Source organism: Chiloscyllium plagiosum, unplaced genomic scaffold (genome assembly GCF_037043375.1).
Source record: "Chiloscyllium plagiosum isolate Xiang-an unplaced genomic scaffold, Cpla_swu_hap1 HiC_scaffold_6, whole genome shotgun sequence".
Classification (NCBI taxonomy): domain Eukaryota; kingdom Metazoa; phylum Chordata; class Chondrichthyes; order Orectolobiformes; family Hemiscylliidae; genus Chiloscyllium; species Chiloscyllium plagiosum.
Window position 1 is genome coordinate 109225549 of NW_028270144.1, and position 72089 is coordinate 109297637.

A 72089-nucleotide genomic window follows, 5' to 3' on the forward strand; every position below is an offset into this window, starting at 1 on the left:
GATGCATCCAGATAGAATGTGTGCTATGGTGCATCTATAAAAATTGGTAAAAATCCCTGCGGACATGTTAAATTTCCTTAGCCTCCTGAGCAAGTAGAGGCATTGCTGAACTTTCTAGACCATTGCCTAGTGGACCAGGTCAGATTGTTGATCATCACTCCCAGGAACTTGATGTTCTCAACCATCTCCACCTCAGCAACATTGATGCAGACAGGGACGTGCCCTCCACTCTACTTCTAGAAGTCAATGACTACCTCCTTTATTTTGTTGATGATGGAGAGATAGTATCTTTACACCATGCTGCTAAGCCCTCAATGTCTTTCCTGCACTCTGTCTCGCCAGTATTTTTGAGAAACACCCTATGACTGTGGTGTTGTCAGTAAACTTGGAAATGGAGCTGGGGAGGAATTTGGCCACACAGTTATGAGCGTATAGTAGAAGGCTGAGTTCATAGCTTTGTGAGATACCAGTGTTAAGGATAATGGTGTAGGTAGTGTTGTTGCCTATTTTTACTGACTGCATTGTATACATCAGAAAGTTGAGTATTCATTACAGTGGGTATGAAAACTAGGCCAGCAACTAAGCCAGCAACATTCCAAAGACTAACCAATAAAGTTATTTCTGGATTACCCAATTGTTTGGTGTACATCATAATCTGGTGATTTTTAATTACATATGAAAGGAACATTTGGAGAGTCTATTGGAATTGTTTGATTGACTTTGGGATGTGGGCTTTTAAGATAAATTTGGCTAAGAGTGAGTTTGCAAAAGCCCAAGTCACATGCCTGGGCCATGTCATTGGACATGGAAAGAATGCTCCATGGGATGTGAAAACAAAGGTTATTGGGGAGTTTTCCATACCATCAACAAAGAGGGAAATACTATGATCCCTGCAACTGAGTGGTTTTTATTGGAAGTATAATGTTGCTGTCACTTTAAAAGGTTATTTTGTCCTGGTATTTTTTTGAGAGGTTGTAAGACAGAGCTATGAACCAACTACTGAAGACCACTTGAGTAAACAGCTTGTCAGACCTTGTTTTTTTTAAACAGCCTGAATGAGTGTGACCAGCTTTCCCAGATCCAGATTTCTGGGGTTTGGACTTTTCAATACCATCAGAAGCTATCAGGGTCTTAACCGAGTTGGAAGCTTCAGTGAATGTCTCTGGGTGCTACTTCCTTGGAATCTTCTCTTCATATTATTTTCCTCCTGGATTGGAGAACTGCATGTTAGAATCTCTGAATTTTCATTTTTGGCAAGGGACGTATTTATGAGATGCTACTGTATTGGAATGGTTAATTAGTAATGGCTACTGTATCTATTATTCTCTTAAGTTTCCAATATTTATTATTCTAAATTCCTCTTTCTTTGGCTGTATTTAAACTACAGTGTTTAAATAAATAGTGTTTTGCTTAACATCAAGCAATTTGACCAGTCTCATTGCATGTGGAACTGATATTTTATATTTGTATATAAAATAAGAAAAAGTTAGGGTTTAGGCTACCTTCTTAGAATATTTTGAAGGAGTGTGGTTTGGTCCATAACAGAAGTTCGTACTGAATTTTAACAGTGTGGTTGCTCCAGTGACTGACTTGTTGAAAAAGTGCAGCAAACTTCAGCGGATGGACGAATGTCAGAAGGCATGTCACAGCCTGAAGGCTGTGTTAGTCACTGTCCTAGTGTTACCCACTGTCCTAGTGTTACCCACACCTAATCATGCAAAGTCATTCAACGTGGCTATCGATGCAAATGATGCAAAAGCTGTATGCTTCCAAGAAAATGACACAAAGGTAGAAAGATCTATTGGCTATTTTTCCAGGAAATTGAACATTCACAACAGAAATATTCCACGATTGAGAAGGAGATCTTGAGCTTGGTTTTGGCGTTGCAACATTTCAACATTTATATTACCAATAATGTGTCTGAGACAATTGTATATACTGATTATAACCCCTTAAAATGTTCGGACAACTTTAAGGATAAAAATTCCAGACTGTTTAGATGGAGCTTATTATTGCAGCCATTCAATTTGGACATTATACACGTGGCAAGACAAGAGAATGTAATTGCCAATGTGTTGTTGTGAATTTGATGAAAGAAGATGAAGGTGTTTAGTGTTGGGTAAAAATGGATTGAAACAGATTGTAGTAGTGAATGTTTGCATGCTTAAAGTCAATGCAATGTATATGTGTTGTAGTGTATAAATAGTGTATTGTCCAACAGGGTGTTTCTAAGACCCTGCAGACTCCTCAGCTAGTGTACACATTATTAATTTACCATGGCAGCTTAGCATGTATCAGGAAAAGATTACATGGCACGAGTCTGTAGTCAGTGAACCAGGGCACAACTTTATTTGATTTTGATAAAAGTAAGAATTAATCTTTACAATTTTAACAATTCTATTTTTAATTATTCAATTCTTTAGAAACTTAAAATAATTTCCAGATACTCATAGCTTTTGCCAGTCGGTTGAATTTTTTGGTCTGTTCCACTCTTTCACGGGTTGATTCTCTCTCTGATCACAGGGTGAGCTACTTTGGTCACTGCCATATCCTAATGTACCTTTAGGTAGGATGGAGAGTGGGGTCCCCTCGAGTCCTGTCAGGATAGATTCATATACATAGGCTACCTTCTGGAACTTTATCGAATTAATCAATTTTATCACCTTGGAATGCTGCTAATGGCTCTCGATGGCTTGTTTTACAGTGAACCCTTTGAATATCCTACTTTTGGGCCTGGAAGTCTGGTTTCGACCCAGAATATACATCTGGTCGTTTATCTTACTGAGACATGTCTGCTCCATACATGTAGGGGGGTTGTTTGTTTGTTTGTCAGGAAGGGTTGAAATCCCCTTTCACACTTTCAAATGTGTTCTGGTGCCTCTCTGGTATTCTATTGTTTAGGCTTAGATCTTGCAAGGACTTGATCCAAAGCAGAATTGTCTCTTGTGTGTCTGCCTTGACTAATGATGTGGAAGAGTCAGTGTTGGACTGGGGTGGACAAAGTTAAAAAAATCAAATAACACCAGGTTACAGTCCAACAAGTTTTTATTTGGAAGCACTAGCTTTCGGAGCACTGCTCCTTCATCAGGTGGCTGTGAAACAGGATCATAAGACAAAGACCTTATAGCAAAAGATTACAGTGTCATGCAACTAAAATGACATAGTGAACAAACCTAGACTCTGTGTATGAGAGCAGGTCTGCGTGAGCATGTAAGAGTGTGTGCTTGTGTATGTACATGAGAGAGTGTGTATAGTGTAGTGTGGTCATCTGTAGTGTGATATGAACTCAGGGTCCTGGCTGAGGCAATCGTCATGGGTACTGAACTTGGCTATTAGCCTCTGCTCAGCCACTCTGCGTTGTTGCCTATCTCTCTCTCATATACATGCTGTCTCTCATATACACACACGTACAAGCCCCACACTCACACCCAGGTATACATCTTCTCACAGGCTTATCCTCCATCACACTCACCCACACACTTCACAAAGCATGCATACATGCAAACACACCCTCTCTCATGCACACACTCACATGCAGACACTCACACTCTCTCTCGCTCATGCATGCACACACACATATAAGCCTACAGGGTGAATTTGCACTTGCAGAATTGTACTTGCAGATAGCACACAATCTGCAGGCAGTCAATCCATGTAATATTTTATAAACTCCACTCTGGAAACAGAAACAGTCTGACTCAAGATTGGGATACAGACAGACTCCAACCTCACACCTTTAATGTATTGTCTGAGCTGAAATGTCACTTTTATTTTACTAAAATCTTAAGTTATCTCAACACTGACATTCTGGGATTTACATATTAATGAACCAAAACCTGCCATCCATTCTAAAAGACGAAAGGCTTAACAGCTATCTAGGTTTGTTCAATATATCATTTCAGTTGCATGACACTGTAATCTTTTGCATAAATTCTGTGTCTTATGGTCCTGCTCCACAGCTACCTGATGAAGGAGCAGTGGTCCGAAAGCTAGTGGTTCCAAATAAACCTGTTGGACTGTAACCTGGTATTGTGTGATTATTAACTTTGTCTTGGCACAGGAATTTCCAGCATACTTTGTTTTTTGGCCATCTCTTCTGCCCTGTTTATTTCAGTTGCAGTGCCTGTATTTCTGGCCTCCCTTGTTAATTGCTTTTATTTCACCTGAGGTCACTGATTACCCTGATGTCACTTTTTTAAGGGGAGAGGTGTGATGATACTATGGCTTTAAGAGATACATATGCCCTTTTTTAATGAAGAAGGGTTGAGACAGAGGTGCCAATTGGTCTACTCTGATCTTATAAAAAGTTTGCGAGGCCTTGGGCTTTTTTTAAAAGTTGGAACAGAAGCAGCCTGATTGATAGAGACAACCTCCCACAGAACTAGGATTTTTAATTTTATTTTTTCAGTAGCAGTTGTTTCTGTGGTCTTGCAGCAGTGCTTGGAGGCCGCAGTAACATCTCTCCCTGCTACTCTTTCTCTCTCAGAGGTTTCGCTTGATGTTTTTTTTCCACCTAGACTGGAGAACTGCCTGTCAGACAATCTATTTTACCGAATTTGCCTTTGCCAAGGGTGTGTTTATGAGATGTTTCTATTTTGCAACAGTTATTGTTTAGTAGTTAAATAATCTATTATTCTGTTAAGTTTTCCAATAGAGTTAAGCTATTCCGATTTCTTCTTTCATTTGTTGACTTTCAACTATAGTGTAAGAATAAAGTGTGTTTGGTTACCATCTGTCTTTACCCTTTAAGTCAGTCAAGGTGGCACATCACATTTCTACTCTGAGTTGAGATAGTTTATTAGAAACATGATAACTGTTCTAGCAAAGCAATATAAATTCAACAAAGCTTTCTGCTGCTGTAACCGGGAATCGACTGCTTATGTAGAAACTGGGTGCAGTGATTGCAATGAGGTCAACCAACTGGACCTTATCGAATATGGGTTTCCCTGATTGGGGCTGTTAATCTGGTCCTATCATGGAGCCCTGGCTGACAGATAAAGAGGAGTGTCAGAGATTCCGTTCACTCTGGGTGCTGACTCTGACAAGGCTGTGCCAGAGTCAAGGACTCTCCACATGTAAATAAAGGGTGACTTGGTGATGGGATACCGGTCTCTGTGGAGTTATTTCATTGGGCGAATCAGAGTTAGCTGTGAACATGAGCACTGGTCTGCCAATATTCAACACCTGCAGTCAAACATGAAAATGAACAGCTCGGATGAGGACACCTGTAACCCAGTGAGTCCTACCCAATGCTTTTAGGAGAAAATGATAAGGGGAGTGGCAAAACCAAGAAGAAGTGAAAGAAACATTCTAGTGAATTGATAGAAAACAGGAAAAGTCACTTGACAGTAAAGGCAAATTCACACTATGCACTCTAAAAAGTCTACTGATGTTTGTGATCAATTTTCTTTTTGCCCGTGTTATTTAGCCTGCTACTTCAGAGCAGACATCATGAGCTGTTTTAACTTCTCAACATCACATTTTGTCATAATAAAAGCTTGATTTTCTTTTTGCAGTATGTTAAGTGTATCCACAATCATCATCCCTCTGGTCACTGAACCTTGTAACTCCACGCTCACTCCATATCGTATGTATTCAGTAACAACACTCTCATCAATAGCAGCTGCCACTGCAAAAGAATCACAGGACACAAAGCCGGGATGAAAATACAGCTCCCCTTTGCTTTGCTTGTCTTTGGTAAATTTTTCACTGTGCGTTGTTATCTTCTTCATGAAGCAAGCTTTCTCAGTGCCTTGGTTTACCCACTCCTTAAAAAACTCCTGTAATGGACACAATGAAAAGCAATCAAATTTATGTGTCATCCAGCGTAACTACCTGAAATACCAAACAAGTCTATCAAAGGTTAAAAATCTTTGCAAGACATGGAACCTCTCATTATAACAGTGAGTATCTTAATATGTTGAAAACATTTCTTGTGAATTTTGAATTTACCTAGCAACCACAGGTTTTACTTTTACAGTCTCAAAGAAAGTGCAAGAGTGTATTTGTGAGGAAATGCAGACCTGTATCATTATATTGGCAATTTTTGGATTTTTTTTCCATTATCAATCTCACATTAAATTACTATCAGTCATGAATAACTGATCCTCCACGTTTGTGAATGGATTTAGGCTACAATTGGATATACAGTATCATTGAGACGTACAGCACAGAAACAGACCCTTCGGTCCAACCGTCCATGCCGACCTGATTTCCCAACACAATCTAGTCCCACCTGCCAGCACCCGGCTTATATCCCACCAAATCCTTTCCTATTCATATACCCATCCAGATGTCTTTTAAATGTTGCAATTGTACTAGCCTCCACCACATCCTCTGGCAGCTTATTCCATACACGTACCACCCTCTGCATGAAAATGTTGCCCCTTAGGTCTCTTTTATATCTTTCCCTTCTCACCCTAAACCTATGCCCTCTAGTTCTGGACTCCCCCACCCCAGGGAAAAAGACTTTGTCTATTTATCCTATCCATGCCCCTCATGATTTTATAAACCTCTATAAGGTCACCCCTCAGCCTCCGATGCTGCAGGGAAAACATCCCCAGCCTATTCAGGACCTCAAATCCTCCAGCCCTGGCAACTTCCTTGTAAATCCTTTTTGAACCCTCTCAAGTTTCACAACGACTTTCCAATAGGAAGGAGACCAGGATTGCACGCAATATTCCAACAATGGTCTAACCAATGTCCTGTACAGCTGCAACATGACCTCCCAGCTCCCACCTTGTGAAAAGCCTTTGGATTTTCCATAGCTGTATTTGCCAAAGCTATCTCATGTCCCCTTTTTGCCCTCCTGATTTCCCTCTTAAGTATACTCCTGCCTTTATACTGTTCTAGGGATTCACTCAAGCTATCTTGTCTATACCTGACATATACTTCCTTCTTTTTCTTAACCAAACCCTTAATTTCTTTAGTCATCCAGCATTCTCTACATCTACCAGCCTTTCCGTTCACCCTAACAGGAATATACTGTCTCTGGACTCTCGTTATCTCATTTCTGAAGGCTTCCCATTTTCTAGCTTTCCCTTTACCTGCGAACATCTGCCCCCAATCAGCTTTTGAAAGTTCTTGCCTAAAACCGTCAAAATTTGCCTTTCTCCAATTTGGAACATCAGCTTTTAGATTTGGTCTATCCTTTTCCATCACTATTTTAAAACTAATAGAATTATGGTCGCTGGCTCGAAAGTGCTCCCCCACTGACATCTCAGTCACCTGCCCTGCCTTATTTCCCAAGAGTAGGTTAAGTTTTGCACCTTCTCTAGTAAGTACATCCACATACTGAATCAGAAAATTGTCTTGTACACACTTAACAAATTCCTCTCCATCTAAACTCTTAACACTATGGCAGTCCCAGTCTATGTTTGGAAAGTTCAAATCCCCTACCATAACCACCCTATTATTCTTACAGATAACTGATCTCCTTACAAATTTGTTTCTCAATTTCCCTCTGACTATTAGGGGCTCTATAATACAATTCCTATAAGGTGATCATCCCTTTCTTATTTCTCAGTTCCACCCAAATAACTTCCCTGGATGTATTTCCAGGAATATCCTCCCTCAGTACAGGTATAATGCTATCCCTTATCAAAAATGCCACTCCCCCTCCTCTCTTGCCTCCCTTTCTATCCTTCCTGTAGCATTTGTATCCTGGAACATTACGTTGCCAGTCCTGTACATCCCTGAGCCATGTTTCTGTAATTGCTATGATATCCCAGTCCCATGTCCCTCACCATGCCCTGAGTTCATCTGCCTTCCCTGTTAGACCTCTTGCATTGAAATAAATGCAGTTTAATTTATCAGTCCTACCTTGTTCTCTGCTTTGTCCCTGCCTGCCCTGACTGTTTGACTCACTTCTTTTCTCAACTGTACCAGTCTCAGATTGATCTCTTTCCTCACTATCTCCCTGGATCCCACCACCCACTCCGCTACCTTTCAATAGTACTTCTACCTTAAAAATATCCAAAGACTCTGCTTCCACAGAAGAGAGTTCCAAACACTCACATACCTCAAAGAGCAAAGATTTCAATCTATTCTGTCTTTAATGGATGACTCTTCATTTTGAAACAATGACCCCATTTCCAGATTCTTCCACAAACAGAAATATCCACATTCCACAACCATGTTGTCAAGTCCCTTCAGGATCTTAAATGATTCAGGTTCAATCATTCAAGTCACCTCTTAGTCTTCTAAATCCCACAGATATAAGCATAACGAATCAAACCTTTATTCATAAGACAACCCATCCATTCCAGGTATTAGTCTAGTAAGCCTCTGAACTGCTTCCAATGGGTTTCCATCCTTCCTCAAATAAAAAGATACTTAAATACTATACGCAGTAACCCAGATCTAGTCTCACCAAAGCCCTGTATAATGGAAGCATAGCCTCCCTGATGTTGGATTCAATTCCCCTTGCGATAAACAGTAATATTCTATTAGATTTCTCAAATAATTGCTGTTATTGCATTTTAACTGTTTGAGATTTATCCACTGGGACACACAGATCATTTTGCATCTCAAAAGTCTGCAATTTTTTAATGTTTAGATATTAGGATTAGTTACTCTTCCAGAAATTTATATTTCTATATTTTCCCATATTACATCCGTTTGCTGGACCTTTGTTGACTCACTTAACTTCATTGTATTTTTTGTAGCTTCCTTATGTTCTTTCCACAATGTGGTGCATTGACACATCTGCATTTCCCTCCAGATGCAAATTTTACTGTTAGTTGGATGCTTGTACGCTACATGAAGCCTGGCAATTCACTCCTAATTTCCCAGCATCAGCCACTGGCTGTTACTTGTTGTAATTACCTTGTGGCAACGTTACTTTGCTCTTGCTCTCTTTAGATTAATAAAAATCACAGGGGAAACTTGTCTAGTTATCAGCCTCTACAGCAGAGCACACTACTTTCACCTGGGACCCGTCACATGTTCATTAACAATTTCTCTATTTTTCAAATCAAAAGTTGCCTGAATTGTTATGACGCCCGCTGATGTTATTACTCGTTCATTCAGATCCTAGATTAAAGCTTGGCTTGATAGATAACATTTTGAGTTGTTTTGATTCTAACAAAATGATCTCCCACTGGATAACGTGCACCAAACTGCAGATTTGGCTTTAATGATAAAAACGTTTACTAACCAAAGAAATGAAGGTAAATTAAAATAAATCAAGCTGCCTAACTATAACACAAATTCAAAACTTTTTAAACACCATCAAAGTTATAATCCCATTAATCCCCACAACTTTCCTTTGTAAATGAAAAAGGAAAAGAAATAGCTCGTGTATAATACTTAAAATCATATATTACTCACATCAGTGTCTCTACCTCTAATCGCCTCTCATGTCTTGGATGGTTTAATTCATAGACTGAAACTTTAAGTAGCTTTTTCCTGGAGGTTTTGTACATCTGCGTTTAAATATACTTTAAGTATCCTCTTCAGGACTTTATCCCAACACTTCTTGTCTATGAATATAACTAAATCTTTACTGTAAAATAGTCCAGTACCACCCTCCCATCTCAAGAGCATCGGTTTATACAGCAATCTTCATCGAGGGACTTCACAGGAGTATTAAAAATTCAAAGTGAAACTCAAAAAAACATTCTTTCTAACCTATGGCTGTTTTTCTGAAGCTTGAAAAAACCCTCCAAAATGGAGTGTATAATCTTGTGAGGTCATAAATCCTACCAAGATGCAGAAAAACTCATTAGTTTGAAAGCTAGGCCTTGAATATGTTTCGAAAGGAATCATCTCGGCTACAGTTAATTATGAATTTCAAATACACTGAAAATCCACACGTTACAAACAAAAGCCAAAAATCCAAACTTACAATAAATTATATTAAAAATATCTGTAATTAAGAGTTGCCATAACAATATGCATTCAATGATTGTGATTTTACATTTAAGATGATTTTATTCAACAGCTTACCCAAGGCAGTACATGGCGAAGACAATATTCCCAAGTTGCAATATACATGGGACAAGCAAAGTGATTCAAGACAATATAAGCTGCTTCAGGATCTGCTGCAAAGTTAAACTCAGAACAGATCCCTGTATTCCCCCTGCCTGTCAAAGATAAAAACATGAAATGAAATTAATTCATCACAACATTAAGCGCTTCTTAATACAGTCACATTTAGCAGCCCGGGGAAAATAAATGCTTGGCATTGATTGATAAAGGAGGCATGATCAATAAATGTTAACATTGGATGGAATTGTCAACAGCCAAAATATAAAATGCGCATACTTTAAGAAATCAAATACACAATGACACCATCGTCACATTTCAGAAATTCTGAAAATGTTTCCATTGAGACAGTTTGGTGCAGCATTGGTTCCAAAATTCTACTCCTGAAATCAACTTCACTTTGAAGATTTTAAACTTGATCAGGCTAAGCCCGTAAGGTATGGCAGCACATTGATAGGGTAGCAGTGTAGTATACTCAGTATTTTGTGTTCATATCTGCAGTTGTATTGATTGAAAAAATTGACTATAAAATAGATGATTTGTGTTAAGTTTCTTCTGCCTGAGTATGCTATCAGACCACTTTCATGTAAACGATACAAACAGGTGCTACCGCAATATTTGGAACATGCTGTCTTAGAAGGTGATGCAGGGCAAAAGGAATCAAATCATAAAACTGCTCAGAATGCTTATAAGAATGCTTAATGCCACAAAATCTAGAAGGTATTTAAGGCAGGACAAATTTGAAAAAGCTACTATCTGCAGTAATACTATTCTTCCAGATGTAGTTTACTAACATAGGAATCTGCTGTCAGTTCAGCATGATAACATGGTTCAAAGACATTGTAGAGATACAAGATAATGAGCGTGGGTGAGACAAAGTTGAGGGAGAAAAAATGAAAATGGATTACTACACAATAGTCAAGACATTAGGAAATTTATACACAACAGGAATACAGAATCAAGGTGTACACAATATAAATGTCCTATGCTCTGATCCAGAAAATGTTATTTCCTGAGTTTCCCCAATGACTCATTGAATGAGTGCACACATGAAGGGCTGCAGGAAATGATCAGCTTGGATCTCTGTTTGCTGGTTATTTTCTTACATCAATCAGCAAAGCACTGTAAATAGGACATAGGGATAAAAAAGATTCACGAGCATGAACTACTGCAAGCATATATATTCAATATTAGGTGAGAATTTAGTCAGGGTCAGGTGTGATGTGATCCACACTTAACAGAATGATGCAGTTAGCTCTTCAGCATACTTTCCATGTTTCCTCCCATGATGTACAGATGCTTTAACTTCGACGGAAAGGTGCGGTCCATTTTAAATGCCAGAGCAATGTTGGTCAGGGGGCCAGTAGCCACAAGCGAGACCTATCGGGTAACAAATAAATGCTTATCAAGGTGACTGAGGGATGGAGACGTCACAGTAGTATGATATTATAAACTTCAGAAGTTTGATAACTATTCACGAATTGAAAAAAATCTGCAAGGATAAATTGTTACACACAAGGTGATCAGCAATATTTCTGTCTGGGATAAGCTGTTAAGAGGCAATGACAGGCTGTTACTGAGGGAATTGAAAGCCATTAGCCAAACCTGGGAAAGGGAGGAGTCAAGGCTACATAAACAAAATTGTTTGGACACCAACATGGTAACTGTCTACCTTGTGCCACAAGGACAGATGATTGAATGCTGAAGAATTTGAAAGACATGCTGTGCTTTCAAGCAGATAGTTACAGCTAAATGTAACAAGGAACAGTGGAGTTATTTCTGATAAGGAAGGAAGCTGCAGACTCAAGGTCTCCAGATGAGAAATGCATATTTTAGATGAAAGAATGCAGAAGGTCATCAATAATGTCACACCATAATCATGAAGATGGAAAAACTGTATAAGAATCCAACTCCGGAACTCTTCATCAGCAGAACTTCAAAGACCAACACTGCACAGGATCAAACCATCAGAGATGGACACTGTTGATTGGACTCCTAGCTAAATACCATCATTAATCGGGTAATAGCGAAGCTGAGTTGTGAGGTTTAATTTGCTTACTTGAGGGGTCTTATTTTGGTTGCTACCTTTAGTAAAGTTTAAGTGATTATTTCAGTACTTGATGGTCTATAAGATTTTGTAATAGGTAGAACTGAATTAAAGGTATCTTGTGGTGATTTACCCACACCAATGGACTGTCACAGTGGACTTGTGCAACTGGAAATGTATTTTCGTTTTCCTCTATTTTAAAATTAAGTTCAAAAGTAGGAGGGCATTACATTAAAACTAGAGCTAGGCTGTTCAGTGGTGATGTGAGACAGCACTGCCCCACATAAAATCTTGGTTATGTTGGCAGTTTATCACCTTACAAGCTTTTGCGTCAAAGTAAATTGAAAATTTTAAAACCAAGATTCACAGATGTTTGTTTGGTAATGTTAAGGAGTACAGTATCAAGATGCTTTAATATGTTGTTATCTATCAGTCATGATCTAACTGAATGGTGGAACAGGTTTCAAGGAGTGAAATGACTCCTGTTCTCTGTCGCACTGACTACTAGAATTATATTTCCTGATACATATACATCTCACCTGACCAGGATGTTCAGTGATTATTCTTGTGATGGCATTTACTGCATGTTCAGCTTGTAGGTGTTCCAGCCCTGGAGCATTACAATCTGGAACATCACCTAGACCATCTTTTCCATGGTGCTGGCCAGCATTTAACTGCTCTTCCAGAATCGATGCACCTGCACCACGATATACAGGAATCTGCAATCATAAGGATAAATACCATGTTTAACAACATTCATGGGAATGTAATGCAATGGTTCCCATATGTAATGGTACCAGATAAATATATGGTTCTGAACATCAGAGCTCTGTGTTACTAGACATGTCATAAGGCAGGACTACTGGCCACAAACTGGTTCTTCTTTATCTAAAACACGTGGTGACTTGCAGACAGGAGGTGGGAGACTGTATAAACTTTCACACTGCCTGGGTTCTACACATGCAGGGGGATTGACGCTTTTTACTTTGAAGGAAGGAAAGCATTAAAAAATACTCTTTCTGCTGTTTCTTGGAAAGCAATTACACTGTGATTTGCCGGCAATCGTAAGTTTGTAACAGACACCGATTTCTGCATGAGGCAGGCATTCTATACGTTGGCTCTGGGAGATTTTGACCAGTTGAGATTTTTAATCACAAACATCAGTTCACTGTTTCTGCATTTATCTCTTCTATAAAAAATGTGACTATCAGAAAGTAGGCACTTTCAAGTTTAGACACCCCCCTCACAACCACCACCACCACCCAATTCCACCACCATATACAATCCACTTTGGTTCTGCCTTCCTCGGCTCAGGAATTTTGGGGCAAGTTTTCTGTGAATGCCATGAGGCTATAGATTGTGTTTGAGTAAATTCTGCTGTTGTTGCTGCTAATGGACCACAGAGTCTCCAGGATGCCGAGTCTTGAGCTGCTCCTTCTGTTCAAAGTCTATCTCAGTTAAGCACAGTGCTTGTGATGTACAACATTCTTCTCAATGCGAAGAACAGACTTTGTCTCCACAAGCATTGTACAGCAGCACTGTGCAGAGATCGCTTTTACTTTTTCAGAATGAGTAAAAAGCTACAGGACATAGGGATTTAGGAATCTTCATCCATGAATCACAAAAGACGAACATCCAAATACAGTGGGTAATAATGAAGGCAAGTGGAATGTTGGCCTTTATTTCAAAGGCAAGAGTGTGTTGCTGGGAAAGCACATCAGGTCAGGCAGCATCCGAGGAGCAGGAGAATCGACATTTCGGGCATAAGCCTGATGAAGGGCTTAAGCCCGAAATGTTGATTCTCCTGCTCCTCGGATGCTGCCTGACCTGCTGTGCTTTTCCAGCACCACACTCTCCACTCTCAACTGCAGTCCTCACTTTCTCCTCCTTTATGTGGATGTGGTGGAGGCTGGTACAATTGCAACATTTAAGAGGCATTTGGATGGGTATGTGAATGGGAAGGGTTTGGAGGGATATGGGCCGGGTGCTGGCAGTTGGGACTAGAGTGGGTTGGAATATCTGGTCGGCATGGACAGGTTGGACCGAAGAGTCTGTTTCCATGCTGTACATCTCTATGACTCTATTTCAAAGGGAATGCAGAGAAAGTAGTGATGTTTTGCTAAAACTATACAGAGCACTAGGCAGACCACAGCTGGAATCCAGTGAACTGTTTTGGTCTCCTTATCTGAGCAAAGACATGTTGGCATTGGTGGCAACTTCCTGTATGGAGCAACTATCTTATAATGACAGGCTGAGTAGGTTGAGTCAGTGCTCATTGAAATTTAGCAGAATGAGAAGCGACTTTATTGAAACATTGAAGATTCTTAGGAGACTTGATATGGTCGATGGAGAAAGGTTGTTTCCTCCTGTGGGGAAGTCTCGGATCAGACAGTGTAATCTCAGAATAAGGGAGTCACACATTAAAAACAGAAATAAGAAGGAATTTCTTCTCTCAGAGGGCAGTGACTCTGGAATCCTTTGCCTCTGAGAGCTATTGAGGTTGGATCATTAAGTAAATTCAAGGCTAGGAGAGGCAGGTTTTTTATCAGTGAGGGAACCCTAACCCTAACCCAATCACAGGTGAACGTTTCCACACACAAAGTACGATAGAAATTTGAAACACTCTTCTGTGAATGGTTGTTGTTGCTTCATCAATTGTAAATATTAATTCTGTTGATAGAATAGATTGATGGATTTTGTTTTGCTACTGATAGCAGACCAACTAAATACGTACTTTCAAACAACTGCCTCAAAACAATGGGGAGCACAGGGTCTAGTGGGAATGAGGAATTAAAGGAAATCTGTATTAGTAGGGAAGTGGTGTAGTGGAAATGGATAGGATTAAAGCCCAATAAATCCCTAAGGCCTGATCCCAGATTACATAAACAAGTGGCACTAGAAATATTGGATGCATTGATGGTCACCTTTCAAGATTCTACAGACTCTGGAGTTCCTAAATTTTAGAGGATTGCTAATTTAACTATAATGTTTAAAAATCGAGGTAGAGAGACAAAATGAAACTATTGAGAGGTTCGCCTAATATTACATAAGAAAAATACTCTAGTATTATAGAAGACTTGATAGCAGAGTACTTGGTAAACAGTGACAGGTTTAGATAGAGTCTGCATTGATTTACGACAGGGAAATCATGCTTAACAAATGTATTGCAATTTTTTTCGGAAGTAACTAATAGATTTGATACAGGAAGCCAATGGGTTTACTTGGACTTTCAGAAGGCCCTTGCTCAGATCCCATGTACGTGATTAACATGTAAAATTAAAGCACATGGAATTGATGGTTGTGTACTGACATGGATAGAGAACTGGTCAGCAGATGGAAACAAAGATCAGGAATAAATGGGTCGTTTTCTGAATGGCAGCCAGTGATCAGCCTGGTATTGCACCTCAGCTCTTCACAATATATACTAATGATTTAGATGAAGGAGCTAAATGTCACCCTGGTTTATAGGTGAAGAAAGCTGGGAAGTTAGGTCAGCTGTGAGGAGGATTCAGAGATGCTTTGGTGTTCAGTATAAGTTCAGTGAGTAGGCAAATGCATTATGGATGCAATAGAATGTGAATAAATGTGACATTATCCACTTTAGTAGCAAAAACAGGAAGGGAACTTACTTTCTGAATGGCAAAAGGGTAAGGTGAAATTAAACCTGGGTGTCCTCATACACCAATCACTTAAAGTAACCATGCAGGTGCAGAAGACAGTGATGAAGGTAAATGGTATGCTGGCCTCCATCGCAAAACAATTCGAGCACTAGAGCAGGGAAGTCTTGCTGCAATTGTACAGGACCTTGGTGAGACCACATCTGGAGTATTGTGTGCAGTTTTGGTCTCCTTATCTGAGGGAGGATGTTCTGCAACGTGTGAAGAGAGACTGGATTGCTTAGGACTATATTCACCAGAGTTGAACCTATAAAATTCTAACATGACTAGACATGGTAAATGCAGGAAGGATGTTCTCCAGGACCAGGCAGTCCAGACCTAGGTGGCACAGTCTAGGGAAACAGAGTGGGCCATTTAGGACTAAGATGAGGAGAAATTTCTTCACCCAGAGAGTGGTCATTCTCTTCCACAGAAAGCAGTTAAGACCAAAACATTGAATAATTTCAAGAAGAAATTAGGTATAGTCCTTAGGACTAAAGGTCTTAAAGGGTTTGGGGCAAAAGCAGGAACAAGGTACTGAGTTAGGTTCCCTCGCTGGCAGCATTGTGAGTCTATATACAGCACATAGAATTGCACATCACCACCTTCTCAAGGGTTACTAGGAAGAGGTATTAAATGCTGGTCCAGCCCGGAAACCCCATGTCCCTTGAGTGAATTAAAAAATCAGCCATGACCATATTGAATGACACAGCAGCCTTGATGAGTCAAAAGGCATATTCTTGCTCCTATTTTCTAAATTCCTATGAATATGGACCAAAGGTCATAGATTAGCAATGATCTCACTGCATGGTCAATCAGGCCAAAGGGACTAAATGGCATATTCTTATTGAGACGTTTCACAACAGCCATTTTGTCATCAATCTGCATTTTAAAAAGACAGGCAAATTCATTTCTACAAGCAACTTATGAAAAGAAACATTTAGTTATAATAAAAGGTTATCTTTCAAAGTACACTGTGCCCTCACCCAAAATGGCCATCACATACCTCTGTCCTCTGGCAAATCTTTAGCACTCGAAGTACATTTTTGCACACGTTTTCAATGTTTGTATTTCCATGAGTACACGTTATACCCAGGACGTGCACATTAGGAGCTGCAAGAGCCATCATGATCGCTTGGGCATCATCAACCCCACAGTCAACATCTAAGAGCAACAGCTTCTTCGACATCTTAAAGTCTGTGGCACAAAAAATAAGTAAGATTGACTTTAAAACATAGAGTTATAGAGCAAGAGTATACCATTCAGCCAAGTGGCCCTGCTGTGTGAACCTAGGTCAGGGCTGATCATTGACCCTAACTATATATCCCCACTCTGAACCCATAAACCTTGGTGTCATGTGCATCTACAAATCTATTAATGTCTAACTTGAAAACAGAAGTTATTGGCCTTACAATCTGGGATTAATATTCTGGCAGCATGGAGCACTGTTGAGAGAATGGGAAACTGTAATATTTTAGAATTGCAAGCACTGTTCATTTGCTGCTTCTTTTAGTACAACAATAAACCAAACAATGTGAGTTTGGGTTCAAGGTGGATAATCTTCAGGTTTGGAGTTCAAAGTAACACTATTTATCGTACTTTAATACATGGTAATTGTATAATTTAACTTACAGTTACATTGGATAATAACTAATCTTTCCATTCATCCTTATACCTAAGAAAGCACATGCATTTTGCCTTAATGACTACTGCCCAGTGGCTGTGACCTCAATAATCATGAAGTGCTTCGAGAGGCTGGTCATGGCCCATCAATCCAGTCTCCCAGCCTGCCTAGATCCCCTACAATTTGCCTACCACAGTGGACATGATTTCCCTAGTCCAGCGCTCATCCCTGGAACATCTGGACAACAAAGACACCTACATCAGACTCCTGCTCATTGACTACAGCACCACCTTTAACACCATTATTCTCTCCAGACTGATCTCAAAACTCCGTGCCCTTGGTCTCGGCTCCGCTGTCTGCAAATGAATCCTCGGTTTCCTGACCCACAGACTGCAATAAGTGAAGACAGGTAATTGCACCTCCTCCATAATAACACTCACCACTGGTGCCCCCCACCCCAAGGATGCATCCTCAGACCCCTACTGTACTCCCTGTACACCCACAACCGTCTTTCCAGATTCTGAATGAATGCCATCTACAAGTTCACTGCGGTAGGTCACATATCTAACAACAATGAGTCAGAATACAGAATGGAGATAGAAGGCTTGGTGATGGGGTGCAATGAGAACAACCTCTCTCTCAGCATCAGCAAAACTAAAGAACTGATCATTGCCTTCAGAAAGAAAGGAGGAGAACACACCCCCATCTACATCAACGGAACTGAGCTTGAGAGGGTGGAGAGTGTCAAGTTCCTCAGAGTGACAGTAACCAACGATCTGTCCTGCATTTCCCACGTAGATGAGATGGTCAAAAAGGCACACAACGCCTCTTCTTCCTCAGGCTGCTCAGGAAATTTGGCGTGTCTATAAGGACCCTCACCAACCTCTACAGGTGCACCACTGAAAGCATTCTATCTGGGTGCATAACGGCCTGGTGTGGCAACTGCTCTGAACAGGACCGTAAGGAACTACAGAAGGTGGTGTGCACATTCCAGACCATCACAAAGCCAATCTTCCATCCATGGACTCCATTTACATGCACCACTGCTGTGGAAAGGCTGTCAACATCACCAAGGACCCATTGCACCTCAGCAATGCTCTCCTATAACCTTTTCCATGAGGCGGAAAATACAGAAGCCTGAACACATGCACCAGCAGTTTCAGACACAGCTTCTTCCCGGCTGTTATTAGACTGATGAATGGATTCTCTAACTTCAAATAATGCTGATCTTGCCAATATAGATGAAGGGCTCTTGCCTGAAATATTGATTCTCCTGCTCCTTGGATGCTGCCTGACCAGCTGTGCTTTTCCAGCAACACACTCTTGACCCATTTTCTTCTAAACCCTTCCTATTCATATACCCATCCAGATGCCTTTTAGGTGATGTAATTGTACCAGCCTCTATCACTTCCTCTGGCAACTCATTCTATACACACACCACCCTCTGAATGAAAAAGTTGCCCCTTAGGTCTCTTTTATATCTTTCTCCTCTCACCCAAAACCTGTGCCCTCTAGTTCTGGACTCCCCGTCCCCAGGGAAAGGACCTTGTCTACTTATCCTATCCATGCCACTCATGATGTTATAAAATTCTTTCAGGTCACCCCTCAGTGTCCAATGCTCCAGGGAAAACAGCTCCAGCCTAATCAGCCTCTCCGTATAGCTCATATCCTCCAACCCTGACAATATCCTTGTAAATCTTTTCTGAACCCTTTCAAATTTCACAACATCCTTCCAATAGGAAGGACACCAGAATTGCACGAAATATTCCAAAAGTAGCCTAACCAATGTCCTGTAGAACTGCAACATGACCTCCCAACTCCTATACTCAATGCTCTGACCAATAAAGGAAAGCATACCAAACGCCTTCTTCATCAAACCAAGGTTTTCACTGTACTTAGGTAACCGTGACAATAAATAAATCAAATCAATTCAAATCTTCTTCTTTTCATGTTCCTGTGCAACTTGTGTGTCTTCCAGACAGATTGCCCTGGTCTGTTTAACTCCACTTGTTCTGTGGTATTTATACTCCTTAACATGTAGCTCCATAATATCATCACAGTTACTCCAGGTTCTGAATACCCTTACACAAAACAAGTTTCATTATGTTTGCCTTAATCACTGACCCATGATGCTGGTGAAAGTATCAAGTTTAAATTTGATTGGATGACAATTTACATAGACAACAACTGTCAAATTTACCTCAGGCAACTGTTCAAATTCTCCTTGGGAATGAAAAGAAACATGTTCTATTGCAGTATTAGCCTGTTCTTTACAGAGCTGTTCCAAGGCATGAGTCTGAACATTGGTCAGAGACAATTTAGTTTCATGCTTTGTTTATTGTTCAGACTGACTCACAACTTTGACAAGTGACCTCTTTCACCACAATGTTGTTGTTGGAAAGTTAGACAGTTTTGTCCTTGTTGATGTAGGAGTTTGGAAACACATCGATGGCAAAATGCTGTAATATTACATTGCCTAGAGTCTCACATTGATGCTGTCACGTAAGAAACTTGATACGCTCCACCCTCTCAAGCTCAGATATTGTTCAGATGAAATGTCTATTTTTTCTGACCAGGTGATTTATTGCATTTTACATCCACACTCGGTAGATTGTTCTGCATTAACTTTAACCTTCACTGTGTAATACTTCATTGGCAATTTTCGAGATCCTGCCTTGGGGCTGCTCTTTCTGGAGTTAGACCCTCTTTCAATTGAAGAAAGTCAGCAACTGATCTAATTAAGAGATCAAGGACAATTTTGCCATAAATGGCCTCTTGTTGTAGGTTTCCATAATTGCATGGTTCAGATAATACATGAAGATCATTAACAAAACTCTTAACAAACAGATTCTCTTGGGAGTTGATACAGATAAACTTTGTCAAACTGACTGATTGTTGGTAAGCACTTGAAGTTGTTATATTCTTGACTGGATGATCATTATTAGGATTTTCATCTCCTTGTACTGCACACATTTTGTTGTCCTGTTGTATTCTTTGTTGATTAAAATTCTTCTTGAATCTTTGTTGTTGTAAAGATTGGTACTGCTGTATTAAAAAAGGAAGTTGTTAACGTTTCTGCTGCTCTTAATGCTTTTTTTAATGTAAACTTCAGCTCCCAGAGATAAAAGAGGATGCAAGAGAGTTTAGTTCCCCAAGTTGACTGACGGATCTGTCAACGATCTGTGGATAGAAACTTTCCCAAAATGGAATCAGGGAATGTCTGTTGACACATTGAAAATATTCTCTGTACACACGTGCAGTACCTCTCCTAGTGCTGCCATATTTATCCCATCCATATTTATTGGATCATCCAATCCATATTTATTGTGCGTATTTTGGAGTCAGCATGTTTTTGTCTGGTTCCGTTCACAATGTATGTACGTGCAGAAATTTCTTGCATGCGTAATCTGAACCTTTTGGGCGTGTCAGGAGACACAGCATAAGATTCAATATATTAAAGATGACTGTTGGTCTTTTGACTGTGCCAGTAAAGACTTCTATGTTATTGAATAAAACTTGCTTTTCCTGCTCAAAATGTTGAAATGATTTTGAGTGGAAATGGGTTCACTTGAAAGTCCCCCTCTAGGCCACTCACCATCCTAGCTTGGAAATATATCATGTTCCTTCAGTGACACTGGGCCAAAACTCCCTCACTCATGCCAAGAAGGCAACTCAGCACCATTTTCTCAAGGGCAACTAGGGACAGGCAATAAATGTTGGCCCAACCAGTGACATCCAGGTAACCCTAGTGATTTTGATTATGACTAACTTTACTCCTTAGTTGCCCTATCATTTATCATCTGTTTTGATTCCATGTTATGTGTTTGGCTTCAATAGACACTGGTCAAGAAGAAGGCCAAGTCAAAGACTGTTGTAGAGTCATTTTGTCATACAGCACAGAAACAGACCCCTTGGTCCAACTTGCCCATGCCGACCAGCCATTCCAGTCTAACCGAGTCCCATTTGCCAGCACTTGGCTCATATCCTTCTAACCCTTCTGATTCATATATCCATCCAGATGCCTTTTAAATGTTGCAATTGTACCAGCCTCCACCACTTCCTCTGGCAGCTCATTACATGCACACACCACCCTCTGCCTGAAAAGTTGCCCCTTAGGTCTGTTTTGTATCTTTCCCCTTCTGGACTCCCCCACCCAGGGAAAAGACTTTGTCCATTTACCCTATCCATTCCCCTCATGATTTTAAAAATCCTTTATAATTCACCTGTCGCCCTCCGAAGCTCCAGAGAAAATAGCCCTTGCCTATTCACCTTCTCCCTATAACTCAAACCCTCCAGTCCTGGCAACAATCTTGCAAAACTTTCCTATAGAACAAAGAAACTTTACAGCCCAGGAACAGTCCCTTCAACCCTCCAAGCCTGAGCTGATCCAAATCCACTGTCTAAACCTGTCACTCAATTCCTAAGCATCTGTATCCCTCTGTTCCCCACCTACTCATGCACCTGTCCAGACGTATCTTAAATGAATCTACCATGCCTGCCTCTACTACCTTTGCTGCAATGCGTTCTAGGCACCTACCACCCTCTGTGTAAAAACTCTTTCAAGTTTACGTAAGAAGTAAATGTTGCAACAAATGTATGTTTTATACTGAATCTTGGTACCTGAAGAGTTAAATACAGAAGAAAATACAGAAGATATGATAGCATCTATGGAAACGCAGCAGAGTTAACTTCTTGGGTCCAGTATAACTTCTCCAGAACTGCTTGTAGCTCGGAAAAGGTTGATGTACATGCGAGAGAAGGGGCTGGGGAAGGGGAAGGAGCAAACAATAGCTGGAGATAGAGACCAGAGAGAGAGAAAAACAGTTAGGTGGACTCATGATAGGGACCATTAGTGGCCGACAATGGGCTGTTTCTGATGATAAGGCCTAGTCTTGTAGGGGTTAGGTTAAGCTGAAAATGTGTTGCTGGAAAAGCGCAGCAGGTCAGGCAGCATCCAAGGAGCAGGAGAATCAACGTTTCAGGCATGAGCCCTTCTTCAGGAATGAGGAAAGTGTGCCAAGCAGGCTAAGATAAAAGGTAAGGAGGAGGGACTTGGGGGAGGGGCGTTGGAAATGCGAGAGGTGGAAGGAGGTTAAGGTGAGGGTGATAGGCCGGAGTGGGGGTGGGGGTGGAGAGGTCAGGAAGAAGATTGCAGATTAGGAAGGTGATGCTGAGTTCGAGGGTTGGGACTGAGATAAGATGGGGGGAGGGGAAAATGAGGAAACTGGAGAAATCTGAGTTCATCCCTTGTGGTTGGAGGGTTCCTAGGCGGAAGATGAGGCGCTCTTCCTTTAGCCGTCGTGTTGCTATGGTCTGGCGATGGAGGAGTCCAAGGACCTGCATGTCCTTGGTGGAGTGGGAGGGGGAGTTGAAGTGGTTGGGTTGGTTGGTCCGGGTGTCCCAAAGGTGTTCTCTGAAACGTTCTGCAAGTAGGCGGCCTGTCTCCCCAATATAGAGGAGGCCACATTGGGTGCAGCGGATACAGTAAATGATGTGTGTGGAGGTGCAGGTGAATTTGTGGCGGATATGGAAGGATCCCTTGGGGTCTTGGAGGGAAGTAAGGGGGGAGGTGTGGGCGCAAGTTTTGCATTTCTTGCGGTTGCAGGGGAAGGTGCCGGGAGTGGAGGTTGAGTTGGTGGGGGGTGTGGACCTGACGAGGAAGTCACGGAGGGAGTGGTCTTTTCGGAACGCTGATAGGGGAGGGGAGGGAAATATATCCCTGGTGGTGGGGTCCGTTTGGAGGTGGCGGAAATGACAACGGATGATACGATGTATATGGAGGTTGGTGGGGTGGTAGGTGAAGACCAGTGGGGTTCTGTCCTGGTGGCGAATGGAGGGGCGGGGCTCAAGGGCGGAGGAGCAGGAAATGGAGGAGATGCGGTGGAGAGCATCGTCGACCACGTCTGGGGGGAAATTGCGGTCTTTGAAGAAGAAGGCCATCTGGGTTGTTCGGTATTGGAACTGGTCCTCCTGGGAGCAGATGCGGCAGAGACGAAGGAAATGGGAATATGGGATGGCGTTTTTACAGGGGGCAGGGTGGGAGGAGGTGTAGTCTAGGTAGCTGTGGGAGTCGGTCGGTTTATAGTAAATGTCCGTGTTGATTTGGTCGCCCGAGATAGAAATAGCGAGGTTTAGGAAGGGGAGGGAGGAGTCTGAGACGGTCCAGGTGAATTTGAGGTCGAGGTGGAAGGTGTTGGTAAAGTGGATGAACTGTTCAACCTCCTCGTGGGAGCACGAGGCATCGCCGATACAGTCATTGATGTAGCGGAGGAACAGGTTGGGGTGGTGCCAGTGTAGCCAGCTTGGATTCCTCCATCGCCAGACCATAGCAACACGACGGCTGGAAGAAGAGCACCTCATCTTATGCTTAGGAACCACAAGGGATGAACTCAGATTTCTCCAGTTTCCTCATTTCCCCTCCCCTCACCTTGTCTCAGTCCCAACCCTCGAACTCAGCACCACCTTCCTAACCTGTAATCTTCTTCCTGACCTCTCCGCCCCCACCCCCACTCCGGCTTATCACCCTCACCTTAACCTCTTTCCACCTATCACATTCCCAACGCCCCTCCCCCAAGTCCCTCCTCCCTAACTTTTATCTTAGCCTGCTGGACACACTTTCCTCATTCTTCAAGAAGGGCTTATGCCCGAAACGTCGATTCTCCTGCTCCTTGGATGCTGCCTGACCTGCTGCGCTTTTCCAGCACCTTCTGCGCTTACATTGGGAAGGTGCTGTGGGAGTGTGGGGAGATGCTGGAAGTGGAGTGGACCAGAGCATCCCAGACAGAATGGTCCCCGTGGAAGGATAACAAAGGAGAGGAGGGAAATGTGTCTGATGGTGGCTTCTGCAGGAGATGGTGGAAATGGAAACTAATGATCCTTTGGATACTGATGCTGGTGGAATGGTAAGTGAGGACAGAGGGTACACTATCACTGTTGTGGGAAGGAAGAGGGCTGAAGGCAGGAGATGGGTTAGAAACAGCAGAGGGCCCTATCAACCATGGTGCAGAGTGAAATAACACCACAGAGGCCAGTATCCTGTCACCAAGCCATGCTTTATTTACATGTGGAAAGTCATTGACATTGATCCAGCTCCCTCAGCGTCAGCTTTCAGTCCATCTTTTCAATGTACAGGACAGAGCACAGAACCCTCTGACACTTCTCTTTTTATCTGTTAGCCAGGGGTCCCTGATTGGACCAGGTTAACAGCCCCAATAAGGGAACTCATATTCTCTGAGGTGACTCCACCTGGCTGACTTCATTATAACGACTACAGTGGGGAATCCTTGGTTGAGGAAGAAGGTGGACATTTCAGAGGCCCCCTTATGAGAACAGATATGATGGAGACAGACCACAAGAAATGCTGGTCAGCTAGCAACTCCTAGTCCCCTGGGTGAATAAAAAACTGAAAAATGCATCTTGTTCATTAATAAGACCACATTTATTCGTGAGGACAAAACCCTCCCATTATTGTAAGGACTGGATAGGATAAATAGACAAAGTCTTTTCCCTGGGGTGGAGGGGTGTCCTGGACTAGAAGGCATAGGTTTAGGGTGAGAGGGGAAAGATATAATAGGGACCTAAGAGGCAACTTTTTCACACAGAGGATGGCCCGGGTATGGAATGAGCTGCCAGAGGAGATGGTGGAGGCTGGTACAATTACAGCATTTAAAATGTATCTGGATGGGTATATGGATAGGAAGGGTTTAGAGGGATATGGGCCGGGTGCTGGCAGGTGGGACCAGATTGGGATGGGATCTCTGGTCGGCATGGACGGGTTGGACCGAAGGGTCTGTTTCCGTGCTGTACATCTCTATGACTCTGTAACTGGGGGCATGCAGTAAAACATCTTAAACAACTGTCGATGTTACAAACACTAATAAATGCGGTGGGAAGAGTGAGTAATTTTGAGAATCAGGTCCTGAATAACGCTTTGTGTCTGGGTACACACCCGCTCACAACAATGTACATTTGGTTAGCGCCTACAACAACATACCTTGGCAGTGACGGAGTGAGTGAAGGCCGATGTGAGCCGTGGGTCTGCTTTTCCAGCCGAGCAACTGGAGCCTCCTTACAGGGGGGGGGGGGGGGCAGTGCGACAGGATCAGCTTCTGAATCAAAACAGAAACCTCTGCCTGTTCCCTCCTCACCCGTTTACTTCCGCTATTGCAATGTCATTTATTGCACATCACGGTTCTAATTCCAGCCTCCACCCCCCCCCCCCGAATCCCCCCCAAACTGGGTAGTCGTGACAAATTCGGAAATGTTCAACAGTAAGGAACAGAACCGACTTTGGTCGAGAAGATTGTAAAGTTGATTATGGTCCAGATTGTAAAATATTAATAAAAGTCTTTTATTTTCCTTTATCTTGGCGGAGAGACTTGTAAACTTCGACCAACCACTGACCCTGTGCAAATATTTGCATTTTTTTCACAGTGTGTGCGTGGGCGTGAATTATTTCCTCTGTCAGACGTGAATGGAGTGTTAAACAGACCCTCGTTAAAAACTCGTTAATACGTTAAACACATAAATAATCAAATAATTAAATGCAGTCTTTAAAACAAAAATGGCATGCCCACCATCCCTCAACATTTTAGAGTGAGAGAATGGGGTTACAAGTATTGGAATAACATAATAATGACACAATCACAAAGACAAAGTTTGCATTCTTTAAAATTGAAGTATGGTCCTTAACGCCTTGCCAGTGGAGTTTGGAGAAGCAATTTAATCCTCACCAAACTGAGACCATGGAGGTCAGTTCAGTGATATTGGATTAGATTTGCTAAATTTTCTTCATGCTTCTGCGATGGGAAATGCCACGCGTTGAGCTGAGACACATTACACAGAACTCTTTCCACAAACATGTTCCTCCAGAGGTGTCACCCAAATTAAAATTAATGTTAAATTTCCTGAGGTCTGTGTCTGAATTTCACACAATGCAGAGTATTAGACAGGCAGGTATATTTGACACTGCTGCCTCACAGCACCAGAGACCCGGGTTCAATTCCCGCCTCAGGCGACTGTCTGTGTGGAGTTTGCACATTCTCCCCGTGTCTGCGTGGGTTTCCTCCGGGTGCTCCGGTTTCCTCCCACAATCCAAAGATGTGCAGATTAGGTGAATTGGCCATTCTAAATTGCCCGTAGTGTTAGGTGAAGGAGTAAATGTAGGGAAATGGGTCTGAGTGGGTTGCTCCTCGGCGGGTTGGTGTGGACTTGTTGGGCCGAAGGGCCTGTTTCCACACTGTAATTAATCTAAAACAAAACTTTATACTGTAGGGAGTGTACCACAACACTCTGAGCATCCTTACGGTATAATTTATATAAACAATTGCTTACAAATACTTTTCCCTGTTCGTTTTGTTAGAAAGGCTGAGTCATTTAAGTGCCCAATAAAGAAGGTAAGACCACCCTTGAGAGTTCTGAATTAACTTGGAAGAGTGAACTGCATGTTGCATATTCATGAATCACAGTGCAGATGTGGTCAGGAGAACACTTTCCATTTACTCATTGAAATAACTCACAGGTAAAGTTACATTGTAATCTTTATCAATTCTCTGCCATGCTGACCCTGACCAGTGTCCTGAAAGACTGCCATTACCCCAGGCCAATGCAATTTCCCAAAACACCCTCTACCACTTGGAGTCAACATTTGCAAGCACCAGCATAGTTATGCACATTTTATGGGTTGCAATGAGATTGAGGAAGTGTAATCAGGTAGACCACAGACGACAGGGAAAGATGAAGAAGTAATGTTGACAGAAAAGGAGTACTCACCATGGCTAGTTTGTCAAATGAGTAGTGAGGTGACAAGGTGCAGCATGATCATACTGAGGGTGCAGGCACCTGGAAAAGGTGAAGTAGCTAAATAAGCTTACAACTGCCATGAGAAAGAACTTCCATTCAATTACTGTCCATACAGAAACACTGCCACATTGGGTCAACTATAGCCTTGATGTCAAGGGCTGTCACTCTCGCCTCCCCTCTGGAATTCTGCTCTGTTGTCCATGTTTGATCCAATGCTGTAATGAGTTCAGGAGCTGAGTAGCTCTAGCAGAACGGAAACTGTGCGTCATGGAGCAGGTTATTGCTGAGCAGGTGCTATTGTTGATGATACCTTCCATCGTGTCACTAATGTTTGCAAGTTGACTGATAGATAGCAATTGGCCAAGTTGGATTTGTCCTGTGTTTTGTGTACAGGACATACCTGGGCAATTTTCTACATTATTGGACCGATTCAAATGCTGTAGCTGTACTGGAACAGCTTAGCAAGGAGTGTCGCAAGCCCTGGATCACAATCTTTAATACTGTTGCCAGAACATTGTCAGGACCCATGGCCTTTGCAGTATACAGTATTTCCAACCATTTCTTGATACCACGTAGAGGGAATCAAATTTGTTGAAGACTGGCTTCTGTGATGCTGGGGATTTTTAGAGATGACCAAGATGGATCTTTGACTCAGCTTTTCTGACTGAGAATTGTTGTGAATGTTTCAGCTCTATCTTTTGCCCTGATGTGCTGGGCTCTGATCCTCCAGTGAACTGTTTGACTATCCATCACACTGCATGCGGGAAGGCTGCAGTGCTCAGATCTGATCTGTTAGTACGGTATCGCTTTGCTCTGTCTATCACTTGCTGCTTATGCTGTTTGGCAAGCAGATAGTCCTGTTTGGCAGCTTCACCAAGTTCACCTTGCATTGTTAGGTATGCCTGGTGCTGCCCTCGACATTCTGTCCTGCACTCTTCATTGAATCCCCTGGCTTGATGGCGATATTTGAGTGGGAGTTATGCTGGGCCATGAGGTTGCAGATTATGTTAGAGTATGATTCAGCTGTGGCTGATGGCACACAGGGCTCCATAGATGCCCAGTCTTGAGTTGTTAGATTTGTGCGTCTGTCCCATTCAGCACGGTGACCCTGCCATCACAACATGATTTAAGGTGTTGTCAATGTGAGGCAAGACTTTGTCTCCACAAGGACTGTGTGGTAGTCGCTCTTATCGATACTGTCATGGATAAATGCATGTGCGGCCGGCGGATTAATGAGGATGAGGTCAATAATGCTTTGCCCTCTTGTAGGTTCTCTCACCATCTGCCACAGACCTGGTCTAACAGTTGTGTCTGTTAGGGCTTGATCAATAGTGCTGCTGCTTACTCAGTCTCAGATCTCAATGTCAGAAACATTCTGTGCCCTTGCTACTCTCAGTGCATCCTCCAATTGTTGTTCAACACGGAGCAGCACTGATTCATCAGCTGAGGGAGGACATCACATGATAATCAGCAAGAGATTTCCTTGCTGATGTTTAACCTGATGCCAGGGACTTCATGGTGTCAGGGGTCAGTGTTGAGGACTCCCATGGTAATTCCCTCCGACTGTGCACTTGATGAATTATACACCACCACAAAGAGCCTTGAGACAGAATGTCCCGAGGCCTTGTTCATTGGAGCAACCAGGCCAGCCTCAAGGGTGTGCTACTAAGATACCATCAATGCTTCTCCTGTCCCACCAGAGGCTCAAACACTCTTGACCATTGCTTCACAACCATCAGAGACACCTACCGCGCCATGCCCCACCCATATTGTGGTAAATCAGACCGTAAGGCTGTGCTTTTTCTCTCGGCTTACAAGCAGAAACTGAAACATGAGGATCCGCTGGAGAAAGTCATGCAGTGCTGGCCTGAGGCAATAGCTGAGCTCCTACATGACAGCTTGGAGTTGGTGGACTGGTCCATGTTCAAGAACTCAGCGGCCAACCTAAATGAGTATGTCACTACTGTTACAGACATCATCTGTAAGTGTGTAGAGGATTGTTTGCCAAAGAAGTTAATCTGTGTGTTCCCCAACCAGAAACCATGGATGAACCGAGAGATCCACCCCCTATTGATGCCCAGGTCTGAGGTGTTCAGGTAAGTGACCCTGACCAAGACAGGAAATCAAGGTACAATCTCCACAAAGTCATCAGGGACACCAAGAGCCAATACCAGAGTAAACTAGAGTCCCACATTCATTAACTGTGGCAAGGCTTACACAATATAAAGGGCTACAATGTGAAGTCGAGTAGAATCGCTGACAACGATGTATCTATCCCCAGTGAACTCAATGCATTCTATGCTGGTTTTGAACAGAAGGTCAATGAAATGATGTCACCTACCCCAACAGCCTCAGGTGCACGTGTACCCACCGTCACTGTCACAAAACGGCCTTCTTGAGAGTCAACTCACAAAAAGTGTCTGGCCCGGATGTGTACTCAGATCCAGCGTGAACCAGCTGGTAGGTAGATATCTTTAACCCCTCCTTACTCTGAAGTGAGCTTCCCACCTGCTTCAAGAAGACCACAATCATCCTCATGCTGAAGAAGAATCTGGCAATGTATCTCAATGCCTACTGCCCGGTGGCTCTGATACCCATCATTATGAAGTGCTTGGAGAGATTAGTAATGGCGCATGCCAACCCTGTCCTCCCAGATTGCCTTGATCCACGACAATTCGCCTACTGTCACAATAGGCCCACGGCAGATGCCATCTTCCTGGCCTACACTCATCACTGGAACATCTGAGTAACAAGGACACCTACATCAGTCTCTTATTTATTGTCTTCAGCTTTACCTTGAACATCATAATTCCAAAAAAACTAATCTCCAAACTCTGAGACCTGGGACTCTGCTCCTCCCTCTGCAACTTGAGCATAGAATCCCTACTGTACAGACCGCAATCAGTAAGGATAGGTCACAACACCTCCTCCACGATAATCCTCAACACTGTTGTCCTCAGTGTTGCTTACTCAGGGCTGCATACTCAGTCTCTTACTATACTCCTTTAACATTCACAACTGTGTGGCCAAATCCGGCTCTAACTCCATTGACAAATTTACTGATGACACCAATAAAGTGGGTCAGATCTGAAATGACAATGAGACAGAGTACAGTAAAGAGATAGAGAACTAAGTGGCATAATTTAAAGACAACAATCTCTCCCTGAATGTCAGTAAAATGAAGGAGCTGGTCATTGACTTCAGGAAGTGGAGTGAAGGACATGCCCCTGTATCAATGGTGCTGAGATGGAGATGGTCGAGAGTTTCAGTTTCCTCGGGGTAAATATCACCAACGATCTGTCCTGGTCCATCTACAACACCACTACAGTTTAGAAAGTAGACCAATGCCTCAACTTCTTCAGGACGCTAAGGAAATTTAGCATCTCCACAGTGACTCTTACCGTTTTTTATAGATGCACCATAGAAAGCATCTTATCCAGATACATCACAGCTTGGTATGGCAACTGCTCTGTCCGACTGCAAGAAAACAGCCCAGTCCATCACAAAAACCAGCCTTCCTTCCAGTTACTCTATCTATGCTTCCCGCTGCCTTGAGAAAGCAGCCAGCATCATCAAGGACCCCTCCCACCAACAGATTTAAGAACAGCTTCTTCCTCACTGTTATCAGACTAATGAAAGGGCTTCTTGTGTATTAGACCTGACCTTCCTTTCTCTGTACCTTCTCTGTCGCTGTCACACGATATTGTGCACTCTGTTCTATTAGCTTGATATTTATGCAAGGTATGATTTGTCTGGATAGTGCACAGATCAATACTTTTCACTGTATCTCGGTTCATGTGACAATAATGAAGCAAATCAAATCAAATCCAATACCAGTGTGCAGCTGCCCAGTGGGCCTGCAGTACCGATGGGACAGGACATATTCAGAGATGATGGCGGTCATGCCAGGGACCTTATTGCCTGTAGGATGTGACTCTGTGGTCATGACTATGTCAGGCTGTTGCTTGTCTAGTCTGGAATCCATCCCTCCCAGTGTTGGCACTGCTTCCCAGATCCTCAGAAGGAGGACTTTGTAGACCTGACAGATTGTCATTGCTATTTCCTTTATGGTTGGTGCCTTCTGGTTTGACTGGTTACATTTCTTTTTCGAGACTTCATCACAATTGTTAAACTGAATGGCTTGCTCGGCCATTTCAGAGGGCAGTAGAGAGTCACCACATTGCTGTAGCTCTGGAGTCACATGTAGGCCAGACCAGGTAAGGATGGCAGTTTCCTTCCTTTTAGGACATTAGTGAACCAGCTGGGTTTTTCTGACAATCGACAATAGTTTCATGGTCATCATTAGACTCTTATTTCCAGATATTTATTGAATTCAAAGTCTACTGTCTGCCACGGCAGGATTCAAACCGCATCCCTAGAACATTACCTGAATTTCAAAATTGATTAGCAAGCAACAATACTATTTGGCCATCACAACCCATTTAAACTGTAATAACTAAGCCATTGTGATGCTTGATAGGCAGCCTCAAAGCTGATGGTCTCGCTGATGAATGGAAGGAGGTGGAACCATAAGGTTGGGAACAGGTATCCAGGGCTGCCACTGAAACCACAAGCCTTTATGTAAGCTGGCCCACATTAGGAGTCACGTTTCCCCTCATTTCTGGTGACCTAAAGCCCATGGAGTCTATTTACTGTAGCAGCTGCCTGAGCCAGATATACATTTGGCTATGTGTCACCAACATGGCTGCAGTGTCATCATCTTTTTCATCTGATACAAGTTAAAGAATAAAATACAATGATTGAGGTGCTTTCAAAGTATATCCCCAGCAATAAGGAAATGGTAACTCAAGTAAAGACGGTTAGCAACAGTAGTTTGGTATAATTTGCATGCAAATATAATTGAACATCCTAAGCTTTAGGTATTCATAGAATTGTAAGTCTGTACCGCCAAAACTAAGCTAAATTTACGCCACTTGCCAGCACTTACTTAGAGCTGCGAATGGTATGACATTTCACGCACTCGTCATTTTAAGTGATGTGAGGTTCCTCACCTTAACAACGCTCCTAGACAGTGCTTTCCAGATTTCTCACCACACTCTGAGGAAACAAATACCTTTCCTCAAAATCCCTAAGAACTTTCTCTTTTCACATAAAAAATGCACTCCTCTGTTTGTAACCCTTCAACGATCATGGACTATAAATATTCCTGATGAAGGGTTTATGCCTGAAACGTCGACTCCCCTGTTTTTTGGATGCTGCCTAATCTGTTGTGCTTTTCCAGCACCACACTTTTTGACTCTGATGTCCAGCATCTGTAGTCCTCACTTTCTCTCAGTCACGATCAATATTGTGTAGTGATTGTTACAAAGTCAGCCAGGTGGGCCTAATCGAATATGGGTTCCCTGATTGGGGCTGTTAACCTGGTCCAATCAGGAAGCCCTGGCTGATAGATATAAGCATGAATGGGCCGAAAGGTGTGCCAGGATAGCCCACTGGTCGGAGGTGCAACGGGGTGGGTGAGAGCCCAATGGTACCTAGGGGCAGACTGAGAGCCAGAAGGCGGGTAGCCGTCCTCGGCGCTGTCACCCCGGGCAGGTACCGGGGCGGACTGCCCCAGAGGTGGTCAAAAGGTGCTGAGGGTGGTTAGTGAAGCCGGAAGGTGGGTAGGCCGTCCTGACTGCTGTCACCCTGGGCGGGTACCGGGGCGGGCTGTCCTAGAGGTGGTCGAAAGGTGTGTCAGGGCGGACCGAGAACTGGAAGGGGCATGGGGTGGACCGAGAACCGGAAGGTGGGTAGGGGCGGGCTGCCTTAGAGCGGTCGGAAGGTGGGAGGGGCGGGGGCTTGCTGGGTCTGTATTGTCTGCACTTTTGTATGTAACGGTATTGTCTAATGTATAAATGTCATTGTCACTGTCTTGTCACATGTGGAACTGGGATTTGAGGTTTGTCCTCCTCTCCCTGTAAAATGGTTGAACGGTAGGGTTCGGGGCCTAGCTTTGCTGCTCCTCTCCCTTGTAAAACTGCTGTCTTTTGTGTACAGCTGTCAATGTTTTTTTGTAAACTGTTTTGTAATTTGTTTAATAAAATAAAAAAAAATATAAGCATGAATGTCAGAGGTTCTGTTCACTCTGAGAGCTGGCTATGTGGAAGCCGGACCAGTGTCAAGTACTATGCGCGTGGGACCAAAGGGTGACTTGGTGACGGGATACTGGCCTCTGTGGAATTATTTCAATTGTATTGTTTAAGCATCGTCCTCTTTTGCGAGACTCGGCGGCACAGTGGCTCAGTGGTTAACACTGCTGTCTCACAGCACCAGGGTCCCAGGTTTGATTCCAGCCTTGGGCAACTGTCTGTGTGGAGTTTGCATATTCTCCCCGTGTCTGTGTAGGTTTCCTCCGGGTGCTCCGGTTTCCTCCCACAGTCCAAATATGTGCAGGTTAGGTGAATTGGTCATGCTAAATTTCCTATAGTGTTAGGTGCATTAGGGAAATGGGTCTGGGTGGGTTACTCTTCAGAGGGTCGGTGTGGACTAGTTGGGCCGAAGGGCCTGTTTCCACACTGTTGGGAATCTAATCTAATCTTGGAAGTAGTTTGTGTCGTCAGCTGCTGTTATGTTGAAACAATGAATCTGCTGCAAATCTTATTATGTTACATTTCCACTATGTTCTGATGCAGATAATACAGGGAAGAGTTTTGAAAATTTTATTGTGGAATGGGGTTAATTTGATTGGTGGGAGTAAATAAAGTTGAAATTTTATTTCCAGCTTCAACCCCAGTCAATACATCCATTTCCAGTTGTAATGGAAGTGATGGAGAAGCAGGGCGCCCTCTGGAGGTCAGTAGTCAGTGTTTTTTTAAAAAGGAAGCTGCATGTTTCTGGTTCATTTATTTAAAAAGGGTTAATCAAGTTGCACCAGTCTGTGGAACCATAGCAGGTAAAAATCTGCCAAGGGTCAGATCCATAAAACATATTTACAGTTTTGTTTTCCCAGACCTAAATTAGCTCATCAGTGTCCTTCAACCTCCAACTTCCTCCAGCCTGACTACTGAGACCTCCAACACCCATCCCATGCAGTCTCCGGTCCTCAGCCCTCAAAGTCAATCCTGGAAACATTGATTTGCTCTTTGATCTCTACATTAGCCCCACCACACACAATTCTGACATCTGATTCTCACAGCCTAGGATCTTTGACTCTGTGAAGTCTGATTTCATAGTCTCTGACTTACCTAGCAGCCTCCTTCAAGCAAGAACCATAATGAACATTTTCAAGTCATCTTGCTGTTAAACGCCCTGGGAAAACTTACTGAAAAACCCATCCTTGCTGTATTCATGGCCTTGGGTACATGTGGGGCCCTTGTACAATTAGTGGTTTCAAAACCTTAAAAATATAACCTCAAATGTGTCATGATAATAAAAGCAGAAACTTCTGGACGAACTCAAAAAACCTGACAACATCAGTGGAGAGAGAATGGTAATGTTTTGAGTCAGATATGACTCAGGACACCTCGGGGCTCCTGGATTGCATGCTCAGTTTTCCAGCACTTTGATTTTAACCTCAAAAATATTGACTGTGCTTGAAAATGAGATCTTTAAATGGTTTAACACCTGACTGTATTAGATGCAAATGTCACTACTGAGAAATTATAAGTAGGCCTCACACTTTTAATGTGAATCAGGCAAAAAAGATGGCCATGCAGTTTTCTGAACACTGTTTTCAAAATTCTTTGTGTGGTAACTACAACAATAATCCAACCAGGGATCAGGCTACTTTGGATCTGGTAGTGCGTATAGAGGCTGGTTTCATAAATGATCTCAAAGTAAAAGGGAAAAGGGTCCATAAAGTGGTGGAATGTAGCGCTCAGTTTGAGAATGAGAAACATGGGTTGGAAATAACTGCTTAAACAATTTAACAACTTAAACAAGGGTAATTACATGGGAATGAGGGCAATATTGGCTTGAATGGATTAAGAAAGGGGATTAGCAGAAAATACAGTTAAGAAACATTGGAATACATTCAATAAATTAGAACATGATGCACAGCAACAATATAGCCTGTGAGAAAAAGGACTTAGAAAGACATAACTGGTTTTAGTTAATGAAAGACGTTAAGGATAGTATCAAATTGCAAAAAAAAGCATGTATAATAAGATTAGTGGTAAAGCAAAGGATTAGGAATGTTTTACGAAACAAAAAAGCTGACCAGAAATAATAGAGGGGGAAAAGAAACTGAGTGTAAACTGACGAGTAATATAAAACTAGATGGTAAGAGCTTCTCTAAGTAGAAAGGAAGGTCAAAGTGAACATAGGTAAAAACCTCATCTTCACCATGGATATCCAATCCCTCTACACCTCCATCTGCCATGACCAGGGCCTCCAAGCCCTCCGTTTTTTCCTCTCCAGACGTTCCCAACAGTACCCCTCCACCGACACTCTCATTCGTTTGGCCGAACTGATCCTCACCCTTAACAATTTCTCCTTTGAATCCTCCCACTTCCTCCAGACCAAAGGGGTAGCCATGGGCACACGTACGGGCCCCAGCTATGCCTGTCTCTTTGTTGGCTACGTAGAGCAGTTGATCTTCCGTAATTACACCGGCACCACTCCCCACCTCTTCCTCCGCTACATTGATGACTGCATTGGCGTCACCTCGTGCTCCCGTGAGGAGGTTGAGCAATTCATCAACTTCACCAACGCATTCCACCCTGACCTTAAATTTACCTGGACCATCTCTGACACCTCCCTCCCCTTCCTGGACCTCTCCATCTCCATCAGTGACGACCGACTTGACACTGACATTTTCTACAAACCCACCCACTCCCACAGCTACCTGGATTACACCTCTTCCCACCCTACCTCTTGCAAAAATGCCATCCCGTATTCCCAATTCCTCCGCCTCTGCCGTATCTGCTCCCAGGAGGAGCAGTTCCACCATAGAACACACCAGATGACCTCCTTCTTTAGAGACTGCAATTTCCCTTCCCACATGGTTAAAGATGCCCTCCAACGCATCTCGTCCACATCCCGCACCTCCGCCCTCAGACCCAACCCCTCCAACCGCAACAAGGACAGAACGCCCCTGGTGCTCACCTTCCACCCTACCAACCTTCGCATAAACCAAATCATCCGCCGACATTTCCGCCACCTCCAAACAGACCCCACCACCAGGGATATATTTCCCTCCCCACCCCTCTCCGCCTTCCGCAAAGACCGTTCCCTCCGTGACTACCTGGTCAGGTCCACGCCCCCCTACGACTCACCCTCCCATCCTGGCACTTTCCCCTGCCACCGCAGGAACTGTAAAACCTGTGCCCACACCTCCTCCCTCACCTCCATCCAAGGCCCTAAAGGAGCCTTCCACATCCATCAAAGTTTTACCTGCACATCCACTAATATCATTTATTATATCCGTTGCTCCCGATGCGGTCTCCTCTACATTGGGGAGACTGGGCGCCTCCTAGCAGAGCGCTTTAGGGAACATCTCCGAGACACCCGCACCAATCAACCAAATCGCCCCGTGGCTCAACATTTCAATTCCCCCTCCCACTCTGCCGAGGATATGGAGGTGCTGGGCCTCCTCCACTGCCGCTCCCTCACCACCAGACGCATGGAAGAAGAACGCCTCATCTTCCGCCTCGTAACACTTCAACCCCAGGGCATCAATGTGGATTTCAACAGTTTCCTCATTTCCCCTTCCCCCACCTCATCCTAGTTTCTAACCTCCAGCAACATGATCCCCTGACTTGTCCAGACTTGTCCGACCTGCCCAGCTCCTTTTCCACCTATCCACTCCACCCTCTCCTCCCTGACCTATCACCTTCATCTCCTTCCCCACTGACCTATTGTACTCTATGCTACTCTATCCCCACCCCCACCCTCCTCTAGCTTATCTCTCCACGCTTCAGGCTCTCTGCCTTTATTCCTGATGAAGGGCTTTTGCCCGAAACGTCGATTTTGCCTGTCCTTGGATGCTGCCTGAATTGCTGTGCTCTTCCAGCACCACTGATCCACAAAGTGAACATAGGCCTCTTGGTAAATGAGGCTGACAAAATAGTATTAGCAAACCAGAAAATGGTAGTGAGTTTCAAAGTACTTTGCATCTGTGTTCCAGGCAGAGGAATTGAATAGCATCCCAAAAATGCTAAATGATCAATGGACTAATGAAGGGGATTAAAAACAATGATTTTCACTAGAGAAAACATACTAGGGAGATTAATGGGGCTAGGAACTGATAGGTTCACTGGCATTGTGGGCTGCATACTTGGATTTTAAACAGAAGCAACTGCAAAGATAGTGGCAGCAATCTTCCAAATATTCTTAAATTCTGGAAAATTCCAGAATCTGAAACATGCCATTCAAGGAGAAAGTACATATATCATTAATAAGAGTCAAGGGTTATGTAGGAGAAAATGAGGATTGCAGATGCTGGAGATCAGTGTCGAGAGTGTGGTGCTGGAAAAGCACAGCAGGCCAGGCTGTATCCGCGGAGCAGGAGAATCAACATTTCAAGCATAAAGCAACCCACGTTTCTCACTCTCAAACTGAGTGCTACATTTTACCATTTTATGGGCCCTTTTCCCTTTTACTTTGAGATCATTTATGAAACTAGCCTCTATACACGCTCGTCAAGAGTTATGTGTCAAGGCAAGTAAGTGAAATTGAGAATTGTCACATAATCTATGATCTGATTGAATGGTGGAGCAGATCTAATGGACAAAATGGCCTATTTCTCTTCCTATGTTTCTGTTTTTCCAATGGCTGATTGAATCTTCATTTACCTCCAGTTATTTGAATCCAGCAGGACATTTTTCAATAATATTATATGAAATGAGTCAGAGCCTAAATGGAAATAAATACAATTTAAAGAAATTAGTTGCATACTACTAATTTTTTATTCCTTCACAGCATACAGGGGTACGTTAATTTGTTGCAATCCAATGCTCATCAAACAACATTGGTAAAAATAAATCCCATTTTTGTGAAGATATACTCCTCTATGAGATTAAATGCAGATGGTTTCTGTAACTGAAAATAGAATACTGTGGAAGCTGGAGCTTGGAAATAAAAACAGAAAGCCCTGAGAAGCCCAGCAGGTCAGGCAGCCTCTGCAGAGAGTTCTTTGAGACTGAAGGAGAAGCCATATCCGACTGGGTGGAAGGGTGAACTGTGAGGCAGATGTAGAGATGATTCAGCGTGATTTGGACAAGTTGAGTGAGTGACAAATGCATGGCATACGAAGCATGATGCGGATAAATGTGAGGTCACCAATCCTGCTGGCAGATAAAAATCAGGCAAATTATTATCTGAATGGGTGATAGATTTGGAAAGAGGGAAGTGCAATGCGATTCGGTGTTGTGATGATCTTATGGCTTTAAAAGGTCTTTTTTTCCCTTTTTTTAATGGAGAAAAGTTGAGTTAGAAATGGCAGACAGTCTGCTCCAAAGCCAATAAAGTAAATAGCTGGTGAGACCTTGGGTTTTTTTTAAGTTGGAGTATTAGAAGTGGGGTCAAACTTCCATATAACCAGGGATTTTTAAATTAGTTTTAGCCTTCAGTAGCAGTTGCTGGGATCCATTGAAGCTGGATGTGAAAGCTCTTATTCCTCTCTCTGTTCCAGCTAAAACCTGGGGTTCTCTTCCTGCTGCTAGAATTGCATGTGAGACAATCTATTTTACTGAATTTGCCTTTGTGAAGGTTGTGTTTATGGGGTTACTATGTTGGAACAATTACTTAGTAGTAGTTAATATATCTTCAGCACCCGTTTAAGTGGACCAAGTATCGGGAGATAAGCATAGACTCTTATTCTTCCCAGGGATCCGAAAGAAATGATGCTCATACAGCTCTCCAAGCTTTCAGCATCTCTCTGAATGGTAGCTATAATATCCAATGAGTCTTCATCCACTTAGTTATTTGAACAAAGGAGGACATTTCTCAATAAACGTAATGAACTGAATCAGGCTCCAGATGGAAATAAATACAACTGAAAACAGATAGTTGCACGCATCTCTCATTTTTATTGATTCACAACATACAAGAGCGCGTTTATCCATTACTATCCAATGCTAGTACATCTGATTAAATAAAAGCAAAGCTCTTTTTAAAAAATCAAACATATCTCTCTATGAGATTAAATACATCAATTTTCATAACTAAAGGCAAAATATTACAGATGCTGGAGATGAAAATAAAAATAGAAAGTGCTGGAGAAACTCAGCAGACCTAGCAGCATATAGGAAGAGAGACACAGAGTTAATGTTGAGTCCAGTATGACTACTTCTTCAGTCCCAAAGAACTCCATTCAGATGCTGCCAGATCTGTTGACTTTCTCCAGCACTGTTTTTATTTCAGCTCCCATAACTGTATTGATCCTTGCATCAAATTCAGATAACTAGTAAAACAAAGAAAGCGAAATGGTTTTCTTGAAATTCGAACCTCTAAAGCCAAAGCATAATCAGCTGGTTAATGCTGTAATAATTAATAAAAGCAACCAGTGCCTTTAAACTGGTAAAGCATCCCAGGGCACTTAATAGAATACTGTTAAGTAAATTTGACACCAAGCGACATAAGGAGATATTAGGTCGGATGCCCAAATGTTTGGTCACATTGGTAGGATTTATATAGCATCTTAGAGGGAAAAGAAAGGCAGGGTGGTGTATGGACGTAATTCCAGAGCTTAGGGAGGAGACAGCTAACAATCGAGCAATGGAAGGCAGCATACATGTGGCTGGAATGGAAGGATTACAGAATCTCAGAGGATTGTAGAGATAGGGAATGATTTGAAGACAAGGATAAGAAGCTAATGTAGGTAAGAAGCATAGGGATGAATGGGTGGGTGGGTGATAAAAACAAGGACTGCAGATGCTAGAAACCAGAGTCTAGATTAGAGTGGTGCTGGAAAAGCACAGCAAGTCAGGCAGCATCCGAGGAGCAGGAAAATCGACATTTAGGGCAAAAGCCCTTCGTCAGGGTGGGTGTGTGGTCAGGTAAAGATTAATCAGGTTCATTGGGAGTTTGTTTTGCATGACCCCAGTTGTACAGAAGGAGAAAGATGGAATGCCTGCAGAAGAGCATTAGAATAATCAACTTTGAGAGATGGTAAAGGCATGAATGAAAGTTTTCATAGCAGATGAGTTGATGCCAGGCAGACACAAGCAGTGTAACTGTGATAAAGGTATTAGCAATGTATCAGCATGTTGTCTAAATTTGGCTAAGTTTGTACTGCATTAGAGTTTACTTCCTAAATAATACAACATGAAATATATGTTCACTTTTCCTTTCTTTCCCCATTAAAAGCTTGCAGCATCCTATTTCACAGCATTAACCAACAGTTGCTTAAACTTTTCCATGTCACATTTCAGAAAGACAACAGCTTTGTGCTTTAGTTTCAGGAGATCAAGGGTATCTAGAACCATCATCCCTCTGGTCAATGCTCCATGCAGTTCCACACTTACCCCATACACTGCATGTTCAGTGACAACAGACTCATCAATTGCAGCAGCCATTGCATAGGAATCACAGGACACAAACCCCTGTCCAAAATACAACTCTTTGTTGCCTTGATCATCTTTGACATACTGAGTAGTAAGTGCAGTTATATTCTTCATGAATCGAGCTTTTTCAGTATTTTGATTTATCCATTTATGAAAAAAGTCCTGCAATTCAAGAGAAAAGGTGATAATATTTCATTCACTGAAAGAGCATCTAGCCCAGACATCAATAATATTTTGAATAACGGCAGATAAGGGACTGGGGTGTTCAAGAACAATGGTAGTCTTCTTCTTTACAGGTCAGCAGGTTGATTAAAAAACAAACTGTCTGCTCACTTTGGAAGTCTCTGAGGGCTTTTCGTTCCTCACTGGTGTTAATTACCTTTTACAGAGTAGTGATGCTAGGATTACAAACCTGGAGCCAATCAAAGAGGCCAGCAGCTTCCTGAGACAGTATCTCCTCCCAAGTGACAGACAGAGTATTAAAAGGCTGTGGGGGTAGCTGACAAATTGTGCCCCAAATCCTGAGATTGTTGCTGCATATTTTGAAGAACTTACCCACGGTAATCGATGACGGAGACTGTATTCCCAGGTGGCAATGTGAGTGGGGCATGTAAAGTGGCTGAGGACAATGGAAGCTGCTTCTGGGTCAGTAACAAAGTTAAACTCACTGCAGACTCTCACATTCCCTCGGGCTGAAAATAAAGCAGACATCGTAAATGTTGAGAACACGATAATTGACATAATGTAGCGGTAATTGGCCATCTTGGAGGTTAGACCTTTACTAAGCTTCAGATGGAAAGGGTGGAGGGTGGCCTTCCTGCCTGAAGATCTACAGAAACTCTTAGGAAACTGCTCAAGGCTATCTTTAGAACTACATCTTATCATTGGTGAATCAACTGCCCAGCAAATTCAGTAAAGCTTGGCTGTGGCCTACTGAGGGGGTGAAGACATAGGTATCTCTCATTCCATACACTCTGCAACTGATCAAGGGGAGACCTTAGTGTGAAGCTATTCTCTTGCCTTTTAAATTGACCCACTCACCCACTTCGCCAAGGTCCTGGTTTATTATCCCCAATGTCCTCACACTTACCTCTCTCCAGCGTTCTATTGTTAATCCCTGCTGAAGATCTCAGTGCAGTACTAGCTCTGGCCTTCTGTCCCAGTGGGGTTGACACTACTGGATAGTTTGCAGCCACTGATTTGTCAGCAGCTCTTGGGATGGGATATCTATACTCCAAGGCGAAAGTGAAGACTGTAGATGCTGGAGATCAGAGTCAAGATTAGAGTGGTGCTGGAAAAGCACAGCAGGTCAGGCAGCATCCTGACCTCATTCCTGATGAAGGGCTTTTGCCCGAAATGTTGATTTTCCTGCTCCTCGGATGCTGCCTGACCTGCTGTGCTTGTCTACACTGCAACACTATTACTTCAATGGGAGCATATCACTGCCCCAGGAAATGTTGAATCATTGCAACATTCCATTGGGTCTCCTGAAAATGAACAACATAAAGTTCCCACCGGTTTTCAGTAGCCTCCCCCCCCAACTGATCATAATATTACATTCCATCCACCAACTCTCTTCCTCTCTCTCTCTCCTGATGCTGTCAGACCTGCTCTGTACTTCCATCATTTGCTGTTCAAGTCAGATTTCTAGCCTCCACAGTATTTTGCTTCAGTAAAGGAGACCTACCTTCCATGTTTCCTCCCATGATGTACAAAGATTTCAGTTTTGTTGGGAAAGTGGGGTCCATTTTTGCAGCCAGGGCCACATTGGTCAGGGGTCCAACAGCAACAAGACAGACCTACAAGATGATGCAATGTCTGAGGATAGTAACAGTGAGGCGTTCATTCCTTTGTACATTGTAATAGTAAAAAGCTTTTGCTGAATTCAAAGTAAAACCTATTGCAATGTTCATAAATGTTTTCAGGAATACCGCACTGCATATCAGACATACAATGTTTCAATGAGAATGCGACTCTGTTTGACCTACTTAAGATCTACAAGTAAATAAACATAAAAATTCGAACCAGGCTACTTGATCCCTCCACCATGTCCCACCATTTAATATGACCATGACAAATCTGTTTGCATTTCAAATTGCATATTCCTGTCTACCTGTGATAACCTTTGATTTTCTCACCCAACAAGAATCTACCAATCTTTCCTCTAAATGTATTCAATGGCCCTGCCTCCACTGCCATCTGAGATGGAGAAATCCAAAGTCAAACAACATAAAAACATTCTCGTCTCTTTCCTAAATGGGCATGTGTTCATTGTTAAACAGTGCCCCCTAGTGCCAGAACTGTGACAAGAGGAAATATCCTTTCTCCATCCAAGTTACCAACACTATTGAGGATCTTATATACTTCAACCAAACCGCGCTTCACTCTAAACTCCAGTGGAAACAATCCCAGTCTGTCCAACTTATCCTCATCATATAAACTGCTCAAACCAGGGATCAATCTAGTAATCTAGCCAAACCGTTACTACCTGATGCCTGGAGGAATAATGCCTATATTTCGCTTTGGGACCCTGCAACCACACAGGATCAATGTGGATCTCAACACTTCCTCATTTCCCCTCTCCCCACATTATCCTAGTCCCAAGCCTCCAACTTGGCACCGCCCTCCAGACCTGTCCATCATGCCACCTTTGACCTATCACCTTCTCCATCACCTTCATCCACCTATCGCTTTCTTAGCTACCTTCTTGCCCCGAACACCCTCCCCAACCCAATTTATCTGTCAGCCCCAGCTCACAAGTCTCATTCCTGATGAAGGGCTTATGCCTGAAACTTCAATTCTCCTGTTCCTTGGATGCTGCCTGACCTGCTGTGCTTTTGCAGTAATCCACTCTCGACTCTGATCTCCAGCATCTGCAGTCTTCACTTTCTCCTAATCAATCTAGTAAAGTATCTTTGAACCATCTCAAAGATGTTCATCTCCTTCCTTAAAAAAAGGAGGCCAAAATTGCACAAGGGATTCAAGATCTCATTAATGCCCTCTGTAACAGAAGTTTAACATCCTTGTGTTCATGTTCTATTCATCTTGTAATAAAGAATAGCATCCCATTATCTTTCTTAATTACTTGCTGAACCTGCGTATGAACATTTTGTGACTCATGCAGTGGAATAACAAGATCACTCTGCAGCTCTGAATTCTGCAGTCACTTTCTATTTAAAGTAATCCTCTGCTTTTTTATTCTTCCTTCCAAAGTAAGTAACTTCACACTTCCTACTTTATACTCGGTTAGAATTTTGCATACTCACAGCCTGTGTGTCTCCATCTCCAACACATCCACTTCACAACTTACTGTCCTATCCATCTTTGTCTCAGCTATCATTCTCTTTCTCCAAGTTATTGATATAAACTGCACAAAAAAGCAGAGGTCCCTGCACAGACCCTGTGTGACTCCACTCATCACATCGTGTTAATAAAATTGTTTTGTTACTGGAGACAACACAGATCCCTTTTGAATAGCTCACATTCCTCATTTACAAAAACACAATGAAACGCCGGCATAAACTTTAATTAATATGTTCAAATATTATTCCCTGTAAGTATAATCTTGACTTGTTCATGATTACAATAGTTTAGCTATAGCACAGGACATTTTGTTCTTGAGAAGTTGAGCACATAACTCAATTATGTTTTACACAGAAATATCACTACTTCCAAATTTATTTTATGCTTCTGCTGAGATAACCCTGTCAAGATCCTCTCTTTATTTACATAGGCCTGCTCCAATTATAAAAAACAAGTTCACTCCAGTCTCCTGCCACGTGTCCTTAAAGTATTTATAGACTTTGACTGCTAAGTGTTGCTTTCCCAACTACCTTGCTATCATCAAGTCTTCTGGCACTATTCATGTCGCCAATGACAACATCAAGATCAAAGCCAAAGGCTCTGTAATCTCCTCCTTAGCCTCCCAGAGAATCCTAGGATAAATTCCATCTGGCCCAGGGGGCTTATCTATTTTCACACTTTCCAGAATTGCTAACACCTCCTCCTTATGAACCTCAATCCCATCTAGTCTAATAGCCCGTACCTCAGTATTCTCTTTGACAACATTGTCTTTTTCCAGTGTGAATACCGATGAAAGATATTCATTTAGCACCTCACCTATCTCCTCGGACTCCATGCACAACTTCCCAGTACTGTCCTTGACTAGCCCTAATCTTACTCTAGTCATTTTTTTATTCCTGACATATCTATAAAAAGCTTTAGGATTTTCCTTGATCCTACCTGTCAAAAACTTCCCATGTCCCCTCCTGGCTCTTTTTAGCTCTCTCTTTAGATCTTTCCTGGCTAACGTGTAACTCTTAAATGCCCTAACTGAGCCTTCACATCTCACCTTTACATAAGCCTCCTTTTTCCTCTTGACAAGAGGATCAACTTCTTCAGTAAACCACGGCTCCCTTGCTCGACCACTTCCTCCCTGCCTGACAGGTACATAGTTATCAAGGACACACAGTAACTGTTCCTTGAACAAGCTCCACATTTCAATTGTGCCCATCCCCTGCAGTTTCCTTCCCCATCCCTTGCATCCTGAATCTTGCCTAATTGCATCATAATTCCCTTTACACTAGCTAGAACTCTTGTCCTGTGGTATATACCAATCATTTTCCATCACTAACGTAAAAAATAGAGAAGGTTCATTTGCGAAGGGACCAAAAACATTGTTAGATTTCAATGGGAATGCACAGAGGTTAAACTGAGGTGGCAGAGAAAATGTACAATCCTCCTCGCAGCCTATCTATCTGACTCTTCATGTGGCAGAGACTGCAGAACGTACATTAGATTTACAGAGATGTCTCAAAAGACACGAAGCAGAAAGGAAGCAGGTCACCCTCAATCCCAAGGCACAACCCTTGAACGAGGGAAGACGACATCTCACCTGGCCAACATGCTTATTGACTATTCTTATCATGGCATTCACTGCATGCTCAGCTTGGATGTGTTCCAGCCCTGGAGCATTCGGGTCTGGAACATCACCCAGACCATCCTTTCCATGATAAGCAGAATCATGGAGACGTTCTCCAAGGAGCGAGGTACCTGCACCCCGGTATACAGGAATCTGTGCAAACATGGAAACGTAGTTTTCAGAAATTCTGAGCATACATCACATTGGTTCTTCAGAAAGTACATGCAAGAAAGATGATTAATAATTTTATTGAACAGCTTTCCTGAATTATTTCATTGTTAATTGGACAGATAGTGAGTATTGTTAAAAACTCAGGCAGTTTCTAGATTAGTCTTCTTGGCATTTACTAAGCTACAAATAGGGACAGTACAACTGACTCCAATTCTTCAAATTAGGAAATGAAGAAATCAAACACATTCCAAATTGTTGATTATTCAAATCCTGATTTAATGTTGCCCCATTTAGCATTATTTTGTTTTTAAGATTTAAGTGTTCTAGTTTATAAAGTTTCTTTACTTTAAGTTATGGAGCCTCAAATCTATTAAACATCTGTTGAGAGCATCATTATTTTTATCTTCCCTCATTTCCGGTTTGGAACTGTGAGTTGAAATTGAGAATTGAACTTTGTTTAAAGAGAAACACGGGAGACTGTTTGCTGGTGTTTGCTGTTGGAAATCAGCCTGGAACAACAAAGCAGGTTAATTAATGCTCCAAGAACACTATAGAGTTATATAGACATACAGCAGGGAAACAGACCCTTTGGTCCAACCAGTCCATGCCAAACATAATCCCAAACGAAACTAGTCCCACCTGTCTGCCCCTGGCCCGCATCCATCCAAACCTTTCTTTTTCATGTACGTAACCAAATGACTTTTAAATATTATAATTTTACCTTCATCTACCACTTCCTCAGGAAGTTCATTCCCCACACTAATCACCTTCTGTGTTAAAAAAAATTGCCCCCCTCCATATTGTCTTTTTAAAATCTCTCTCCTCTCACCTGACAAAATGTGCCCCCTCGTCTTGAAATCACCCACCCTGGGGAAAAGACCTTGGGGAAACTACCATTAACTCTATCCATACCCCTGTAAAGTAATGACTTTATAAACTTCTGTAAGGTCGCCTCTCAACTTCATACACTCCAGTGAAAAAAGTCCTAACCTGTCCAGAGGAACCATTACAAAGATGTTGTTATGCTCAGGGACCGGCAGCTGGTTGGATGCTGAGTTGGTCAACCAAGGGAGGACTAATGATGGCCAGCCAACTGCAGAATGTTGGAAAATGAGGAGGAAAAGGTGAGCTATCTCTGACTGGGTTTTGTGCAGGAAGCAGTTTTTGCTTTAGCAGCTGCTGCACTGGGCTAGGTTTTTGTTTTTGCTTTCTCTAGTTATTATTCTCCAGTTACCAATTTGGTGAAAGTTTTTTTTTAAAAAATTCCAGTTGTAAGAAACCAGTAAAAGTCTCCACAGGTCTGCAGAAGCTGTTCGCATTGACTGGTGACTTTGGAATTCAAGCAAGATATACACAATCACCCAAGGACTTCACAAAGGCCTGGTATTCATCACTGAGACAGTCATCCCTCGAACTGGCAACTTACAATTCTTTTATTTATAAAAAAAATTATCCCTTAATTCTGTCAATCAGAGGTAGTCAAGGTTTGTTATCACAAAAGGATTGTGCTTAGATTGTAGATAAGAGTTACATTGCCTTATTGTTTATCTGTGTTCTGCTAAAGTCTTATTAAATTGATGATTTTTGTTTAAATTAAACTTGGTGTAAAGATCTATCATTTGTTAATCTGTTCAGAAACAACTGAATGATTTTCAGGGTGGTTAATGTTTTAAATTCGCTGTATTGCCAACTCAGTAATCATGAGGCTGATTTGGTTTGGCTTGCCCCGGCCCAGTTCCGTCACCGCGCCTAACCCCGCCCCCCGGCCCAGTTCCGTCACCGCGCCTAACCCCGCCCCCCGGCCCAGTTCCGTCACCGCGCCTAACCCCGCCCCCCGGCCGAGTCCCGTCACCGCGCCTAACCCCGCCCCCCCGCCGACCTCTGTCCCCGCTCCCAGGCCTAACCCCGCCCCCACATCCAGCTCCAGTCCCACACCAGGTCCTAGCTCCCCGCCCTGCCGTGTGTTCACCATCCCTCCGGACCTGCCCCTCTCTGAGGATGAGAGATCAGTCCTCAGGAGGGGTCTCACCTTCGTTCCCACACGTTCTCGGGTCAATGAATTCAATACACGGAGTGACATTGAACGATTCTTCCGCCGCCTTCGCCTCCATGCCTTCTTTTTCAATCAAGACCCTCACCCACCCTCTGACGACCCCTTCTCCAACCTCCAACACACCCCGTCCACCTGGACACCCCGTGCTGGCCTCCTACCTGCCCTCGACCTCTTTATTGCAAACTGCCGCCGCGATATTAACCGCTACCTGAACTCCCACACCCCTCCCACCCACTCCAACCTCTCACCCTCGGAACGCACAGCCCTCCACTCCCTCCGTTCCAACCCCAACCTCACCATCAAACCAGCTGACAAGGGAGGCGCAGTAGTAGTTTGGCGCACCGACCTCTACACCGCTGAGGCCAAACGCCAGCTCGCAGATACCTCCTCCTACTGCCCCCTTGACCATGACCCCACCCCCCACCACCAAACCATCATCTCCCAGACCGTCCATAACCTCATCACCTCAGGGGACCTCCCATCCACCGCCTCCAACCTCATAGTACCACAACCCCGCACCGCCCGCTTCTACCTCCTGCCCAAAATCCACAAACCTGACTGCCCCGGACGACCCATCGTCTCAGCCTGCTCCTGCCCCACCGAACTCATCTCCTCCTACCTCGACACGGTCCTGTCCCCATTAGTCCAAGAACTCCCCACCTACGTCCGTGACACCACCCACGCCCTCCACCTCCTCCAGGATTTCCGCTTCCCCGGTCCCCAACGCCTCATCTTCACCATGGACATCCAGTCCCTGTACACCTCCATCCCCCATCACGAAGGACTCAAAGCACTCCGCTTCTTCCTTTCCCGCCGTACCACCCAGTACCCTTCCACCGACACCCTCCTTCGACTGACTGAACTGGTCCTCACCCTGAACAACTTTTCTTTCCAATCCTCCCACTTTCTCCAAACAAAAGGGGTAGCCATGGGCACCCGCATGGGCCCCAGCTATGCCTGCCTCTTCGTAGGGTATGTGGAACAATCCATCTTCCGCAACTACACTGGCCCCACCCCCCATCTTTTCCTCCGCTACATTGATGACTGTATCGGCGCTACCTCGTGCTCCCACGAGGAGGTTGAACAGTTCATCCACTACACTAACACCTTCCACCCCGACCTCAAATTCACCTGGACAGTCTCGGACTCCTCCCTCCCCTTCCTAGACCTTTCTGTTTCTATCTCAGACGACCGAATCAACACGGACATCTACTACAAACCGACCGACTCCCACAGCTACCTGGAGTACACCTCCTCCCACCCCGCCCCCTGTAAAAACGCCATCCCATTCTCCCAATTCCTTCGTCTCCGCCGCATCTGCTCCCAGGAGGACCAGTTCAAAATACGCACAACACAGACGGCCTCCTTCTTCAAGGACCGCAATTTCCCCCCCGACGTGATCGACGATGCCCTCCACCGCATCTCCTCCACTTCCCGCTCCTCCGCCCTTGAGCCCCGCCCCTCCAACCGCCACCAGGACAGAACCCCACTGGTCCTCACGTACCACCCCACCAATCTCCATGTACAGCGCATCATCCGCCGTCACTTCCGCCACCTCCAAACGGACCCCACCACCAAGGATATATTTCCCTCCCCTCCTCTATCAGCTTTCCGTAGAGACCACTCCCTCCGCGACTCCCTTGTCAGATCCATACCCCCACCAACCCAACCTCCACTCCCGGCACCTTCCCTTGCAACCGCAGGAGGTGCAACACTTGCGCCCACACCTCCCCCCTCACTTCTCTCCAAGGCCCCAAAGGAAACTTCCATATCCGCCACAGATTCACCTGCACCTCCACCCACATTATCTACTGCATCCGCTGCAGCCGGTGAGGCCTCCTCTATATTGGGGAGACAGGCCGCCTACTTGCGGAGCGATTCAGAGAGCACCTCTGGGCCACCCGGACGAACCAACCCAATCACCCTGTAGCACAGCATTTCAACTCCCCCTCCCACTCCACCGAGGATATGCAGGTCATTGGACTCATCCACCGCCAAACCACAACAACGCGACGGTCGGAGGAGGAGCGTCTTATCTTCCGACTGGGAACCCTCCAACCACAGGGGATGAACTTGGACTTCACCAGTTTCTTCATCCCCCCTCCCCCCACCTTGTCTCAGCCGAATCCCTCCAGCCCGGCACCGCCTTCCTGACCTGCAGTCTTCTTCTTGACCTCTCCGCCTCCACCCTACTCCGACCTATCACCCTCACCTTGACCTCTTTCCACCTATCACATTTCCAACGCCCCTCCTCCAAGTCCCTCCTCCCTACCTTTTATCTTCTCCTGCTGAACACTCTCTGCTCATTCCTGAAGAAGGGCATGTGCCCGAAACATCGAATCTTCTGTTCCCTAGATGCTGCCTGACCTGCTGTGCTGTTCCAGCAATAAAGTTTCAGCTTTGATCTCCAGCGTCTGCAGACCTCACTTTCTCCTCAAAGATTTCAACCATCCATGTCATAACACATACTTTACTGCACATGACTGATTGACACAAACTCTCTTGCTCCCCAGCTTGTGCCATGCCAATTCCCACACCACCACCCAAGGGTTGCACCAGGAAGCTTTTATTCATCAGGCTTCAGGCTGCCACTGGAACCAATGCATGGATCTTGTCACATATTAGCTACTGTCTGATAGCATCTTCTTACACATGTAGCAGTGCCCCTTCCAGGCGGCAGCCACTGCCTTTAGGACCTGCTCGGACAGGATTGTACTGGTCGTCTTGGGTAATGTAGGGCCTCGGCCTGTCAGCTAGGACAAGGAAGGTAGTTGGTTCAGACTGACTTTGCTTTCCAAATCAATTACTGAATAGCAGAGTGGGCTTCAGGGGCTGAATGGTCTGCTGCTGTTCCTGTTTTGTGTGTTTGTACCAAACAGAAACAATAGGGCAGCGTTTTGACAGAAGTAGGATATGTCCAAGCTTTAAGTGAGTTTTGTATTCCTCACTTCTTGTTACTGAACAAAAAAACAGAGTCCCACTTATACAGATTTGTTCCTCTGCTCTTCCACACCTACCTCCATCCTGTTGCAAAGTTGTAACACTCGCAGCACATTTTTGCACACGTTTTCAATGTTTGTGTTTCCGTGAGTACACGTTATACCCAGGATGTGTACATCAGGAGCTGCAAGAGCCATCATCATCGCTTGGGCATCATCCACCCCACAGTCAACATCTAACAGCAACAGCTTCTTTCCCATTGTACAGCCTGAAATGCAGAGCTTTTGTTTGAAAAGGCATTGCTTAACAATGTAAAGTTGAACAGTACTTGATGATTCATTGTTCGAAAATGGATACTTAAGCTAGTTGATAATTCAACCAAGCCAGCCTCCACAACCTACACCCACCCCTCCCCAGCCCAGGGCACTATTATTCCCAGACACATAAACCATCTGAGTGGAGTAGGCCATTTGGCCCTTTGAGTCTGTCCTGACATTCAATAAGATCATGGCTGACCATCCAACTCAGTACCCTGCTCCTGCTTTCTCACTACATCCTTTGAATGTTTTACTAACAACTATACCTACAATTTTCTTGAAAGTCTTCATATTTTGGCCTCAGAATTCCTCAGGCTTACCTGGTGAAGAAAGTCCTCCTCATATCTGTCTTTAAAGATCCATCCTGTGTCCTAAGACTGTAACCACTGGCTCTGGACACCCTGATCATCAAGGACATCCTTCCAGCAACTATGTTGTCTAATCTTGTTAGAAGTTTAGAGGTTTCTATGAGATCTAAACTCCAGTTAATACAGTCTTAAACCAATTCAGCATCTTGCTACCTGCCATTCCAAGGATCTGTCCGGTAAACCTCCTTCACACTCTCTCAATACCCAGAATATTCTTCCACAGATAAGGAGACCAAAAGTGCACACAGAACTCCAAGTTTGGTCTTACCAATGCCATGCACATTTGCATCAAGACATCCCCCCTCCTGCACTCAAATTCTCTCATTAACAACGCTTCATTGACCCTTCCCATTTCAGTTTGTTGCCATTGAGATAATAATCTACCTTCCTGTTTTTGCTACCAAAGTGAATAACCTCATATGTATCCACATTTTACTGTATCTGTCATATATTTGACCACTCACTTAACCTGTCCAAATCACACTGAAACTTCTTGCATCTTCCTCACACCATACAATCCCAGTCAGCTTTGTGTCATCTGAAAATTTGACACACAGTCTCCTCTTCTAAATCATTAATATACATTATGAATAGCTAGATCCAAGTACTGCTCCCTGTGATACCCCACTAGTCATTGCCTGCTACTTCGAAAAATATTTGGTTATTTCTACTGTTTCCTATCTGCCAATAATTCTTTGTCCATTTGAGCACATGACTGCCAATCCCATGTGCTTTAATCTTGCATGCCATTCTCTTAGATTGGACCTTTTCAGAAAACCTTCTGAAACCTTCTGAAAGTCCAAGTAAACCACATCCATTGGCTCCCCTTTGTCTACTCTACTATTACATCCTCACAACATTCCAGCAAATCTGTCAAGCATGGCTTCGCTTTCATAAATCCATCTATCTGATCTTATTACTATTTTACAAGTGCTCACTGTTACAAGTGCTCTGGTGTTACATTTATAATGGACTCTAGAATTTTTCCCACAACTCGGCTGGAATTCACTCATTCAAGTCGGTAATCTGCTGCTTTCCCTCTTCCCTCCAAGACTAGCTCAACAGGCGAGGCGAGTCATCGCTGGAGCCTGGAGCCTGGAGCAGGAACAGATTAAGCTCCGGCTGGGTTGGATTGTGGTCAGAACCTGGAGCGGGAGCAGAGTGAGCCCAGGCCGAATTATCGTCAGAATCTGGAGCGGGAGCAGAGTGAGTATGGGTTGGATTGTGGCCGGAACCTGGAGCAAGAGCAGAGCGAATGGGGGCTGAGCTGTTAGAGGAGTTGTGGGCTAGAGCTGGAGCAGGAGCAGAGCAAGCCAGTCGGGGGGATGAGTCCTGGAGGCGAGTCCTGGACAGAGAGGGCAGCAAGACCTTGTGTTCTGAAGCTTGGTGACCACAGACCCAGTAAAAAAGGACTATAACTTGAATATTTTAAATATACGTTTTATTCTCATTTGGACTTTTTATTCCCATGTCAGTCTACTCTTTTTTTTGCACTATTTCAATTTTATTACAACATTTAAAGTATCTGTACCTCGGTACCCTGTACCCAAGATAGTGCCAAGGAATGACAACACAAACTTTTCATTCAAGTGCACATGACAATAAAATTTATTCTAATTCTAATCCTTCACATACTTACAGAAGCTTTTACTATCCGTTTGTAAAATGCCAGTTGGACGCTCCACAGACCAGGCTCTGGAACCGTGCACTCACTCGACATCTGCATTTGTTTGCAGAGCTGCACTGAAAGCACCCGAATTTATAGCTGCTCCGTTTCTCTGGAACCGCTTAAGTCCCGTCAGTTTACACTGCTTATTCAGTTTACACAATAGAGGGTGTGGTCACACTGCCTAAAGCTAATCTTTCAATTATCCCTCACCTTTGATAATCTGCATCATCTTTAACAGACTTTGCATGGAAACTTGGAAAACATAGGTGGTGGTTAAAAGAAAAGAAATGCACATGATTTGATGAAGGTAAAAAGGTTCACTAATGTGTAATACCATTTCTCAATATATAAAAAAAACTTTAATTAACAGAAGGAAGATCAGAAGTCACATGATACCAGGTTATGGTCCACAAGTTAATTTGAAATCACAAGCTTTCAGAACGTTGCTCCCTCATTTTGTCACAGAGCAGAGGTCAATAGCCCTCTGATAATTAAAACCAAAACACCCACAGAATCTCCCTTCACCTATTAATCTGATAATAGAAGTGTGAAAAGTGGTACTACCGCTTACCCCCCCCAATCAGTTATAAAGGAATGGTTAAATGAAATTGTATTCTTTTACTCACTCTATAATTAACAAGTAACAATTTATTATCTAACTCCCAACAGTGAGCAAATTAACACAATTACCAACACACCAAACAATCCCTCTCTAACTAACTACAATACTTACAGTCAGCTCTGATATAATATATGTTTCGTCAATGTGAATTGGCTTTAACACGATTGAAGAATTTAGACTGTTATTTGTAGAATGTGAACTTTCCTTACCCATATTGGCTGTAATGCAGTTCCGGCCCCATTAGATTAAGTAGCATGGCTATTGCGTGATTTTCTTATAACACAAGATTGCACAAGAATGAAACTATGACATTTTGTCAGAATTGACTGTATTCCAGAATACCATGCTGTTCCAATAACACAGGTCCCACTTGTATAAATCCAAGTAATAAGAAAACAATAAATTAAAACATAGTCTCTCAGAGTTCACATGGAATGTGTCTTGCTGAACTTTCTGTTTCTTCTTGCATCGTCTTCCTCTGTTCAAAATGCCTTCTCAGTCATTTTCTGGTGTCAGGAATGTTACTAAGAGTGCCATATACCTTTATGAACAGATGGTGCTTTTTTTCTGAGAGCTGATAAGTTCTTTCTCTTTGGATGGCTGTTGGCTCTGTCCAATTGCCTCCATTTTTATGCCTGTGCTGACATATTAATTTCTTTACAACTGGATTGGTTCAGGTTGTCAAAACCATCAGATTTAAATTTAATTGACTTTCAAACTGTAAGTGCTTAGTTTAAATTAATTGGCTAAATTTGAACAAACTTGTCATGTAAAATGCTGCTTGGCTGTTCGATACAAAATGTTTTAATCTGTGCACCTGCACTTTAACTGCTGTTCAGACATCTATTTTGGCTCCAAGCACCAAAAAGAACATTGTCTTTTAAAGGGACCATGCAATACTTTCCCCCATTTTACAATTTTACCATTTTTACACACCAACTTTGCAACAGTCAGATGAAGTGAAGGGAAACACATAGAATTTATAGGCAGAGATGCAGAAAAGAAACTCGCTCATTTAAACAGTGCTTTCCAATATTTCTGGTTACAAAATACCTTAGGGTTATGTACAAGATTTACACTTTACCTCCCCACTGACCTACCTTCTCATTCTGACAAACTCCGGAGATGTGCACTCAATGTCAGCTACACTATTTCTTAAGAAAATATGAACACAGCTCTGCACCATAGTTGGGGCATTCCTGTGACCTACATTTTCAATTTCTGAGTTGCAACCTCAGGATCTCTATCATCATCAAAATAATGATAAAGAAATAAGCAAAGATCTAATGGAGCTCAAGCACCAACACCCACCTTATCTCTCTTCACCTATTCAGTGAAGTGCAGAAAAACAATTTGCTTGTGAATGAGCTACTTAATCTATGAGCATTAATTTGTAATAGTGGTAGGAGAGGTATAGATAAGCAAAAGCATAATGAAACACATGGGGAGAGAATTAGCAATGTGGAAAGTTTTAAGAAGGGCCAGGACAGGATACAAAAGGCTTATCTTCTTGAGAGAATCAGTATTGGTTGCAGAGCAGGTCAGTGTTGGGGATCAAACAATGACACTGAGGAGCTAAATTTCAGTGAGGCCGTACAAGGATTTGTGAATGAGAATCGGGGTTTGAACTGGATGTCTCTGAGAACAGGAAGACAATAGAGACTGTACACAAAATGGATAACGGACAAACAAGATTTAGTGCAGAACAGGAACCAGGAAGTAGAATTTTGATTGAGTTAGAATTAATACAAAGTGAAGCTCAGGAGGAACAATGACAGAACTGGAGAAGCTTAGTCTCAAAAATAACAGAAACATGCTTTCCAGGTTCAGTGATCTTGGGAGTGTGGAAAGATTGCAGATGGATTAAGTAACAATGACAGTGAAGTGGTGCTTGAGGTAAATTCAGATCTAAAGAGGCCCAGAGATAATGCAGTCTTAGTTTGAATGAGAACTCAGAAAAGTGAGAAAAAGCTTTGAGGATAGTTTTTCAGTAGCTCTGGACTTGGTAGCTTTTAAATTAGAGAATGTTTTAATCAGGATATAGGACACACAATTGTCCATGATACTTGATTCAGTATGCTAAAGGATCTCAGCCTGAACTGCATATTCAGAGGCAAAGTGATTTGACATGTATTTTCATAATTTTGTTTTAATTTCCCACAACTTATTATGTTTAATTCCTTACACTGCCTGATGCTCTGATCAATAACATGAATATTTGATTTTTCTGTTAGGATTTTGCATTTCAGAAATGTGTGCTTCTATCTGGAGATGAAATTTAGAGCCAGACATTTTGGAAATACTGTTAGAATCAGAATAAGCTTTGGATCAGAAATATGTTCAGCTGTTGATGGGTTCTGAATTTTACTTCTTAGAACATAGAACAGTACAGCATAGAACAGGCCCTTCAGCCCACAATGTTGTGCCGACCACTGATCCTCATGTATACACCCTCAAATTTCTGTGACCATATGCATGTCCAGCAGTCTCTTAAATGTCCCCAATGACCTTGCTTCCACAACTGCTGCTGGCAATGCATTCCATGCTCTCACAACACTCTGTGTAAAGAACCCACCTCTGACATCCACTCTATACTTTCCTCCTACCAGCTTAAAACTATGACCCCTCATGTTAGTCATTTCTGCCCTAGGAAATAGTCTCTGGCTATCGACTCTATCTATGCCTCTCCTTATCTTGTATAACTCAATTAGGTCCCCTCTCCTCCTCCTTTTCTCCAATGAAAAAAGTCCGAGCTCAGCCAACCTCTCTTCATAAGATAAGCCCTCCAGTCCAGGCAGCATCCTGGTAAACCTCCTCTGAACCCTCTCCAAAGCATCCATATCTTTCCTATAATAGGGCGACCAGAACTGGACGCAGTATTCCAAGTGTGGTCTAACCAAAGTTTTATAGAGCTGCAACAAGATCTCACGACTCTTAAACTCAATCCCCCTGTTAATGAAAGCCAAAACACCATATGCTTTCTTAACAACCCTGTCCACCTGGGTGGCCATTTTAAGGGATCTATGTACCTGCACACCAAGATCCCTCTCTTCCTCCACACTGCCAAGAATCCTATCCTTAATCCTGTACTCAGCTTTCAAATTTGACCTATTTCCTTTCTTGAAGAGAGGAATTACTTTTGACTCTCTCCAGTCCTCAGGTACGACTCCAGTGGAAAGCGAGGATGCAAAGTTCTTCGCAAGTGGTGAATCAATTGCATTTCTCGTTTCCCAAAACAGCCGAGGACAAATCTGGTCTGGGCCTGGAGACTTGTCAATCTTACTGTTTGACAAAATTCTCAGCACATCAGCTTCCTCTATCTCTATCCATTCCAGCATGCACACCTGCTCTTCAAAGGTTTCATTCACTACAAAAGTTCTTCAGGGACTTATTATTAATAGCCTCCACCTATAACAAACATTAACTAAAAATGTTTTTGTTTCTTTTTCAACCTGAACGCTCACTCACAACTTGCTCCATATTTGTGCCCAGATTTTTTTCAATGTGGCAAGTTCTCAATTTCTGCTCTGTTTCCAAGTTAAAGGAATACGTTAATTTAAGAAAACCTGCTGCGTTACCCAGTGAATCGTTACTGAATAGCAGAAACCTGAACCTGGTTCACTGTCTGAATTGTATACGATGAAAATATGGCTGAAAAGGAAACAAAAAGTTTTAATAGATTTGAAAAAACGCAAGTGACACCTTGAAGGACCTTTGCTTTGTCCTTAGCGGACTTTACTATGGAGGATGGCAGTATGGAGTGTGCCTCTGAGTTCAGAGGGTGGACGCACTGGATACTGCAAAGGTGATTGGCCCTGACAACATTCCGACAATATTCCACAAGACTTGTACTCCAGACCTCGCCACTCCCCTAGCCAAGCTGTTCCAGTACACCTAAAGCACTACCGTCTACACAACAATGTGGAAATTTGCTCAGTAATGCCCCGTACACAAAAAAACTGAAAGAAGTGAACATGCTGGAAATCAGAAACAATAGCAGAAATTGCTGGAAAAACAAATTTCCTCCCCCAACACCCCCTCCCTCCCCCACCACCAGGAACACACTCTCCCCTCCCTCCCCCACCACCAGGAACACACTTTCCCCTCCCTCCCCCCACCAGGAACACACTCTCCCCTCCCTCCCCCACCGCCAGGAACACACTCTCCCCTCCCTCCCCCACCGCCAGGAACACACTCTCCCCTCCCTCCCCCACCACCAGGAACACACTCTCCCCTCCCTCCCCCACCGCTAGGAACACACTCTCCCTTCCCTCCCCACCACCAGGAACACACTCTCCCCTCCCTCCCCCACAGCCAGGAACACACTCTCCCCTCCCTCCCCCACCGCCAGGAACACACTCTCCCCTCCCTCCCCCAACGCCAGGAACACACTCTCCCCTCCCTCCCCACCGCCAGGAACACACTCTCCCCTCCCTCCCCCACCGCCAGGAACACACTCTCCCCTCCCTCCCCCAACGCCAGGAACACACTCTCCCTTCCCTCCCCACCACCAGGAACACACTCTCCCCTCCCTCCCCCACTGCCAGGAACACACTCTCCCCTCCCTCCCCCACCACCAGGAACACACTCTCCCCTCCCTCCCCCACCATGGGGAACACACTCTCCCTTCCCTCCCCCACCACCGGGAACACACTCTCCTCTTCCTCCCCCACCACAGGGAACACACTCTCCCTTCCCTCCCTCCCCCACTGCCAGGAACACACTCTCCCTTCCAGCCCCCACCATGGGGAACACATTCTCCCCTCCCTCCCCCACCACAGGAACACACTCTCCCTTCCCTCCCTCCCCCACTGCCAAGCAGAAACGTTGATTCAGACGCGCTGGACACTTTGAAGCTGCCGAGCTCTCCACAGAAATTCGCTTACAACAAGTAGTATCCATTGCATGAATAGAGTAAATAGACAAGATTGTTTCCCTGGGGTGGTGGCATCCAGAACTAGAGGGCATAGGCTTAGGCTGATAAGTTTAAAAGGGATCTAAGAGGCAACTTTTCCACGTAACGGATGGTACGTGTATGGAATGAGCTGCCAGAGGAAGTGGTGGAGGCTAAAACAATTACAACATTTAAAAGGCATCTGGATGGGTGTATGAATAGGAAGGTTTTAGGGTGATATGGACCAAGTGCTGGCAAATAGGATATCTAGTTGACATAGTTGAGTTGGAACAAAGCATCTGTTTCTGTCCTGTACACCTCTATGACTCTATGACACATCTGCAACTTAAAGCAAGGGACTAACCTCAGGAATATTCATTGACCTTAAAACAAAAAACATTCCCTCAGCTTGTCTTATAACAACAAGAAAGAAAGGCCCAAGGAACATCATTGGACCATTGTAGGAAGACAGTCATATAGCAGCAATGTTCCTGATGTAAATATATCCCTTACTTAAAAAACAGAAGGCTGGCTGTGACTCTGGATGGATTCAGCACTCAAAACCCTGTGGTGACTCTGTAACCCAAGCAGTGGTGGTGGTCAAGTGACGTCCCGTTTCGCGCCCCGGAAGAGTGCGGGCGGTCATGTGATGTTCCGTTTCGCGCCCCGGAAGAGGGCAGGCAATCACGTGATGCTCCGTTTCGCGCCTCGGAGGTGGGTCGAGGAGGTCATGTGATGCTCCATTTCGCGGGCAAAAGAAGGTCACGTGAGGTCGGACATCTAGGAATGCGAGGAGGCGTGAAATGGAGTCAGAGCAACACCCAATCAGAAGATAATTCTACCTCAGTGTTTATATGATGTTTTTTATGGTATAAAAGACTGGGGCAGGGACAAAACGAGGTCTTTCTTTTTGAACTGGCACACGTTGTAGTTTGTCAGGGACAAAGAGGTTTAGACCCAGAGCTCTGAATGCCTTGTCCACTTACTGTGTAAAATAAATTAAGAGTGTGAGACCGAATATCTTCTCCTATTGCTTCATTTAAAAGAACACGCAGGACTTGGCTCCCACATAGAAGAAAGTAAATTTAAATTGGTAGATTGAGCCAAAGTCCAACAAATTGGTGAGCCTGACGTGATGAAGACGGAGAAGTGACGGAAAGAGGGAAAAATAGAAACAACGGACAACTGACGTTTGATGACAACAACAAGCGGCGCCGCATAAAAAAGGTGAGCAGACGCCTGTTTATATCGAAGTTCTGCAATTGGAGATACTAAATTGATTGTTGTCATTATACTGCACGTGTCCTAGTAATAGTAAGTGGACAAAGTATTGATAAGGTACGTACAGGTTTAAAGTCCCTTGGGGTTAGAGTCCCCATAAAAGCAGCAAGGTACGTAAATGTGAGGAGGTTTAAAGTCCATGGAGCAGGATCTCATAAAAGCAACGCTCACAAATTTTGATGTATGATTGATGTTTTGTAAGTTTTAGAAATTATATTGGGGAATGTACGGAGGGTGGTAGAAAAGCCAGTAGCGTTTTGAAAACCAAGACGGTGGTGTTTCAGTGAGAGAGAGTTGGTAGTGGAGACCAAAAACTGCTGATAAATCTCGCTGAAAGGGTCAGTTGCTTGGGTGTATTTCATCCAAACTGACCAGCCACCGGCTTTGTCTTTGATTGGGTTGGTTGTTTGATTATATTTATACCTAAACTAACTGACTACTGGACGGGAGGATTAAAACAAAAATACATAAAATGGAAGGGGAGTTTGATAAAGAGTGTGAAGAATATGGAGGGTGTTCTTCCGATTTAATGTTGCCCATAAAACAGCAGTGGGGTAAAGCCAGAAGTCAGTTAGTCAGTGGGCTTGCAAAGAATAAACAAAAAACAATGATGGAGAAATATGATAAGATTTGGGAGGAATTACAGAAACAAGGCAAAGTCCCTAAAGATGAGGAGAAGAAGAAATTGTCACTGTTTTTAGGAAAAGCAGAAGAGCGAGCTAAATTAGAAGTAGAAGAGCACATGAAGGGAGAGAAAGGGTCAATATTAGTTAGAAGAAAGTGGACAAAAGAAGATGCGGGGAAAGAAGAGAGGAGGATTCATCTGCACAACATGACGTTAGCCTGTATGGCGGTAGAAACATTACAAAAGAGAGTAGGTGGGACCTTTACAACAGATTTGACAAAGGAGATAGAAAAGGCAGGACCATCTGCGCCATTATATCCTAAGTTGCCTGTGGTACAATCACCGCCCCCATATCCTGTAATACAAATGCCACTTATGTATGTTTAAGAAGGGGTGTGAGACATGCGAGAAGTAGGAACAAGAGAGTACAATGTAGTAAAACAGAGACTGGCGGAGGCTGTAGAAGAAAGCATTAGAAAAGTAGAAAAATTAACATTAGAAGTTGATCAGAGGGTTAAGGAAGCGGAGGAAGCAAATAGGGTGACAATGATGCACAGTAGGAATAAAGAACAGCTAAAACAGGGGAGATGTTTTCCAGTGCAGGAGCCAGATGCTCATTCAACACCATATAGTGCTGAGAATGAAAAGAGGGGAAGATTACATGATTCAGGTCAGTTATTGGATGATGGGTTCTCAGACAGAAGAAGGAGAGATTTGAGGGAAGAACAGGATAGAGAGAAATTGGATGAGGAGGAGTCTAAAAGTAGTATAGATATTGAGGACGAAGAATCCTTGACAGACGATGATCCAAACACCTACCCAGTCACCTTGAAAGGCTCACTTACAATGCATACCGAACATGGCCCTTCACTGAAGCCCCTCCCTGAACCAAGTTATAACTTGCGTCAAAGAGACACATTGCGACAACCTATAAAGTATCAGCACCACCAAATGCCATTAATTTACAGAGGCTCTTATCTGGGGAATGTTTATCAGCCTTTCACATATACTGATATGAATTGTATCCTGGATAGAATGCCCCCACCCATAGAGGGAGGTGGGCCCTGGATGACAAAATTTTCTCAATATACACTAGGTCACAAGTTAGCTATGGGCGACTGGAGAGCATTGTTGGGTAAGCAATTGAGTATGTGGGAAATACAGCAGATTGAAGCGTCTGTGGGGACCACCTTATTACCTGATTCGGACCCGTTTGCGCAGCATGCCACCTGTGTGGGGAGGGCAATGAGGGAGAGATTCCCAATTCCACCAGGAGCGATGCACTCACTCATCTTCACAATGAAGGAGGGTGAGGATATGCCTGCCTTTTTGGCTAGGTGTAAGGACACATGGACAGACGCTGTGGGGAGCCATCCAGGATCGGGTCAGTTACAGACCACGTTATTTAGGAACGCAGTAATGGCAGGGATGCCTAAGGAAGTAAAAGAGGCAATGGAGACTAATCCTGACATCCCAGGTTGTTCTACAGAACAGTGGGAAAAACATTTGACGCACCACATGAAGCGTTACAGGACAAAACAGGATGAAGATAAACAGAGTAATGAGTCAGCTCAAGTGCAGTTGTTGAAGTTACAGCTCGATGAGGCTAGGAGGAAGGCTAATGATATAAAGAAGGCCTCCGCCTCCCAAAAGACGACTAATCAGATGGTTCAGCGGCCGTGGCCACAAAGCAACCCGCTGAGTTTAGACCCAACACCTGATTGGATGCCACCATACCCCAAATATGGGGGCAGACCTCTAGGTGTACCAGGAGGAATGCGTGGTAGAGGAAGGGGCTGCGGAGGATTTAGAGGTCAGCCACTCAACACCTGTTTTGAATGTGGCCAACCCAGGAATTGGAGAAGGGATTGTCCCATGTTCTGGGGAACCCAGGGAGGCCAGGGATTGATCCGAGGACGGTATCTCCGTGCAAGTCAGCCTCCTTTCCAACAGGCTGTTCAGCCTTATCAAGTCCCAAATGCAGCTGCAGCCCCGGTGCAAGGACAGTACCCCCAAACTATGCTGGAAGGGCAGGGGTATGAATATTGACGGGGCCCGAGAACCCAGGGGCATGTGGGGTTGGCAGACCCCTATATGCAAATGAGGGTAATGGACAAGAATCTGTCTTTTTTGGTTGACACGGGTGCAAGATTTTCTACCATCACTTGTGATATACCTCGGTCAAGCATGTCATCCTCTAGCGTCCAGTTAGTGGGGTTCTCGGGTAAACCAGAAAATCTGCCTTTGACATCGCCATTGATTACATCAGTGGCCGGACAGACCTTTCGTCACCAGTATATTTCATCACCTGCATGCCCCGTGAATTTGATGGGACGTGACTTGCTGGTGAGATGCGGGGTTTCGGTTTTGTGCGGGCCAGACGGTGACCTTTCTAAATGGCCATTCCGTCAACTGTTCTGTGACAATGATTCACTCTGGATCCCAAATGATGTTATCACCGGACACATCACCAACAGCAGAAGGGCAGTGGGCAGACATATACTGGGGACTTCTCGAACCTGAAAACAGGCAAAACAACGGCATACAGTCTTTATACAGCCAATGGCGACCCTGGGTTCAGATGCTGCACCCCTATGCTCCTCCTGAAGATCCCCTTCATGTTACTTTATATTATGATAGAGATGCTAACGAAATCTATCAGCATGCATTCTATCAGCACCTAGAAGGGACTCAATGGGACATTTCTTCCAGTTGCATTCTGCTTGGAAAAGAAGGTGTGGCGGGTGTTGTTGAATTAACTGCAGAACAGTTGGAATGGTATGAGATGTCTGAAGAAGCTATACCTCATGTCACATTGGCCGTGCATGCTGAATATCAGGCCAAGGATCTGGGACCTATGTCCAAACGCAAGATGGTGCTAACGGACTGGGTGTGGACTCAGTTACCCGGTTTACAATGTTCACCATCGGAGGAAGCCTATCGAATTATGTACAGGACAACTGACAAGGTACTGCTGGAACATAGGCAGATTGAACGGTTTCATGGTAGGGAGAAAACAGACCATCCACAGGCTGCAGCGATGCTTGACTCTCTACCAGATACCTTGTGGTCAGCAAGTTCAACGGACGTCGGTTACTGCAAACACGTCACACCAATCACATTTGATTTAATAGACCACACTCCGATTTGGCAGAGACAATATTCACACAAACCAGAGGCTGAAGCCGGTATTGCCGACACAATTGAAGGATTGTTAGCAGCAGGGGTGCTAGAACCCTCCCAACCAGCTTGGAACACTCCTATCTACCTGTAGAGAAGCAGAATACAGGCAGATATAGGATGGCGCATGATCTTCGATGGATTAATAGTGTCGTTTCTACTCCAACAGTTCCAGTTCCAAACCCCTACACTGCAATGTCTGTGCTGACCCCTGACCATAAGTGGTTCTCGTGCATTGATCTGGCCAACGCGTTCTTTTGTTTGTCCCTAGCTGATCATTTGAGGGACCTTTTTTCGTTTACCTATAAAGGCCAACAATTACGTTATACAAGGGTCCCTCAAGGGTTTATTTTGTCACCTGGGGTGTTTAATCAGGTACTGAAACAGCAGCTGAAGGATCTGACGCTCCCAAAGGGGGTGGTATTGATCCAGTATGTGGATGACATTCTTTTGGCCACACCCGATCATGTTTCTTGTCTGGAAACCACAAAATCATTGCTGTTTCACCTGTATAGTGTGGGTTTCAAAGTTTCACGGGTTAAATTGCAATGCTGCAGACAAACGATGTCTTTTTTGGGTAGAATTATTTCTGCTAAGGGAACAGGTGTGTCTCCGTCTCATAGATCCTCCATTCTGCAGCATACCAAACCAGTCACTGTAAAAGACATGCTCTCCTTTCTTGGGTTGGCAGGATATAGTAGACAATTCGTTGCATCATATGGGGAGCTCACTTTCCCTCTCAGGGCCATGGTAAACGAACAAGGTATGAGAAATTTGTCGGCCCATTTGCAGTGGACTACGGAGGCAGACGAAAGTTTCATCTCTCTTAAACAGGCTTTAACGCGGGCTGCTGATTTAGCAGTCCCTGATTACAAAGAGCCATTTTTCCTCAATATTTCTGAAAAATTACACGCAATAAATGGTGTTCTTTTTCAGAAAAAAGGGGGAGGCAGGCAGGTGCTGATGTACGTAAGTGTTACTCTTGACCCAGTAGAGGACAGACACCCGCCATGTACAAGACATGCAGCAGGGGTAGCAAAAATTCTCCAAAAGGTAGCACATATAGTCATGGGCCATTCATTAACAGTACTGACGACACATAGTATAGTGGCCTATGCGAACTCAACAGCCTTTACAATGACGTCATTGTGGCAAACTAGGTTAGAGAAAATCTTGAATGCACCACATATAATTTTTACACATGAGGGAATTAACATGGCTGATAATATGGGAGAAGGTGAGCCACACATCTGTGAGGAAAGGGTACAGAGAGATACCAAAGTAAGGGCAGATTTACAGGCAATTCCACGAGTAGACCCAGAAGAAATGCTGTTCACAGATGGTTGCTGTTATAGACATCCAACTGAAGGACTTAAAGCAGCCTATGCAGTGGTGCAACAGATAAGTGAGGGATTTGAGGAAGTGTTGACAGGAAAAGTGACAGGTAAAGAATCAGCCCAGTTGGCTGAACTACAGGCAATGATAGCTGCGTTAGAGTGGTCAGAGGGAAAAAGAGTATGTATCTACACCGACTCTGCATATGTAGCAGGGGCTATACAGGTAGAACTTAGTCAATGGATCAGGGCAGGATTCTTAGCAGCAGCAAAAACCCCAATTAAACATGAAAAAGATATGAAAAGATTAGCGGAGGCCCTAATGAAACCTGCCGAAGTGGCGGTGGTCAAGTGTAGAGGACATGATAAAGCAGGTACAGTAGTAGCGAGGGGCAATCAGGAAGCCGACTCAACAGCAAAGAAAGCAGCAGGGTATACACCACAGTATATAATGATGCAAACAGAGAGAACAGTGCTGCCCCGCTTGCGATGCGAATGTGTTAATAATAGCCTCTCCTCATGAACTGACAGTATGGAGAGAGAGAGGGGCCACAGAGTCAGAAGAGATTTGGAGGTCACCGGACGGTAGACCAGTGCTACCCCCAGGTTTGATAGCTTCTATGCTTCAGGAGGCTCATGGACTCACACATTGTGGAAAAACACTGATGCAGAGTTATCTGACACATTGGTGGCATCCGTTCTTGCCAGTGATGATTGAAAATTATATCAGGGAATGTAGAACGTGTACAGAATATAACGTGAGACCAACAGTGAAACCACACGAGGGAAAATTCCCTCTTCCAAGAATGCCAGGTCAGGAAATAGTGATTGACTACACTGATATGATAGAGAGAGTAAACGGATACCGGTACCTTCTGGTAGCAGTGGATGCATACACTGGTTGGCCAGAAGCAATACCTGCGAAAAAGGAAGATGCAAAGACAGTGATCAAATTCTTGATAAACCAATACATTCCAACGCATGGGTTTCCAAAGAAAATCAGGTCAGATAATGGCACACATTTTAAGAATAAAGACCTGCAAGAAGTTGAAGCAGCTTTAGGACTGAAACATGCGTTTGGAACAGTGTACCATCCTCAGTCACAGGGAAAAGTGGAAAGAACGAATCAGTCCATAAAAGGAAAAATAGGAAAAGTGTGTGCACAAACAAAGTTAAGCTGGGTGGATGCCCTACCCTTAGCTTTAATGTCCATTAGAAGCTCAGTAAACTCTATTACAGGGTTCACCCCGTATGAGCTGACAACAAGCCAGCAGTTCCCGGGACCAGGAGCTGGAATACAGATGTTAGAGGGAGGAGGAGCCTCTCTAAGGTACAAACCTTACTATGACCAACTAACAGCTTTGGTGTCAGCTTTCTCCAAACAGGTTGGACCGGAAAAGGGGGAACTACAGAGCCAGGCGCCATCTACCACAGACTGGGTCCTGCTGAAGGTGATCAAACGGAAGTGGTCGGAGCCGAGGTGGACAGGACCTCATAAGGTGGTGGAGAGGACATCTCATGCGGTCAGACTACAGGGGAAAGGAGAAAGCTGGTACCATTGGAGCCAGTGTGCAGCCACAGAACCGCCAACGAGAACTTTAGTACAAATAAGAACAGAAAAAGAGTAGAAGGGTCTTAAATGTTTAATGTTTGTACGAAGAAGGTTCTGGAAAAAGGGGGAGAGGTTCTCAAGATTTCTAAGCAAAGTTATGTAAAGGATATAATGTTTATCTCTGTAAGCAGCCCACATTACCTTAGGCTGTGGAGGTTGGGAGTCTTTGCTATTGTTTTATCTATAAGCGTTATGCTACTGTTAATAGGAGTATTAACCACGAGGGACAAACACACAGGCGAGGGAGGAAGTTCCAGGAATAAAAGAGTAGTAGGACAAGAGGCGGATAAATGTTTAAGGGAGACGAGGAGCCGGGTACACATCAGACACGATAGAAATCATGGTACAACATATCAGTTTGATTTATGCGAAGTAATTGATTGTGGCAAAGATATAGGGAGCTGGAGGGAGTATGATGTATACCTTTGTTTCTATGCCATTTACTATGACCCATGCCTGTTGTGGGATAATGTATTAACATGGACTGGGGTACGATGGACCCCCAAGAGGTCGTCACCTTTGGATAATAGATGGAACATTCGAGACCATGTGAACCTGACAAAGGGGCAACTTGATCATTCTTCAGAGTTAAAAAATCCACTTTTGTTAACCCTGACAAAATTTGATATTAATCCGAGTCCAAAAGAGGTACAGAGTTACTGTGAGAGTGATGACAGAAGCTTTTATCTTGTAATAGGTGTAGATCAATCTGGAGTGGATAACATGGGATTATTAAAGGTAACCTTAGTGGACCCTCCTACGAGCCAGCCACAAACTGAAAATACAAGTATGGAGGTAGAACCAAGTTCAGGGGTTGTGGTAATAGACCACAACAACCTTACGAGAAGGGAGATTATTAAATTAGCTACCGGGTATGGGGACAAGAACTTATGGCTGGACTGGATGACAGCGACCGCAACCTCAATGAATATGAGTAATTGCATCGCGTGTTCTTCGGCAAGGCCAACCCTATTTACTACCCCGGCCCCATTGTTCCCTAATATAGACCCAACAGGATTTCACTGTATGATGGCCCTCACTATCCAGGTGGACCCTCCAAATTGTACCACACTAAGTGCTATTTTCCCACCGGTAAAGAATTCTGTGTTGCCTCCAGTGTTTACACCAAGAGCCAACAATTACACGTGTTTTGCTCGAAAGTCAAATCTTGTCTTGGGAGACATGCCCACTGACTGGTGTCAGGACACAATTAATGTAACTGGCTGGCAGAACGCTAGCACAATGGTTTGGGCCAGAGCTGATCTTTTTTGGTACTGTGGAGATAGAACACTGCATATTAGTCTACCTCCAGATTGGTCTGGAACCTGTGCAATGGTTAGGTTAGGGGTACCCTTATTCCTTTTGGGAGAACGACAACAGGGAATAAATCTGTATACACGAATTCGTAGGGATTTGTTTGATGTCACATCTGGCTCAACCACTTACATAGATGCAATAGGTGTTCCCCGTGGTGTACCTGATGAATATAAATTGGCAGACCAGATAGCAGCAGGGTTTGAGAATCTCCCAATTATCAGTGTTTTATTCCCAGTTACGCCAAATAAAAACGTTGACCGAATTAATTATGTACATTACAATGTACTTAGGCTAGCCAATAGAACTAGAGACACGGTGGCGGGACTTTCTGAACAATTGGCAGCAACCTCATTGATGACAGTACAAAATAGAATGGCCTTAGATATGTTGCTTGCAGAAAAGGGGGGAGTGTTTGGAGATCAATGTTGTACATTCATCCCCAACAATACGGCACCTGATGGTTCAATCACCAGAGCCGTGGAAGGACTAAGAATTTTGTCTGAAGAAATGCATGAACACTCGGGTATTTACAATCCTCTAGGAGGACTGTTCAATTCATGGTTTGGGAAATGGAAAGGATTAATTGCCTCTGTGTTTATGTCCCTCGGAGGTATGATTATTGTGTTAGTGTTGTGCGGATGTTGTTGTATTCCCTGTATTAGATCTTTGTTGAACAGGGTAATTATTACAGCAATTGAAGGGAAGGCTCCCCCGTCTTACCAGATGTCACAGATGGAGACGGAAACCATGGCTTTGGCAAGAGGGGAAGACTATGCATCAGAGAGCGAATATGATGTATAGAACTGGTTGGTTGGTCTCATTTTCATGAGACCAAAAGGGGGACTTGTAAATATATCCCTTACTTAAAAAACAGAAGGCTGGCTGGGACTCTGGATGGATTCAGCACTCAAAACCCTGTGGTGACTCTGTAACCCAAGCAGGGGGGGTGCTCACGTGACGTCCCCGGCTTGCACCCGGAAGAGTGCGGGCGGTCACGTGACATCCCCGTCTCGCACCTGGAAGAGTGTGGGGCGGTCACGTGACGTCCCGTTTCGCGCCCCGGAAGAGCGCGGGGCGGTCACGTGACGTCCCGTTTCGCGCCTCGGAAGAGTGCGGGCGGTCACGTGACGTCCCGTTTCGCACCCCGGAAGAGGGCGGGCAATCACATGATGCTCCTTTTCGCGCCTCGGAGGTGGGTCGAGGAGGTCACGTGATGCTCCATTTCGCGGGCAAAAGAAGATCACGTGAGGTCGGTCATCTAGGAATGTGAGGAGGCGGGAAATGGAGTCAGAGCAACACCCAATCAGAAGATAATTCTACCTCAGTGTTTATATGACGTTTTTTATGGTATAAAAGACTGGGGCAGGGATAAAACAAGGTCTTACTTTTTGAACTGGCACACGTTGTAGTTTGTCAGGGACAAAGAGGTTTAGACCCAGAGCTCTGAATGCCTTGTCCACTTACTGTGTAAAATAAATTAAGAGTGTGAGACTGAATATCTTCTCCTATTGCTTCATTTAAAAGAACACGCAGGACTTGGCTCACACATAGAAGAAAGTAAATTTAAATTGGTAGATTGAGCCAAAGTCCAACACTGATCTAGTAACAGAAGCTGAGGTTGAAGCTTTCAGAAAATGGGCCTCAATTCCACTGCAGTACCTGCTGGAAACGAACTTCAATTGATAACATTAATTACAACATATTAAGGTAACTATTGTTTAAAGATAAGATTTTGATCAGATCATTTGTATTTTCATGCAACTTGATTGATCTTAAAACAAATGTTTGCTGAAGGGCATTTTTGTTTTCTTAGGATATCCTAAAATACGTCTCTGTTTTAAGCGATGTCACATTGTCTAAGTGCAGCTGACCAGGGGTCACTGTGGTCTGTGGTATCTAGGACGCAGTATATTTCTGCCAGGCTTCAAGAATGGTACGCATTCCAAACGCTTCTGTGCTGGTATACACAACAATACAAATATGAAAGTTAATGTTGAATGAATTTTTCCATTTCAAGGCACGTGCTTGCACTAACATCTGCTCTTCAAAGTAGCCTGGGGTCCTTGTATATACCACCCTAACAGAGCGAGTAAAATGCTTTGTCATTGCCCTGTTGATTTTTAAGGGAATGGCACACAATTTATTTACAAGGATAACAAGATTATTAATCTTTTTTTTAAGAACTTATTTGTTGCTGTTTTACATGATGCAAAAGGAATTTAACACAAAATAAGTTTACTAAGAGCAAATTGTGTAGAAGTATGTGGTAATTTGTTTTTCCATCATTGTTCCAAAAGTGCTGCATTTCACATAAAATGGGACATAGGATTAAAAGAATACACCATTAATGCCACTAGAAGGCCAGTCAGTCAGAATGGATTTGTAAATAGCTCTGAAGAACAAGTTTGCTCACTTTCAATTTAGCTTAGCTTTTCTTTCAGGCAATTTGTGTAACACTGGAAGGGTCACTCGACTTGAAATATTAACTCTGATTTCTCTTCACTGATGCTGCCAGACCTGCTGAGCTTTTCCAGTAATTTCTATTTTTGTGTAGCACTGGAACCTTGTTTCAATTCAAAAGCATCCATCAAAGTTTTCTCTTCTCAAGTATAAAATGGTCTGTTTGGAAAGCTGAGAAGGTTTTCATTGAGAATATTGTAATAGATGAAAACTAAGTGGTACTTGTACACAGTTTATTATGTTGTAACATACTGGTAAGGTTTGCCAGTTCTGTAAATTAACGTGTAATGCATATCATAGCCATGTTAACTTGGGTGTGCAGTTATGACTTAAGTCACCTTTTTAATGTAAATAATGTATATGAACAAGCATTCCGCCCAAACTGTTTATGTTTCACGTAAACTTATTGTAAATTTTATTTATTTATGTTTGCAGTATTCAAACTGTTTAAAGCGTTCACAAGTGGAATTATTTTTGTTTCATCTGATCACATTAAATTCATATAAGCTGTATAATGTGCTTCTCCAAGTGGTATGAAATATTTAAAGGAAACTGACAAACTGCTTATGCTCAGTTGTGTTCTAAGTCATTGTTATTTCACACAAAAAGTTACAATTTTTCTAGATAAACTATTCTAATATGCTATTGTATTTGGCTGTGTTTAAGTTGAGTATTGAGGCTGGGTATTATTGGGTTTAGTCTTGCATTGACAAGACTCAACCTGACCAGAATGACACTATTGGTAATGTCAACATTAAATCACTTTAAACAGTGATGGTATTGACTTATTATCTCATAAAGTCATAGAGATGTACAGCATGGAAACAGACCCTTCAGTCCAACCAGTCCTTGCCGACAGATATCCCAACCCAATCTAGTCCCATATGCCAGCACTCGGTCCTTATCCCTCCAAACCCTTCCTATTCATATACCCATCCAAATGCCACTTAAATGTTGCAATTGTACCAGCCTCCACCACTCCCTCCAGCAGCTCATTCCATACCCGTACCATCCTCTGTGTGAAAAAGTGGCCGATTAGGTCTCTTTTATATCTTTCCCCTCTCACCCTAAACCTATGCCCTCTAGTTCTGGACTCCCTGACCCCAGGGAAAAGACTTTGCCTATTTACCCTATCCATGCCCCTCATCATTTTGTAAACCTCTATAAGGTCACCCCTCAGCCTCCAATGCTCCAGGGAAAACAGCCCCAGCCTTTTCAGCCTCTCCCTATAGCTCAGATCCTCCAACCCTGGCAACATTCTTGTAAATCTTTTCTGAACCCTTTCAAGTTTCACAACATCTTTCCGATAGGAAGGAGACCAGAATTGCACACAATTTTCTAACAGTGGCCTAACCAATGTCCTGTACAGCCGCAACATGACCTCCCAACTCCTGTACTCAATACTCTGACCAATAAAAGAAAGCATACCAAACGCCGTCTTCACTATCCTATCTACCTGCAACTCCACTTTCAAGGAGCTATGAACTTGCACTCCAAGGTCTCTTTGTTCAGCAACACTCCCTAGGACATTGCCATTAAGTGTACAAGTCCTGCTAAGATTTGCTTTCCCAAAATGCAGCACCTCGCATTTATCTGAATTAAACTCCATCTGCCACTTCTCAGCCCATTGGCCCATCTGGTCAAGCTCCTGTTGTAATCTGAGGTAACCTTCTTCACCATCCATTACACGTCCAATTTTGGTGTCATCTGCAAACTTACTAACTGTACCTCTTATGCTCGCATCCAAATCATTTATGTAAAT

The 72089-nt window shown here is 43.5% G+C and overlaps 2 protein-coding genes across 3 annotated transcripts; both read right to left on the reverse strand.

Annotated features, from left to right (window-relative positions):
• Positions 1 to 2325: 2325 nt before the first annotated feature.
• LOC122550873 (nucleoside hydrolase-like) lies at positions 2326 to 25465 on the reverse strand. 2 transcript variants are annotated; one of them, XM_043692261.2, is made up of 7 exons: positions 25308 to 25410; positions 19515 to 20359; positions 16697 to 16887; positions 12574 to 12753; positions 11256 to 11367; positions 9949 to 10085; positions 2326 to 5780 (listed from the first exon to the last, which is right to left on the reverse strand). In XM_043692261.2, exons 3-7 carry the CDS (start codon positions 16877 to 16879, stop codon positions 5433 to 5435), a joined length of 960 nt encoding a protein of 319 aa, XP_043548196.2. In that variant the 5' UTR covers positions 16880 to 16887; positions 19515 to 20359; positions 25308 to 25410; the 3' UTR covers positions 2326 to 5432. The 2 variants fall into 2 exon arrangements, with proteins under 2 accessions (XP_043548196.2, XP_043548195.2); XM_043692260.2 differs by lacking the exon at positions 19515 to 20359 and having other exon boundaries at positions 25308 to 25465.
• Positions 25466 to 39067: 13602 nt separating this feature from the next.
• On the reverse strand, positions 39068 to 53089 carry LOC122551075 (nucleoside hydrolase-like). The gene is made up of 6 exons (XM_087987806.1): positions 52973 to 53089; positions 50726 to 50916; positions 45458 to 45637; positions 42251 to 42362; positions 41119 to 41255; positions 39068 to 40725 (listed from the first exon to the last, which is right to left on the reverse strand). Exons 2-6 carry the CDS (start codon positions 50906 to 50908, stop codon positions 40378 to 40380), a joined length of 960 nt encoding a protein of 319 aa, XP_087843932.1. The 5' UTR covers positions 50909 to 50916; positions 52973 to 53089; the 3' UTR covers positions 39068 to 40377.
• Positions 53090 to 72089: the final 19000 nt, after the last annotated feature.

Coding starts and splice junctions, on each gene's coding strand:
- LOC122550873 (XM_043692260.2), bottom strand. CDS start 16,879: ATGTCGAAGAAGCTGTTGCTCTTAGATGTTGACTGTGGGGTTGATGAT. Junction 12,754..16,696: donor AGATTTGCCAGAGGACAGAG/GTATGTGATGGC, acceptor TTATGATTGCAG/ATTCCTGTATATCGTGGTGC. Junction 11,368..12,573: donor TCACTGAACATCCTGGTCAG/GTGAGATGTATA, acceptor GTTACCCGATAG/GTCTCGCTTGTGGCTACTGG.
- LOC122551075 (XM_087987806.1), bottom strand. CDS start 50,908: ATGGGAAAGAAGCTGTTGCTGTTAGATGTTGACTGTGGGGTGGATGAT. Junction 45,638..50,725: donor AACTTTGCAACAGGATGGAG/GTAGGTGTGGAA, acceptor ATGTTTGCACAG/ATTCCTGTATACCGGGGTGC. Junction 42,363..45,457: donor TCAATAAGCATGTTGGCCAG/GTGAGATGTCGT, acceptor ATCATCTTGTAG/GTCTGTCTTGTTGCTGTTGG.